At 37.9% G+C, this 60948-nt stretch overlaps 2 protein-coding genes across 2 annotated transcripts; one reads left to right on the forward strand and one right to left on the reverse strand.

Moving 5' to 3' along the window:
- Window positions 1-2927: 2927 nt before the first annotated feature.
- LOC122026933 (probable nucleoredoxin 1) lies at window positions 2928-10270 on the reverse strand. The gene is made up of 4 exons (XM_042585688.1): window positions 10008-10270; window positions 5274-5756; window positions 4713-5192; window positions 2928-3802 (listed from the first exon to the last, which is right to left on the reverse strand). Exons 1-4 carry the CDS (start codon window positions 10140-10142, stop codon window positions 3194-3196), a joined length of 1707 nt encoding a protein of 568 aa, XP_042441622.1. The 5' UTR covers window positions 10143-10270; the 3' UTR covers window positions 2928-3193.
- Window positions 10271-47506: 37236 nt separating this feature from the next.
- LOC122026792 lies at window positions 47507-57560 on the forward strand. The gene is made up of 5 exons (XM_042585507.1): window positions 47507-48106; window positions 49532-53045; window positions 56033-56156; window positions 57342-57360; window positions 57470-57560. Exons 2-5 carry the CDS (start codon window positions 49653-49655, stop codon window positions 57558-57560), a joined length of 3627 nt encoding a protein of 1208 aa, XP_042441441.1. The 5' UTR covers window positions 47507-48106; window positions 49532-49652.
- The last annotated feature ends 3388 nt before the right edge of the window (window positions 57561-60948 follow it).

Raw genomic sequence — 60948 nt, forward strand, 5'->3', positions numbered from 1 at the left:
TGGGAAGAGAGTACTATAAACAGAGGGTTAGAATGTTGGCTGGAGGCTCCCCAGCGCTACCACTCGGAGTCTCGGACACTCAAGTTAGTTTCTAGTAGAAGACAAAGGAGAACGAAGAAGAGTAGTTTAGGATTTTTGGATGCTTATGTGCGCGTACTTCATCTATAGGATCAGGCTACCTTTTATAGAGTTGCGGATATGCTCCACGTGATCCGAGATCTACGCTAGCGTTATCCATATTTCCTGAAATAAATGACTATGTTGTCCACCTTTCTCGGATTAAACGGTAGGCATTTCTCACGTTCTTTAGTGAAAAACTATGTTGTCAGGATCTTCAACAAGTCGCAGCTTATTACACAGTCGAGTGTGCCGCTCTGATTTGTCAGGGTGATCCAGACTTGAGATTGGCACGGAGTCATTTGCTTGGAGATAGGGCTGCCCAGAGCTGAGGATGATCCAGACTTGAGATCAGTGTGGAGCCAGGGTTGCTTAGAGTTGGGGCTACATGAAACTGAGGATGATCCAGACTCGAGATCAGCTTAGAGCTGAGATTGCATCGAGTCGTCAGAGTATGCAAAATCAGAGAGCAACTTTTTCGTTAATCCTTCTAATTACTTACTCACATCATACATATTATATTGTTACAATAATTATAATAGTTGTTCGAATATCTACTAAAATACCGTAGCTACAATAAAATTGTATTAGTTGTTTTCATGGACGTAATAACATATACTAGTTGCTATACAAATTTAAAAGTGATTTTAATCAAGTTAAAATAATTTTAACTTTAATATAATAATATTATATATTAATTTTGATTAGAATAAAATATTATATTTTATCACATTATACTAGTTAGAAAGTAGCTAGCTATTATGCATTTAGCAGCTAATAACAACTCTTACAAATAAAGATATTCTTGGAATAAAAAAAATTTGATGGAGTGCTCATTAATGTTATAATTTTTTTATAAAAGAGTCAATCATTTAGAAAAGGGTTAATCTAATAAAATATGTATTATTATTATTATTATTATTATTATTATTATTATTATTTAAGATAAATTAATTTTGAATGAGCCACACATTTATAAAATGTTCGGTTGAAGACATAAAGGGAATGAAGACAAAAGTCTTTAAGCAATAATATTGAGGATGATATAAAAGTTAAAGTTCTAAAAGTTGTGCCATGTGTGAGAGAATCATATGTGAGCTATGGAATGGAGCTTACGCTTTTGAACAATAATGTGAATAAGTTAGATAAGAACTACTTAATTGAGTTGGATGTGGAGGCTCACTTGCCTGGCTCTTATGCCATAACTTAATAGTCATACTCAGAGCTACAATCAAACCCAATCAATTATGTTAAAACTAATAATGGGATAGCTTTAAAGAAGTTTCAAGTATTGAAGATTAATTCATACGGAGGTAAGTAACAGTCCATGTGACGGACCTTTGATTTGGTTAACAAAGAGTTTAGGTAGGAGATCCTTTAATTTGGTCAATGTAGTAATCGTGTGGGATGATTCAGGACTTGGTCAACATAGACTCTATATGACGTGCCAATAGTCTCTAATTGCCTGAGCCGATCTGACCCGCCTATCTCTTAAGTCGCTAACTTCTAGACCGCCTAGCCGATCCGACTTGCCGAGTCAATCCGGCCTGCCAAACACTCCAACTTTCTGACTTCCCAATCAATCAGACCTCCCAGGTTTTCGGCTTCCCAACTTCTCGACCTCTCAAGTTCCCAAGCGAATAGACACGGTGATTAACATGACATTGGTTATAAAGAGGTGCGTTCTTTAAGAAGGTGCATCTCTTGAGCTTTTCTCCCTATAGTTTGTATCATTCTTTCTTTCTATTTAGGGCTTTGTGATGACTTAGGCATCAAAAGCACCTTACCGGATAACTCTTGATGAGCCCTTTGACGCGTGTTAATCTTGATAGGAATTGGTAATGCCATGAGAAGAAAGCGAGGAGAATGCTTTGAGAAGTGTCGCTCTTGGTTGTGAGATGGATTTCTACTGTTGCATCATCATAGTGAGATTTCTGCACTGCAACAATGATCAATGTTTGAATAATCACAAAATGATTTTGATAACATTAACTTAACTAAAATGACCTTTAAACAACTAAAATCCATAGTCATTTTGCAAACAATTTTACTAATATAAGTATATTAGAAGTGTCCAATGATAATGTATCTCCGAGTTGCCCTCCAATGGCTACATCAATGAAGGAGAGGTCAGTTGGCAAAGGAGTGATCACATGGATAGGGTCAAGGAACAAATGAACAACTTCTAAGTTCCATGGATTAGTACAATTAGTACTTGAGTCAATTTTTAATGAGCGCAAAATATCTCGTTGGATATCTGACCTCTTCATACAAATAGCCATTGTGCTAGGATAAATGTTCATCATGATTTACCTCCTAAAGATGTATGACCACTCTGAAAGGGCCACCAAAGTGATGCTTTGCTCCAAATGATCAACTTTTAAATTGGGACTGAATCTTAAAACCTAGTGAACTGAACTGGATTATCCAAACCCCAAAGAATGAGTCAAATGAATCAATATTAGGGCTACTTTTGGTATGATATTGTATTAGGGTTCTTTTTTTTATGATAATTTAAAAAACTGGGTCACACTAATATTTGTCCAAACAACTGGGTCACACTAATGGAGTGCGCACAATGATTGATGGCATTGCATCGTTATGCACTCACGAGGATTGCACATTCAAGTGCTCTTCATCTACCTAACTCTCTAGATACCTATTGCAGGTGTCATCCATCATCATCATGCTCTTGTTCTTGATAATTAGCCAAGAACTCACATAATGATTTATTGTTCACATGAATAATCATTTCATTCCCAATGAGTTCTAATAAAATTAAGATTTGAATACAAATACTTTCTCCTTGATTTGTTTCAAGAATACTGTCAAAGAAGAAGGTTCAGTGGCCAAACTATAACTTCAATTACTCTTCCTTTTACAGTAATTATAAGTTCTTATGATGTAGAAAGAAATTTAATTGAACACATGATATCACCAGTTTTGTTGCAGCTAGCTTCTGTATGATTTCATTGAAACTATTCTTAAACAGATTCCTAAGCGAAAATGAAGATAGTAGACTTCATACTTTATAGCAAACTTCGCCGTCACAGATGTATCCTTCCTTAGGACCATCTTAAGGATCACCAGTGTTCTCCATGTCTGTATCGTCATCTAGTGCACACTTAGGATGCAAATCAAAGTCGCAAGCATCGCAGTAGAAGGACCAATCAATTCCCCGCTCGGTGCAACCATCACAAGTGTAACTCCTGCGACGGCACTTCACAAGCTCGTGCTCCTCATGTAACTTATGCTTGAGCCTCTCTGCCCAACCCTTCGCACTCTCCTCGATCTCCAACTCAAGCTCCTGTATTCGTTCCTTGGTGAAAGGATAGGCAGAGGCACCATGAGCCTGTACCAGGTCTCTTGCTTCGGTGGTGATGGTTTTACCTGTTGGGCTAATGGCCACAAGTGAAGGGATACTATCGGTATTAAATGTGCGACTCAGAAACTTCTTCCTTTCATCTCCGAAGGGGAGTGCCAGCCATGGCATTTCCACGTAGAAGTCGTTAAAGGAGCTTTCATCCTGATCACTTGACACAAAGATGAGTTCAAAAGCAGCATCCTTCTCCTTGATCTTGTGGTATGCCTCAATTAATTTGGGTAAGAAGGCACGACAAGGAAGACACCATCGTGCGGAGAAGTAAAGAAGGATATTCTTACCGACGAGTTCAGACACTGGAACCTGATCAATAAGAGCAATTAGACAAAAGTTAATAATTAACTGAATCATACCTCTTAACCAGGAAACTTCAATTCCAAATGAGGAAAAGTGATAGAAGGGGTAATGCTTTTGCCACTAAAATTAAGGTATAAGATGTGATTTACTAAGAAGGTAACCAAATCAGAATTCTATATAGTCCATTATCTTGAATAGGAATCCTTTTAAACTGATTTTAGCTGTAAAATAGATTATTTACTAAATTTATCTGACCTTGAGCTATATAATATTTATTCATGAAGCTTATAACCATATTCTAAATGTAAGACCTTTACTCTGATTCTAATACAGATGTCTGACATTGTCTTACCACCCACTAGCTAGTATATGTTGCAACATGACACGAGCTCAATTCATCAGAAGAAAAACACCTATATTTTGATCTGTGGTTCCTAGTTGAACTTTTTTCCCAACACTGCACTCTAGCTCCAAAACTCACCAGCAAATCCATAAGCCATCTTGGCTTGTTTCATGAGTCAGCATGCCAATGTGGCTACTGGCTAATTATTTTTTGCTACATTGCCTTGTCAAGCCAAAATTTTTAACAAAAAATATTTAGTAGCAGTTTAATGGGTGTTCCATGCAATAATTAACCATTAATTAAATTCACAAGCCCGTGCAATGTTAGCCAAGAAGATCTACTGAATAAACAAGAGGTTCATGTGCAATTTTAGGATTAATCAGCTGTGTGGTTAACCTTATGACTAAAGAAGACACTGCAATCTACCACTTGCTTTTTTAGCAAGCCTTAAGGCATCAGAGTATAAACAATTCATCATGAACACAAGGTTTTTACCCTTGTATCCATTTGGAAGAAGATATCTTCTAATAGATAAACTGAAACAAAGAGAGAAACCAAGCATTTGGATGATACCTTAGCACCATCCTTTCCAATGACATAATCCAGCTCCCCAGAAACAAGAAGCGATTGCAGAGTTTGAGATTCTAGCTTAGCCTTCTCTTTTTCATCAATCTCCTTTAACTTCTCAGTAGAGAATGGATATGCCTCAATCCCATGTTCTTCTATAAGCTCAGCCGCATTGGAGTGCACAGTCTTTCCATCAGAGCCAATTATAACCAATGTAGGAATAGTTTGTAGCTCAAAGTAGCGGGCTAGTTTATCACAGATCTTGTCCTTGAAAGGGATTGCAAGCCATGGTGTGTCATCAAATTCTTGGTCATAAGATGATTCATCGTCATCCAAGTTGATTTGAACAACCTCAAAGTTTTCACCATTTTCTTTCATCTTTTGATACATCTCCACAAGTAATTTTGTGAATTCATCACCTGAACCCAAAGAGCCAAACGTGAAATATATACCAACAACCTTTCCTTTAAGGTCAGAAACAGGTACCTGTTTCCATTACAAAAAATCAAATGAATGAGTTTAAGATATTAAATATCAAGAACCTTAATAGCAAAGAGAAGCATTTACTTTATTGTCATCCTTTGAGATCACAAAATCACGAGAGGAGGTGACAAGCAAGCTTTGAATAGTTTGATTCTGATTCGCAGCCTGTTCTTCCTCTTTTAACTCTTGAATCCTTTCAGCTGTGAAAGGATAAGCCTCTGCTCCATAGTCTCTCACAATCTGAACAGCCTCAGTAGTAAGAACTTTCCCATCAGCATCAAGCACCACAAGATGTGGTATCCCACCAACATCAAACAAATCATTAAGGTTATCATGGAGATCAGAGTCCTCAAAGGGAATAGCAAGCCATGGCAACTTAGAGAAGTAAACAGTGAAAGATTCTTTATCCTCATCAGCTGAGATTAAAACAACCTCAAACTTGCAGCTTCTTGATGATAGTTCATTGTAAGCGTCAACAAGTTTTGGGGTAAACCTTTGGCAGAGTCCACACCAAGAAGCTGAGAAGTAAAGACCAACAACTTTATCATCTAGGTTGCTAAGCTTCACCTGGAAAATTATACATCAAGACATGATTAATAAAAATATTTAACTTTATTTAAATCTTTGAAAAGTGTTATGTAGGTGTAACATGGTCAACATAAGAGATAGAAGTTGTGTCCGGTGAAGGTAAGAATGTCGTGGCAATAAAACTGGTTGCTTGCAACTCAAGTACCAGGCAAATCAATCACACAAAGCTATATAAGCAAATATTCATACATATGAAATGAGAGAAAAAACCTCAGTTCACGTACTAGATCTCATACACAACGCCTGCGGCATATGGATCAAAAAATAATGCTCACATCGTATTCACTTAATTAGTTATCCTATTTGTCTCCAGAATCAAACACAAAAGCATTTCAAACTCAAAATGAAAAGGTAAATAATGATAGTTAATATAGATATCTAATATAAAGCACAAAATTGATCATGCCATAGTAAGCCTCAACAAGTCTGAATGGAAAGGTGATCTTAGTAGGATCTGATAGCATGGTTGTCAAAGTTGATTGCTGCTAATACCAATCAGCTGAGATAGATCGGTATTGAGTCTATTGACGAAGGTTGATCCAATGTTTTCAGGAAATCAGACTTCTCGAGAAGATCACTGGAGAAATTTATAACACACACACACACTAAAGAAGGCTACAAATGAATTTGATTCACTAGTAAATGAATAAAATCAGTTGAAATTTGGTGATTGATTTTTTGAAAACTCAGCTAATCTAATTGATTATTCACTGCTTCCAGACTGAATTGAACTTACTGGGCATGGGAAGGAGAGATTCTTCTTTACTTGCTTGAATCTCGGTTTGAATTGCTCAATCTCATCTCTGCTTCAGATGTGTTGCAAGCTTGAGGATCATTTGTTCAACCTCGCTACTGCTTAGGCCCAACGTCTCATCCTGCTCTCTCGCTTAATGCCGATTGACAAAGGTGTTAACTCTCAAAAAACAATGAACTCAATTCAAACCCACCTTTTCCGTTATACAAAACAAGATTCAAATGTGGTTGAGGACCCAATTAAACCTTATAATATGAAATGTTAACAAATAATCTAGTTTTAATTTCATTCAATAATATATTACAAATTCAGCATTAATTTAGCAATTCTACATATAATATTCTTTATTAATTATATAATAATATCACGTGATTTTTTTTATTTATTAATAATAGAATAAATATAACAAACATACTAATAATCTAATATCATTTTATAATTCTATAATATGATGATATGAAATAATAATAGTAATTAACTGTTAATAAGGCATTATCTATTATTAATCTAATTTCATTAATTCCATTATTTATTATTTGATATTAAGTATTGTTTGATAATCTGGTCTTTAACGTGACAATATGCACCTTTCTTAAGATTTTTTTCAAGCATTTTTTGATACCACATAAATATTTAGACTATTTGATCCTAGTATCGTTATTTTGACAATTATGACCCCCCGATAGGACAACAATTATCCTGCGGGATGACGAGAAGGGGAAATTGAGAAAAATGCAAGAAGAGAACCGGAAGAAAACAAGAAGAAAATCCGCTATTTGCTAAAAGAAGGAAACTTTATTATTAATTGAGGGATGAATCCTCATACAACTAAACCGATATTTATATAGACTCTAAGACAAAGAAAGGAAAGAAATCCCAATATATGGACTTCAATTCCAATTTTGTAAACAAAGTAAAGAGATTTCTCTAGAAAAGGAAATCTCTTGACAGAAATTAAAATTAATATAACAGGACGATGTTTTAGACTAACTAGGACTCATAATTACTAGAAATACCAAAAATACCCTAAATACCATAAAAACGAAAATTACTAAAAATAGTAATAAAATCTTCGGAGGCTTAGATGAGAGCCTAAACGGTGGAATTTGGGCCCGAAAATTGACGGTTACGGGTACCATAACAAATGTAGATTTTCAAATTATGCACGCGTGGTCACTGATAGAACCTGATTCCGAGTCCCCCAGTCAAAAGTTATGACCATTTAAAGTTTAAGGGGGTAGATCGTATATCAGTTTAGAAGACATTCTAAAACTGTCTTCAACCTTAAAACATGAATGTTTTCTTTAATTACTTTTTTCAAAGAATGAAAACAAACATGAACATTGACCAAACTAGGAGAGCATTTATTTATCATTTGACAGATTGCTATGTAAAACTTTAAACTGTTCGATCCTGATATTAACACAAATTTTGACAGCATATCTAAAAACTATGTCATCAACCTTAAAACATGTTTTTTAAAAAAACATTCTATGTAGGAGAATGATAAGAAACATGGACATTAACAGTACTTGGAGAATTGTGAGATAGGTGTATGAAGTCACAAGGAAAAATGAATAAAGAAGGTTGTGATTTTCAGCTACTAGGTATAACTCTAATAGATGTTTGAAGACGGTCATAGGTTTCATAGTTACACAAATTGAATCAAGATTAATGATATAAGGAGTAAAGGGAGACAAAATAACCCTCTACTTATCATAATTAAAACTGATATAAATGGCCATGATACGGTGATTGATGAGTGGCACTGCCTCACATAGCAATCAAAGGTGAGTCATGATCCAAATAGTCACGACATATAGCTTGTCAAGGAAGTAGAATAAAGGACAAAATATATACATGCATATAGATCCACCTTGAATCCTTACTCAACAAGGGTGAAGTTTAAATCTAAGACAAGATTTGAGTCATCTTTGTTGTATGGTACTAAACAGACTTGTTAGTTTAGCAGTGAAACATGCATAATGATCCAGCCGAACTGAAACCAACATATGATAACTAATAGCATTATGTTGAAAGTAGCTGGAATCACCTCAATTTATGCACTCATTTTCAAATGTGATAAGACCTTAGATTCAAATCTCAAATAAGTATTGAATATCTACAATTGATTTTAGGACATGGCAAAAAGAAATATTTGAAAATGGATTTTAACAACTAATTAAAATCAAAGTTTCAAGAAGCGAAAGTACACACTTTTAGGCCAATATAAAATCCATATTAAATGATGTTGCAAAAATAGGTTGCCAGGGCAAATGCTAAGGTGAATGCTGAGAGCGGACCTGTGCCAAAATAGGATCGTTCAGCCATTAGCTTCCTTAATGTAAGCCTTTAGGTCGTTACTAACCGTGAATTGTGAAGGTATGGATGGAAGTTGATGCAAGATTAACATAGAAGGACCCAATTTTCCGGAGGACATAACTTTTGACTCGGGACTCGGAATTAAGCTCTGTCAGTCGCCACGCTTGCAGAATTCAAAAATGTACATTTGTTACCGGGGAACTCATAACCACCAATTTTTTTGGTCCAAATTCCACCACTTAGACCCTTTTCAGAGCTCTTTTACTATTTTTAGTAATTTCTATTTTTATGGTATTTAGAGTATTTTTTTTATATTTCTGGTATTTAGGAGTTAGGAATTATCTATATCAGCATCCTATTTTATTAATTTCTATCTATTATGAAATTTCTTTTTATGGTAAGGTTTCTTTCCTTTCTTTATAAGATTGAAATTGAAATCTATTATTTAGGACTTCTTTCCTTTTTGAGTCTTAGAGTTCAGGTTCTATATAATCTTTATGAAGAAGGATAGGCCGACTGTGGGCGCATGACATCTCTGGCACAATGGCGAGAGGTCAATTATCAATTCCTGACGACCTAAGGTTTACCTCTATCCATATCCGTGGGGCCGGCACTAGGAGGATCGTTAATATATTGGATCTATATTTTTTTTATGAAGGATTCTCAATTCTTAATAAAAGTTTTCTTTTTGGTAGTTTCTCTTCTTGCCTTCAATTCCCCCTCTTGATCGCTATCATCAGAAATGCAGGCCTTGCAGGAATCGCCGGCCATGGCAAGCCGGTGTGGTAAGGGTTCCATATAGAGATGACCTGGAGATGAACTACTGGTGCGGCCTATTGAACTCAGACCAAAGAGCCGGGGGGACCGAGCTTGAAGGAAGCGACCAAGTTGTACACTGCAGTTCCTCAAGTTGACTGAACAAATCTAAACAGACAACGTTAACACAAAGACAGTAATTTGTACACTGCAGTTCCTCAAGGTCCACAAGCTAACCAGCCCACCTTAATGGCTCGTGTAAAACCTCGGATCATGAACAAAGTATACAAGTGAACCAGTAATTCGTACTAAACAGCAACCTGCTGATGAAAATAAGGTTGCAATCCAAAATCCCGAACAGAATTTAGGAGGATCGTAAGAAGGAAGCAGATGGAAACCTGATCGCCGTTGTTTCGGAGGAGAAAATCCCGCCGCTCGGTGGCGAGGAGGGATCCGAGGTTGTGGGTGCCTGCAGCCGCTTCCCCCTCGCCGTCGAACCCGCCGTCAGATTCCCCATCGTCGTGCTCCGCCATCGATGCCGCCGCCGCCTCTCTCTCTCTAGGCACTAGCTCTCTCGAGCAACGGGCTCTATATCGCTGCAGAGGTAAGAGAAGGGAGAACTCCACCTCTGCTCAGTCACGCTTCCATCGCCTTATTGAAAAGGCTTTGACTTTTTAAGAGACTAATAATCAAATAAAAGCCATTTAAAAAAAAAGAAAAAAAAATGAATGAGTGTCAATTTGGTTGGTTCAAATGTATTCGATTCAATCCGAATTAGATCGAACTAAATCGGATCAAAATAAGAATATTATAAAAACCTAAATTTTAATCTTATTCGAATCCGATTAGAATACGAATTTAATTTAAAAATCTTAAATTTGAATCCGAATAACTCTATAGAATAACCACTCAATCAAAACAAATTATTTTTTATTATTTTTTATTATTTTTATCTTAATATTTAATCATTGTTATACTATAATTCTATAAAATAAAACATCTTAATTTAGAAAAAAAAAAAATCTTAAATCTTAAATTTGGATCAATTCAGATCAATCCAAATCTAATAAAAATCTAAACGAATCAAAACCCTCAATTTGAATCTGGTAATCCTCAACTCTAATCCGATATTTTTTTAATATTAGATTAACAAATCGAATTTATTTTTGATCGATTCAGTTTTTAACCCCCTCCCCTCCAATGGAATCTGATATGAAATATTAAATCTTTTGTATTACTGCATACAATTTTATAAACATTAAGTATTTAAAGAACACAAACGATCAAATCACTGGGTATTTTAATATTCGAATTATTTTTTGTTTTGTTTCGTTTTGTTTTGTTTTGTTTTATCGGTAAAGTAAAGAAAAATTCTTAATCATAATTATAATTTTACATGCAGCCTTCAATCATAAAAAATTTTGTTTCCACTCCCTGCATGCAAAGTATTAGTTGTTTCAACTCTCTCATGTAAATATTGTTATCTAAATTACCTCTCAATTTTTTAGGTATAAAAGTCTAAAAATGAGTATATTTCTGATTAAATTCAACACTTTATAGTAGAATCCAGTACTTTATATTAGAATTGAGTATATTTTCTATCGAAATTAACCCTCATATTTTTTAGATACAAATAGTCTAAAAATAAATATAATTTCTATTAAATTCAATACATTAAATTAGAATTGAGTATATTTTCTATTAAATTGAGCACGAATTTTTTATTGCTTAATATAATTTTTTATAAATTCAGCATCATTTACTATTTAAAGAAAATTTAGTATATTTTTCACCCAATTAAGTACCATTTAAAGAAAATTTAGTATATTTTTCATCTAATTGAGGTTAAAAAAAATTACTCAATTTGATAGAAAATATACTATATTCTAATTTCATGTATTGAATTTAAGAGGAATTATACTGATTTTTGGACTTAGATAAATATGTTTGACTAGGGAATGGAAACAAAGATTTTTATGGATAGGAACTGTATGTAAAAATTTGTTTGTTAATAAAGACTGGATACAAATTTTCCCTTATTTTATTTGTATATATTTATTTTATTCTTTCTACATTGCATTGGAGGTGAAAATTTAGAGAGCTCCGCATTAAGTGATAAAAATAATTATCATAAACAAATTTACTCAGCCCACGAATTATCAGAACAACTATAAAGCTTTTATCAAAGTTTCTCTCGTTCCTCATTATTAGATTCGCAAATTGAAAATAGGAAAAAGAATTCATAAGTATAATTTCAAAGATATGTATCATCTCAGCTATGTCCGTAGGGAGAAAGGAATAGCTGACGTAGTAAAAATATTCTTTGGAATGTTATTTTCTTTTCTTTTATTATCATTTTTATATAAAACATACTCTTTATTTTTTTTAAAAAAAAATTAAAATAACACCCAATATATTTCTTCCTTTACTCCTCCTTGCTAATTTATAAGTACAAGTGTAGCGTCTAATAAAGATTCAAATTGCAGAGCCTTCGTATATTAAAATATTATTTAGTAACTTAATTCAAATTATTTTCAATTTGATAAAATCGTTTCGATTTAGTGAAAATAGTTTTACCATCATTCTAATAGTTATTTTAATTAAGCTGATTTGATATTAATCAAATTTAAATAATTTTTACTAAGTTTAATTGATCTGGTTGAATCGGATGATAGGGGAGTGATATAGAGCTCAGACCTATCAATAATAAATAATATTTTAGTATAATAATATTGTATATATAAGACTTTTAATTAAGTTGATAGATAATATTTATATATAAGTACCCTTTGACACTCAAGTTGAACGGTGACTCAAGCCTTTTTGAAGAAATCAATTTTATTAGGGTCGTGCATGAATTGAATATTCCTAAATAAATTTGATGTTTAATTTAGTATGTAAAAATTTATTTATATTTGTTTAATATATATTAAATTAATTAAATAAATAAATTTGAATAACTCGTTAAATTATATATATATATATATATATATATATATATATATATATATATATATATATAAAAGTAATCTCCTGCACGTCGTACAGTGCGGGACTATGCGCGTGCACAGAAGATCTCTCGTTTTTTTTTTAAATTTTTTATTTTTTAAAATATTTTCAATTAAAAAATCAATTAAAAAAATTAATATTTTCTTATATAAATTTCTAATGCATTAATATATCCCCTCAATATATTACAATACTCAATAAATACTTAAATTTATTTTATTTTATTTTTTTTTAACCAAACACTATAACCTAATTAGGAAATCTGAACCCTAGAGATAAAATCTAAAAAAAATAGTTTAAAAATTATAATCCAATTGGGAAGCCTCAAGTATTGTAATATGTTGAGGGGATATATTAATGCATTAGAAATTTATATAAAAAAATGTTAATTTTTTTAATTTAAAATATTTAAAAAAAAAGAGAGAGAGATCTCCTGCGCACGCGGACAGTCGCGCACTGTGCAAGCGCGCGGAGATCACTCCTCTCTATATATATATAGTTTAACGAGTTGTTCACATATATAATATTCATGAACAACACCATTGTTTAGGAATAATATTCACGAACTATATTTATTAATAAAACTCTTATCAATATTATGAATAAATGAAAAAACTTTTTAAAATGAACATTTAAATTATCAATTCAATAATCAATTAAACAAGTAAAAAGTTTGAACAATCAAATAAGTTTAAATTGAAAGCTCGATAACATTTAAACGAACTAAATTTAAGCTCATAAAAAAAAAATCAAGTTTGAATAATTATTTCAATAACTTGATTTAGTTTACGTTCGACTTAACTTGGTTCGGCTAATTTTGACACAGTGTTCCAAATTTTTACTCTTTTGGTTGCTTTTCATTTTGTGGTTAGAATAGTAAAAGGTATGGGTGTAATTGAGCTAAGTCGAGCTGAATTCTTGAATGTTTGAATTTGATTCGTTTATAATCGAGTCGAGTTCGAGCTTTATTTAATGAATATATTCATGACTCACGAATTTATTCGAGTTTTTATCAAGCCTAAATAATCTTAATAAATATAAATCATAAATTTAAATATTCATTAAAAACTAAATTATATATTTAGAGAAAATTATAATATCTTTATTAAAATTTATAATTTTATTCTAATAAATAAATTTAATACGTTTGCATATATTTTTCGTAAGTAGAGCATAAAATCTATAAATTAAATATCAAAATTATTTTTTTCATTTAAAAATTGATTCATGAGCTTACTAATGAACATGTTTATGAGCTAACGAGCCAAGCTTGATTTATTTTTCTTAATGAACCTCGTTAAACGAGCTCAAACAAATTTTTATATATCGATCGGATCAAGTTTCAAATAGCTCATGAGTGACTTAGTTTATTTACATCTCTAGTAAAAGGCTCCTTTGATGTTTAAATGTTAAAAATGACACACGGTAGACAATGTCAACAAAATTCATAAGGCTAGTAGCCGTCCGTGATTTACCTTCTCCGTGTTGACCTTGGGACAGATTGACGGGGACACTGAGGGTGAGCGTATTCACTTTTTGTCACAATGATCAATTTCTATAAACTACTGTTAGTAAACGGTGATTACGTCTTATTTTTCATAGTCATCTTCAAATTATATAATCTAAATAGAGATAAATTACATGATCAACCTTTATCCAACGTAACTAACTGTTAATGACCAGAGGATAGGTCATAGGAAGAACTTTTTTATCCAAAGATATATAATTACTAAAAATTAATCTCTTATTCTATTATAATAAAATCGTGACTCTCTAACCAAGCGTGAACGGTGCAAGGAGGAGGCACCGGTCTGAATCACCAGATCAGTAGGCATCCTTTCAATTCTACCTTCAATAATCAACTTAAACAAAGGATCCCAAATCAGGATCAGAACGATGCCCTCTCTGTTGAGTGGATATTAAAATACGAGCAATCAGAGAGTTTTCTTGGATTCATTCGATATGCAAGTTTCAAAATGCGAGCGCATTGTTTCAGATAAGATCCGTAAACATAAAAAATAAAGAATCACAAAACAAATCGGATAATAATGATTTTTTTAAAGGAAAAAAAGAATTTTTTTTAAAGTCTCTCAGAGCATACCGAATATTTCTCTTAAATAATCATATCTATATTATTAATTAAATATCTGAAATTTTATAATTAAATATAACATAAATCAAATATTCATAGACCCACATATTAAATATGTCATTCTTAAATATCTTAATTTTATCGTTAAATATTTACTATCCTACTATCATTTTATTAATTTATATCTAATTTTATCTTTAAATAAAATTAATTATATTTATCAATATTTCAATTTAATATATTTCAGATGTTTTCATAAATATTTTTTACTTAATATTTATTTACATATTTTAATAATTATTAAATATATTAATTTAATAATAATATTTTTTTAAGCAGAAATATAATATCTCATCTCATTAAAAAAAAAAACTATGTATTAGTGAGGATTTTAGTGACGGATTATTTTATTCCTAATAGCAACGGATAATTTATTCGTCATTGCTATTAGCGATAGAATATTTAATTTCATAGCTAATAGCGATAGATTAAATATTAGCCGTCGATAATAGCGATGAAGTAAATATACCGTCGCTAAAATCAGGAAGATATAGGGTTCCTGGCTCGATCTCGCATTCATGCGATCAATCTCCCCTCTCTCACACACCCTCCGGTGATCTTGTTTGATGATCGTCACCGGCATCTCCGACAAACTTTCTGTCCGAACCATCCTCTCTGGCGTTCCTTCACGTGTCCTTGGTGGCAGCATCCAACGGCCTCAGCCTCGTCTTCAGCCTCCTCAACACTCTCTTTAGCGTACGTTCCTGAGTCATTGGTGCTCTCTGATGTCCGCGATTCAATGTGCCTGAGCTCCTTCTCCTCTCCAGACTCTAGCTCCTCTTTGGCATCATTGTGCCCTATCTCTCCACCGTCTACAAGCACTCCTTTGACCGCCATTTGTTTACTCCTCTCCGTCGCAAGGTAAAGCTTTGGTGCTCTCAGGTCTTGTATGCTTGCGAGGCTGAATCCGGCCTCGCATTGTGCTTGCGAATTCAGATTTGCTTCAGAGTCTACTGTGCTTGTGAGTCCGTTGTCCTAGTGAGCCCAGCCAACCTTGCAGTATTATCTTGCTGATATTATGTGTATGTTCCATGTATATTTGGATTTTTAGAACAATATTGCCATGCTAAATTCTCATATATATGTTATTTTGATTGTCCAATTATAGTTTTCCATTATCATACATACTAATTGTGATGTTTGATAATTAGACTAAGTTAGAGATACAATGATTCCTACTCAATTGCAATTAGTTTTATGAGATCTAAAAAGAAGCTCGTTCTTCTAATCCAATCATAGGAGAACCTCTTACAAGATATATACTAAGGTTTACAACATTTACATTAGAAAAGTATGCTCAGTTTCATGAGACCTAAATGATTTAAATATAAGCATGCTCAGTTTGACATGATTAACCATGTTGGAAATTTTATTCTCAATAGGATACAATATATATGAACAAGGCTTGGATGTACAATTGGTTATACAATGAATTTATCAATTAATAATTTTTGTTGGGGTTGAAGAGTTTGTGAGTTTCGCTAAGTCTTATCTAGAATGCTTGAATGATGTCGAGTTAAAGTGTCTATGTAATCAGCGCAGATATAGAAATACAACTTTTTGTAATGAGGATACAATGAAAACACATATATATAGGTATGAATTTGTTCCAAATTATTACAACTAGTATTATCATGGGGAGTTATATTTATTTGATCAAATTGGACCTTCTGTTGCTTCATCATTTTGCCCGATTGCTCTAGAGGAATCATGAAGGTCTGTAAATACAATGTAATCAATGGTTTACGATACAATGAATGCATATGATCAATCAAATATAAAGGAAACACCTACGTCTAAAGTTTAAAAAATATATGACATGTTAAACGTTAGTAAAAGAGAATTATGGGAAGACATTCCTTCTGACTATTCTCAACTATTAATTATTGTAAGATTATTGAACATGAAGAAAAAAATATTATTTCTCTAAATGATGTTACAATGACATGTGTCCGTTGATGTCAAAGTTGCTCCTTGTTGATAACTGCATGACTGATAGCTTCAACAATACAAAGAAATTCATTAGATATTTGGATTTGTCAATAGAGAAGATTCATTGTTGTATCAATTATTGTATAATTTTTTAGAATAAATATAGTGAACTGATGGAATATAGAATATATAATCACCTTCATTATAAGTAGAGTAATTTCATGCCTAGAAAGAAGAAGAAAAATATTCCCTTGAAAGTCATGTATTACTTCGCGTTAACTGCTAGGCTCCCATGCTTGTATGCATCTGCTGCAATAGCAAGCCACATGAGGTGACATCAAAATAATGTACACGAAGGAGATATAATGTGTCATCCTTGTAACTTCCTTGCATCAAAACATCTTGATACAACATTTTCTTCCTTTGCAATGGAACCACGTTATGTGAGACTTGGACTTTCCCTAGATAGATTTCAATCATTTGGAAGCTATGAATAACAATATTTATCTTGGTCAGTTATATTAACACCATATAACTTATTTCCATGGATGTGCATGAAAAACGAATTCATGTTTCTTACTATGCTTATTCCAAGTCCTCGGAATCCAAAAGAGCAAATATATATTTTTTACATGTGATTGTAGAGCTGAATCATTTATGAAATGTAGAGTTGGATACTTATGACATTGTAAGTAAATCAAATTTTACAATGCATGTTGTTTTGTTATGGATGATTGGTGATTTTCCAACATACTTAATGTTGTTAGGATAAAGCATGGCTAACAAGTTAGCATGTCTACATTGCATGAGGGAATCTAATGTATTTTCATTGTCTTGTAGAGGAGAGATATCATGATTTGATAATCATCATAAATTTTTTTCAGTTGATCACTCATTCAGATGAAATAAGAAAATTTTTTTAAAAAGAATAAAATAGTTAGGAAACTTCTCCCAGTATAGAAGTCAGGTGAAGGAGTTCTTGATGAAATTGATAGCTATGGATTTCTATCAATATATTAGGATGATTTTGATGACATAAATAAGTGCATTGTTAGAGTAAACAAACGTGGTTGGAGGAAAGAAAGCATATTTTAGGAGCTGTCATATTGGAAGTATTTACTCATTTGACATAATTTAGATGTGATGCATGTTAAGAAAATTTTTTGAACAACATCTTCAATATTGTGATGAATATTCATGAGAAAACTAAAGATACAATAAAATCATCCGAGGAATTAAAGAATTAGTATGCATACCTGAGTTGCATCAGAATGAAACAACTGGTAAATATCTGAAGGTTTGTTATACATTGGACAAAAAAGGTAAGTAAGCATTATGTACTTGGTTGAAAGTAATCAAAATTCCTAATGAATATGCTTTGAATATGTCTCGCTATGTGGATACGAACAGATTAAAAATGTTTGAGATAAAGAGTTACAATTGTCATGTGTTCATACAAAGACTAATTCTAATAGTTTTCCATGACCTACTTCCTAACAATGTTTGGCAAGCACTTATATAATTGAATCTATTTTTCAAAGATTTGACTTCAAAGGCTATTATGATGCTTCGTCTTCTGACAGACATTCCAATAATACTTTGTAAGCTTGAGTGCATATTCCCACTTAGTTTTTTTATTCAATGGAACATCTACCTATTTATTTACCTTATGAGGTACAACTAGGTGGTCTTGTGCAATATAGATGAATGTACCCATTTAAAAGATTTTAAGAAAATTAAAGAATAATGTTCATAATAAAATAAAAGTTAAGGGGTCAATATGTAATGTATATTTGGTTGAGGAAGTAACTTTCATCTACTCTTATTATTTTACTAATAATGTGAAAACCAAACATCATAAGTGCCCTCAAAATTTCGACGATAGTCAACCAGTTGATCCAGAGATACTTTCTATTTTTAAGTTTCTGGTAAGATAATGAGTGCAATTGTTTCTAGATAGTTAAATGAACAAGAATATCATGCTGTCAGGACATATATACTCCTGACCTCTAAAGAGGTCAAACCATGCATAAGATAATAGTTCAAATATGTATACATACATAGCTTTTCTTATATTTGACATGTTATCTAATATGTCTTTAAATTACCTTCTTTGACAGCTTGTACGAATAACAACTACACCTACAAAATTCATCAATAAGTGCAAGTGAGGTACATCACAAGTTAGAGGATGAATTTGCATTTTGGTTTCAAATTTATGTAAGTTAGCGATTAGATTATTTATTACAATGCAACTATATCATGTACATCTAATTTATATCATAACTACTGTTATAGGCCAACGACCGTAGAATATCAAATGTGCAAGATGAAAGGCTAAAAAATTTTACATCAAGACCTCTTCGCAACATAACATTCTACTCAGGTTATTATGTTATAGATTCAGATTTCACGTGACCTAACACAATTCACAAAGGTTTACGTATAATTTTTGGTGTTTGCATAAAAGGATCTACAAATAACAATGATACTCAATTTGATTATTATGGTAGACTTGAGGAAATCATCGATATTGAGTATCCTGCTTTACCTTTAAAAAGGTGTGTATTGTTTAAATGTTCATAGTATGATCCAACTCCACTAATAGGTACCAAAATATATCATTTTTATAATTTAGTTGAGGTTAACATAAATAAAAGATTCAATAAATTTGAGTCTTTCATCTTCGTGGTACAAGTTGTTCATGAATTTTATCTTGAATACCCAACAAAGAGAAGGAGACCTAGTGAATGGTTAGCAGTGTGTCAAATAAAGCTTCAGTCAACCATAGAAAATGTCGAACACTGTAACTGCCCAAAACCATGATACATATCAAAATGAAGAAGTCGAGATACACTAAGTTGATTTAGAAATACAATCCACTTCACAATTACTTATAGATGTTAATACCACTTACAAGAAAATAGATGATAGAGAGATGTCTAGCGGTGAGGAGGTTGATGTACCAATGGATTCTAGTGATGAGAACTTATAAATATTAATTTAGTTAATTCAGAATGACATCAGGTGATTAAAAATAGTAGCAATGTCATGGTATATTGCATGATTTTTTTCATCTTTATAGTTAGAAGACATTATTATTTCAAATGTATATATCTTATACTGTGATTTTGCATATATAGTCATGCTGCTAGGACATAGAGCACATGGTGACTAGATTGTTTTGAGGGTTGTGTTAGGGCTTTGATCACCAGTGATGTGGCGATAAAGGGGGCCTACCAAGCATGGGTCAAAGGTGGAGACATCAACTGACATGGAAGTTAAAGTCAAGGTGGTCAACAGTGGTAAGCGATGATCAATGGTCCCACCAATGATGGTCGAGCGGAAATCGACGCCTTCTGTTGATCAGACATGAAATGTCCGATCAGCTAGTTGGCTTATCTGAGCAGAACGCCCGTCCGGCAAGGAGCACTATATCTAGAACATCAGATGCTCATTACAGATCAGAGGAATGTTAAGGTGATCAGAGCGCTTGTCCGATCAAGCAAAAAAATCTACTGAACCAAGTCACTACGAGGAAAAACAGCAGAGGTCTGCCGAGCAGAGGAGTCCCGGTCGAGCGACTACCCTATTCAGCCGAATAGGGGGATCCTTCCCGTATCTCTTAATATCTCTTTGGGAGATAATGTCACTGATAATAGGACATGGTCAACAGGTGAATGGTACAATGGAAGCTTCTACTGTCTCATCGGGAATTTGCATGTCTTGTTAAGGTATAGTGTCAGAGACACTTTTCTGACATGTCATTTCATAGAACGATTGGGAAAGCGTGCCCATGCTTTAAGGAGCATGCAAGTCGCCCACTGGGAACTATATAAAGGGGGTGGTATGTGTTATTCACTATTCACGCTTGTGTTTTCAGTATTGCTACATTGCTCCATTGTCTACTATTCTAGTGATTGACTTGAGTGTCAAAGGGCAAATGCCGAGGACCCCTTCCCTAGCTCGGCACTGACGTTTTCTGTGTTGCAAAGCAGAGCAGAGTCTTCACACAATCAATTAAGGAGTCACATCTCCAGCTAACCTTCTTCACGATTTTCGGACAAGACAAGGGCCCAAGAGAGGTTTTGGAGGTGGTAAGGGGCATTTTGGTCTTTCCATATTTTGAGGGTTTTGGTGGTTTATATGCCATTGTTCATCACACAAAAGAGAAAGGAGGGGGCTCATTTCTTCCGCCGCAGGAGGAAGACACGAGGGGAGGAGGTTTTGGTCCGTCGCCTCATGGAGGCCGACGATGACACCAGCCGACAACATCGACACCAGCTGACAACTCCAACGTCGCTCTCGTCACTCCGTGGGCACGCCATTGCTCTCTGGCCTTCGTCGCTAGTCACGTACGCCGCCGCAGGAGGACAGGTCTCTCCCTCTCCATGCCGTCAACCCCCTCTTCCCTCACTTGAGATGCACCGAGCGACAGCTATAAACCCAAGAGTCTACACCAACAATAGTCAAGCGGCGACTATAAACTCATGAGTCGACGAATGCACCAGCCGAGCGATGGATAAAACTCAAGAGTTAGCACCATAACAGCTGAGCGACGACTATAATACCTATTGAACGTTGATCCTGTCTGAGAAGCTTGACAAAACGGAGAGCTGGGAGAAAAAACCTACCGCTAATGAAGAATAATACCTATAGAACGCCGATTCGAGAAACCCAAAGCGGATTGGGAAGAGTAGAATCACAGAATACCCTCCTGGTGCAAAGCTCCAATGGTGAGAAAGAAATCTAATCGAAGAAAACCCATATCTGGAGCTTCCAAGGCTTCCTGCACACAAGAGACCAACCAACACTATCGTCAGTGACCTAAGACCGGGGTGGGAATCCCTGGCTAGGCCCTCCGACGCTCAAGTTAGTGATCTCTCTTTGTGTAGGGAAAAGAGGAAGAAGAAGATGATGAATAGTAGCTTAGAATTAGGGTTATGAATGTGCGCAATGATGTGAACTTACCTTGCAAACGGAGAGAATTCCCCTTTTAATACCACTTCATATAACCTCCGTAGTCATGAAGTGGACCCTGGTTTGTTAGAGTTTGTTATGAGATGATGTAAGCTGCGCACTTGTGGTAAATGACTTTTAAAGAATCTTTTTGTACCCCAAATGTACCTTCTTTGTCGTTTAGTACCTGCAAAATAGTCTAAAAACACATTTCCCGCCAAATATATAACACCTGTTATACAATCATATACTGTAAATATCTTCATTAACTACTTTATTTGAAATATTTACTTTTATCCTGTTTCACAAGTCCTTTTAAAGTGTTTCTATTGTTCCTACTCGTCTCTCCTATTTTTGCTATATTATAGATATCTTAATATAACAATGTTCCTTGTATCAGTCGAAGCTAAACTTAACTAAGTTTGGTCAATTATTATTACCTCTCACGAGGCTCCTTAGGCAATGCCTGTCCGTGCCCCTCTAGGTTTATTATCCCAACTAACGCTGGGCTATATTTTATCAAGTATGTAATCTTGATCAATAGTGATATATCTTTTCAAGGTATTATTCAGCCCAACCGATATTGACCTTTCTCCCTGAAGGTATATCTCGATCGATACTGGTTTGCTTACTTGGAAGCATATCCCGACCGATATTGGCCTTCCTTCCTGAAGGCATGTCTCGGTCGATATTGGCCTGCTCACTTGGAAGTATATCTCGGTCGATATTGTCCTTCCTCTTTTGAGGTATATCCCGGCTAATCTTAGCCAACCTCCCTGGAGGTATATCTTAATCGATATGGGTCTGCTTCCTTGGAGGCATATCCCGGCTGATATTAGCCTTCCTTCCTGAAGGTATGTCTCGATCGATACTGGTCTACTTACTTGGAAGTATATCCCGACCGATATTGGTTTTCCTTCCTGAAGGCATGTCTCAATCAATACTGGCCTACTTACTTGGAAGTATATCCCGTCCGATATTGGTCTTCCTTCCTGAAGGTATATCTCAATCAATACTCGCCTACTTACTTGGAAGTATATCCCGGCCGATATTGGCCTTCCTTCCTGAAGGTATGTCTCGATCGATATTGGCCTGCCTCCCTGGAGGCATATACCGACCGATATTGGCCTTCCTTCCTGAAGGTATGTCTCGATCGATATTAGCCTGCCTCCCTGAAGGCATATACTGACCGATATTGGTCTTCCTTCCTGAAGGTATGTCTCGATCGATATTGGCCTGCCTCCCTAGAGGCATATACCGGTCGATATTATCCTACCTCCTTGAAGGTATATCCTGATCGATATTAGCCTATCTACTTGGAAACATATCCCGACCGATATCAATATATCTTCTCAACTCGGTTATCTTCTTTCCCTTCCTCACCAGGGATCCATGAAACCTAACCCATATCAAACGTCATAAAAATACAAGTGTTGGATGCTCATGATCCGACTGGGCATAACATAGGAGGGCAAAAGAGGGATCTTCGCATGAAAACGTCTAAATTGGAAGACGCTCGACCGGATTGAGCTATGTGATGTGCGTAAATTGTATACTTTTGTTTAGCATGTTTTGACGCACATTCACATACTTTGCACATGCTTTATCTATGTATTTTCATACTTCCATCTTTGCTTTTAGTATATTTACCCTTTTTCTTCGGAGATCTGATTTTGTGCATTTTTTGTACACAAGAGTCAAATTTGGAGGAGAAATGATGTCTGAGGAAGCAAACCAAAGGAGGAAGGCACCATCCTTGTGTGCCACATGACCCTGCCATGGGGGGTTGCTCTGGCCGTGTGAGGTTCACCACCCGTGTGGTTAGCTACAGCAGGAAAGGGAGTGGCCATGGTCGTGTGAGCTTCACACGGTCGTGCCCAATTTTGAAGCCAACAAGAGTCAGGCCGTGTACACCACACAACCTTGCAAGCTCTCCAAAATTGAAGCAATGCTCGGTCGTGTATATCTACACGGCCGTGCAACATTTCTAGAGGCCAAGAACGCCCTGGCCGTGTGCACCACACAACCGTGCAGGGGCTCCAGAGCCGGAGGCAGTGCAGGTCATGTAGATCTACATGGCCGTGCAAGGGGAGCAGTGGAAGAGCAAGCCACGACCGTGTCCCACACACGGCCATGTGAGACAGGCAGAGAAGGGAGTGGCACAGGCCGTGTGAGCTTCACACGACCGTGTCTTAGAGCCATGTGGCGCCCAAACTCTTGCCCTGTATAAGGGTTTCTTCCTCATTTAAAAGGGGATCTTCTCCCTTTTGGGGGGAAAGGAGTTTTGGGGTGTTCATCCACCTTCTTGGAGGGATTTCCGACGATCTAAGGGCAGATCTTCATCGTTTCGACTTCGAGGAACGAGGATTGGATCCGAAGACAGTTCTTCATCGTAGATAAGCTTTTCTTCCCTTTCTTTCTTGGATCTAGGATCAAGATGCTTATATTCTTCTTATCTTTGGATTTCTTTCCTTGTTCTATGGATTAGATCTCTTGTTCTAGGATGGAGGGAGTATTTGTAATGAAGATTTGATGTAAAACTCTTGTGGATTTGCCAATTTCCTATTTCAATGATTTTGTCCTATTTTGTATCTCTTTGATCTTGTGTGGAATGTTGTGATTTGGACCTAATGTTCATTCTTGATTGAATGTTTGAATACCTTGTGGATTTTTTAGAGATTATTTCCCATTCAATTTTTCGAGGGACGTTCGTGACAGGAACAAGCCCGTGTAAGGACGTTTAAGATATGATCTTGAGGGTGAAATAGGGTTATTCAAGGGGGTAAGATAGATTGTATGTGTTCATATCTTATATCTTGATACGGTTGAGGAGAGATGAATTCTTATGTTGATTATCCGAGGGACGCACGTGACAAGCAAGCCCGTGTAAGGACAACATAGACTCATTCCTAATTGATCACATTTAGGTATAGATTTCAGTCCTAGGCTGGTTGTCTATTGCAAGAGGGAGCCGACAACCTCCTACAAATGATGGACAATTAAGAAATAAGATTTGGTAGATCATTTACATTGAATAATCTTACAAAGAAATCGAAACTCCTAGAACATACCTTTATCATATCCCTTATTCTTGATTCTTATTCTTTAGTTTCTATATTTTACTTTGCATAGTTGTACTTTGCTTTTGTCAATCTATTGATTTGTTGTTTAGCTAATTCACGTTGAGATATCTTTAGTGCTTATACCAATCCCTGTGGATACGATATCTTTTATTATTACTTACGACATTTTCGTACACTTGCGGAATGTCAACACTAAGCGCCAATGCTTATCTTCTATAACGATGTGCCACTCGGCCGACCTCTACGTGTGAGTTTCAAAATATGGCATGAGTTAACTGTGTTAAATAAATCGCCTGAGCAAAGACGCAATGAATTGTACTACAAAAACCTCGGGAAGAAAATTCTATACGCAGCCGAGTGGGAGCAAAATGACTCAGATAGACTTAAGTAATTAGTGTAAGATATCCTACCAGCTGAACGAGAGAACATTGATTCGTACTTCAAAATTTTTACAAAAATTTAGAAGGAGGGCAAAAAGCTGACAAGAAACTAGGTGAAAAGTTACTCCAGATCTGCAACAATTTCCTTAGGGAGCGAAGCCACAAGCTCATCCTTCTGAAAGGATTCAACGGAAATGTCAATAGATAAATGGCCACCGTCCTTCAGCTATTGGACGGTGCCCGCTATGCCCAAGTCAAATAGCCACAGAATCTGATCAGAGAAGAGCTAGTTGAAGCCCTCTGAGCGGAGGTATTTGGTCTGGAAGTCCTCGAGCCAAGCAGGATCATATTCCTTATATCGGGCCAGTTGTGACTTGGACGCCTCTAGCTCAGCTTGCATAGACTTCAGCTCAACTTTTTGATCGATGATTTTTTGCTGCTCCGCCAATCGACTCAATTATTCTTGGGCCAAAGCTGTCTCTATCTCCTTAAGTTTCTTATTCAAGGCCCGAGCCTCCAAGTTTTTCTTCTCCAAGTCCTTTATTGCACGAAGTTTTCGGGTGTTCACTGATTGGATCTTGGAGTCAAAATCCTTAGCTTACTTGTTGAGTCGCTCGAGCTGTTGAGCTTGCTTCTAGCTCTTAGCATTCTCCGCTAACAAAGCTCGCTCGGATCCCACTAGCTATTCGGAAGTCTTCTCTAGATCCTCCTTTAGCCGAGCAACTTCAACGGAGAGTGCTTCAATAGCAAATCGAGACCCGCTTGCTCCACCGGTTGAAGCCCGCAGTAACTTGTTGTCATGCTCAAGGAATGCTAGTATCTGGTACAGTGCCAAACTCTCCACCCAATACTGCACAGGGTATGAGTCAGAGCGACCTAGTATAGGAGGATAACTATACTTAAAAAAACGTATCATGGTGGATTTTTGTGTAAAGTCATAAGCTAACTCCCCAGGTAGGATTGTTAATGCCCTACGCTGGGTGTCCGCCCAAGTTTGAGCCAAGGGGTCCTGAATGTGGATCGTGTGCTCGGGCACCCAGGTCGTGTCATCCTCGGGGGAACACCAGGTGTCAGTGGACAGGTGGATCAGAGAGGAGATGTGTCGTCGGCCGACCGGATCATGGGGCTCTAAAGTTACCTGGTCTTGAGAGTTGGCCTTCGAGGGATGGATGGTGGAGACTGGAGTCTCTAGACTAGTAGGTGGTGGAAAGAAGGATACTAGCTGTGCTAAAATGGGGCCGATCGGCAGTTCCAAAATTAATAGAGTCCGATTGTAACTGGTGGGCCGCGCAGATAAAAGCTCATCAGTATTAGCAGCCGCACTACTTCCATCTACTCGACTTGTCTCATTAGTTATATCCGCTGCGCTGCCGACTAGAGCGAGCCTGTAATTTCCAGCTCGACGGCACCGTGAGCATTGATCTCAGTGGTAGAGAGTTTGCTTTTGCCGCTCATTAGGGACTTCAACATGACTTCGGCTGCAAAAATGAAAGTCAAATCAGTTAGATTTTAAGGCGACAGAGGAAGAAACAATTTACCTAATGAGCCAAGCAGCCTTGAGCGATTGGGGACTCAATCAAAAAATGTATAGAACGCCTTCATGTAGCAACTTATGTATATGATATTTCTGACTGGCTAGATGAGCGATCGCCTCTAGGTAGGTCTGCTCCCAGTGATACTTGCGTAGAGTGGGAGGCCTCATCAGCTCTATTTGCCAGCCGGTTGGGAATTATGGCCGCTTGGGAAGGCAAACAAAAAAATAATGCTCCTTCCAGTGTTTATTGGAAGAAGGCATCTTATCAAAGAACACAGAGCCCACTCAGGCCCGTAACAAAAAGGTCTCCGCCTAGAAAAGTTTGGGGTAATAAAAATAATGGAAGATACGAGGGATGAGCGGGATGCCATATAGGCAGAATGGGATTACTACCCCACATAAAAGCCTAAAGGAGTTCAGCATTAACTGGGGTAAGGGAATGTGGAAGTATCTACAAACAGCAGAGAAGAAGGAGTGGATCGGGGAGCGCAGACCAGCTAAAAATTGGCCCTTAAAAAAGTAAGGCGCCGTCCGACGACGTATGTGGTCAGGCATGTGCAGTGGGGATAATAATTTAATGGTCATCGGGAATATGGTAGGATATTTGCATTTACAGTATCTTGTCGCCGTTAAAGTCAGACTCGGTGGATGTATACCACAGTCCGATAATTAGCAGAGGAGGAGGAGAAGTGGCGGCCATGGAAAAATGTAAGAAATAAAAATAGAAGGTCAACGGAAATCACAGAGCATACAGAGGGGGGAGAAACAGCTTACGACGGAATATCGGTGGCGAAAAATGATGAAGAGGGAGGACAATGAAGAGCTTGCGCGATGGAGAGGAGATGCAGTGCAGGAGAAATATGACAACGAAGAAGGGTTTATAAACCTAGGGGACGACCGCTCTGGGCCGTCTGATCAAGGGTTACGCAAAATAAGGCTGAGATCTAGCTGTTGAATTTAAAGTGGCGCTTGTCACATCAGTCGTAGATATCCACCTATCACATCAAGTGTGCGGTGCCAGAGATCGAGACATGTGATGGTTGGTGACTGGGAAACATTAATGGAGCTTAATTAAAAGGCATGAGCAGCATGCTCAGCTATAATAACCAGAGATTTGCATAGTCTTCTAGAAATCGGGAGGGCGTCAGCAACCAATAAAAGGCGCGCGTCCACGGAATCGAAGAGAAATGAAAAAATTGCTAAATGTTGCCACCAACTTTCCTGACTGGCACAAATCTCTGACTAATTGATAGCTGAACGGTGGCTCTAAACCCAGGAATATAAATGATAGTTGAGTGGTGGCTCTAAACTCAGGAATGTAACTGATAGCTGAGCAACGACTCTAAGTTCAGGTGTGAAATTAATTAGTCGAGTGGCTTTAAATCGGCTTTAATGGTCACCATATTCTATTAGTACCCCGTGGTAGTTTTGATATAGTCAACTAAGTTAAAGTTAGGTTCTATGTATTTAATCCGTGTGTCTGAGTGTACAGGAGTTTAGGAACATAAGAAGTAGAGTGGAAGACACAGCTAGTGAGAAGGACGACACGAGAGAAAGCCGACGAGCTCGGTGCATCCGAGGGACTAGGTGTTGCACAAGAGTATCTCGGTGGACAAGAAGAATGTGCACGACGTTCAAGGGATAAGAAGTCGGGGAGGAAGCCTGCTTGAGGAGAAGGTCAAAAAATGGGTTCGGGTGAGCCCTATTCTGGATGGTCGAAATCACCTAAGTGAGCGAAGCAACAGAATAGCCAAAGGAGAAGTTTGGAGCTCGATAGCAGCCGTTGAAGGCGCCTTCAATGGTATTGAAGGTGCCCTCGCGCATTTCGGGAGGCAGGTACCTTCAACCCTCAAAGGCACCTTCGAGTCTCTATGGAAGACACCTTCAACCTCTTGAAGGTGCCTTCGAACAGTAACAGTTGCAAAGATAAATTTTATCTTCGCACGGATAGGATTTGTCATGTTGGATGCACCTTCCACTCTATTGAAGGTGCCTTCTAGCTTCGGATAAGATTTTTCAAGGATTATAAAAAGACCCCTGGAGCTAAGAATTATATATCAACTCTTGTATTCATTTCCTAACAACTGTTTGAGCATTTAATGAGTGTAAGAGGCTTCTCCGCCTTCATTAAAGGAGACTTTTAGTACTTTTCATTTATCTTGGATTAACAACCACCTAGGCAGTAACCAAGTAAATTTCTTTGTCTCTTCTTTCATTTTGTAGTTATTTAATTTACTTGTTATAATTATATTGTTGCTACTAATCTGAGTTGAAAGTCGGGAAAGGTTCACTTTTTTTAATAGGCAATTCACCTCCCCCCTCTTATCGGTCCACCTGGTCCAACATATCCGAGCTATGGATCTTAACTCAGGTCAGTAAGATAAAGCAGAACGACGACTATAAAGATGATATGAGCCGATCAGAAGGTCAAAAACAGAGAATGCCCGATCAGGAGAAGGTCACTGATACACTACTTGTCTAGTCAGTTGGAATTATGGCCTCATTTGATTAGACTTAAGGGGAAGGCTTGTGATGTGGTGATAAAGGGGGCCCACCAAGCGTGGGTCAAAGGCAAAGACAGTAGTCGACGTGGAAGTCAAAGCCAAGGCGATCAACAGTGGTCAGCAGTGATCAATGGTCCCACCAAAGATGGTCGAACGAAAATCAATGTCTATTGCCGATCGGGCATGAACTGTCTTATCGGCAGGTGACTTATCTGAGCAGAACGCCCGCCCGTTCGAGCAAAGATGAGGAAGCTAATTGGACAATCTGACTATCCTGAATCTTTTGATGTCTTTCAGAATTATCCATTCTCTGAGTAAGCTTCAATATATCCTGCTTCATTTCATTCTGATTAGAGATAATTTCTTCAAATATCTTTTCGATTTTAGACATAGGAAAGCCTTGAGAAGATTGTTGCTGAAAATTCTGCTACCCAGACTGAAAATTAGATCTTGCCCCTATAGATGGTCCTTGATCTTAATTATTCCTATAGGAAAAATTAGGATGACTTTTCCACCCAGGATTGTATGTATTTGAGTATGGGTTGTTCTGCCTTTGATTAAGACCCATGATGGCGTCACATTGCTCTAATTGATTGATTTGTGCAGTGATAGCCCCCAATGGACATGAGTCATTAGAATGTTCAGAGCTTCCACATACTTCACAAGATAAAACCATGGCATTGACCGTATTTGAAGGAGCTCCTATGTTTTCAAATCTCTTTGTAAGAGCATCCAATTTTGCGGCTAATAAAGTAACTGCATCAACATCAAATTTCCCTAATGCTTTTGTTGTTGGGTTCCCACAAGAATAGCCACCACTTCTTTCACTAGCCCATTTATGGTAATTGTGTGCTACACTTTCAATTATTTTTTCGGCTTCATCCAAGCTCTTGTTCATAAGTGCCCCTCCAGCAGCTGAATCAAGGGACACCTTAGTGTGATAATTGATACCATTATAGAATGTGTGTAACACAAGCCATTTCTCCAAACCATGGTGTGGGCATTGTCTGAGCATACTATTATATCTATCCCAAGCTTCAAATAGAGATTCTGAGTCAGCTTGTTTGAAACTTGCAATAAGATTCCTCATATGAGCCGTTTTACTTGGAGGATAGAATTTGTTAAGAAATTGTTGCTCACATTGCTCCCATGTGGTGATGCTATTTGGAGCTAAAGAATTCAACCATTGCTTAGCTCCATCTCTTAAAGAAAACCCAAACAATAGTAAGCGCACCGCTTCGGAAGGAACACCATTCATCTTCATTGTGCCGCATATCTCATAGAAGACCTCCAAGTGTTGATTTGGGTCTTCATGTGGCCCTCCACCAAACTGATTTTGCTGCACCATAGAAATAATTGCAGGTTTGATCTCAAAATTATTTGCTTCCACTGAACGCCTTGAAATACTAGATCGAAAACCCCTAGCGTAAGGTGCTGCATAATCCTTTAGTGGTCTATTAGCTATCATAGAATGTTCTTGTTCTTCTAAATATCTTTGCAAAATTTTTCTTCTATGAAATGTTCTGTCTATCTCAGGGTCTAGAGGAAGAAGGTCTCTTGCAAAGTTAGATCTTCGCATACACAAGAACAAGATTGCAAAATGATAGTTGTTCAAAAGAAAAAGAGAGAAGAACGAAACTAAATCAAAGACAAGAAAAACAGAGAAAAATTAAATTAGAATGTTAGAAAATTAAAAGTGCAGAATTAGAATTGCAACAAGCAAGAAGTAGAAAAGAATACAAGAAAAAGTTATGAAAATAGAATTCTAAAAATTAGATTCAACTATGCAAATAAAAAGAAAAGAAAAGTTATGTTTAGTCTAACTCAATTGATAATCCCTAATGTTATAGCGCAGTCCCCGGCAACGGTGCCAAAAACTTGTTGACTCTCCGCAAGTGTACAGTTACATCTTCAGTAATAATAAAAGATATCATATCCACAGGGACTAGAATAACCACTAAAGATGTCTCAACGCGAATTAGCTAAACATCTAATCAATCGATTCACAAAAGCAAAGTGAAACTATGAAAGGTAAAGACAGAAATAAAAGAATAAGAAACATGAATAAGAACAATGATAAGGGATGTTCTAGGAGTTTTGGTTTTTTTGTAAGGTTATTAAATGTAAATGATCTACCAAATCTTATTCCTCAATTGTTCATTATTTGTAGAAGGTTGCTGGTTCTCTCTTGCAATAGACAATCGACCTAGGACTAAAATCTATACCTAAATGTGATCAATTAGGTATGAATCTATGTTGTCCTTACATGAGCTTATTCCTGTCACGAGCGTCCCTCAGATAATCAACATAGGAATTCACAATTCATCAACCGCATAAAGATACAAAGATTAATGCATACTATCTATCCTACCCCCTTGAATAACCCTATTTCACCTTCGAGATCATCCCTTAAACGTCCTTACACGGGCATGTCTGTCACGTATGTCCCTCGAAAAATTGAATGAGGAATTACCTCTACAAGATCCATAAGATATCCAAACATTCAATCAAGCATGGTAATTAAACCCTAATCACAATAATCCACACAAGAAAGAATGAATACAAACAGGGCAAAATCATAGAAATAGAAAATTGACATATCTACTAGAGTTTTACATCAAATCATCCTTACAATTACTCCCTCCATCCTAGAACAAAGAAATCTACTCCATAAAATGGGGAAAGAAATCCGAAGAGAGGAATATTACAAGCATTCTTGATCCTAAATCCAAGAAGAGGAAAAAAGAAAGCTTATCTATAATGAAGAACCGTCTCTGGATCTGATCCACAATCTTGGAGTCGAATCGTTGAAGATCCGCCCTTGAATCGTCGGAAAACCCCTCCGAGAAGATGGAGGAACACCCCAAATCTTGATTCCCCCCAAAAGGGAGAAGATCCCCTTTCAATTCATGAAGGAGGACTTATATAGAGGGGAGGTTTGGGCGCCACACGGCCTCAAGGCACGGCCGTGTGAGGTTCACACGGCTAAGGCCACTCGCTTCTCTGCCTACCTTACACGGTCGTGTGTGATACACGGCCGTGACATGCTTCTTCCACAACTACCTTTGCATGTCCGTGTAGATCTACATGGCCTGCACTGCCTCCGCCTTTGGAAACCTTGCACGACCGTGTAGTGCACACGGCCAGGGCCTTCTTGGTCTCTGGAAACCTTACACGGTCGTGTGGTGTACACGGCCGAGACTTTCTTGATCTCTAGAAACCTTGCATGGTCGTGTGGTGTACACGGCCTGGCTCCTTTTGTCATCAAATCTTGGCATGGCCATGTGAGGTTAACACGACCAAGGCCACTTCCTTTTCTGCTGCAACCACACGGCCAAGGATCTCCACACGGCCTGGGCAACTCCCCATGGCAGGGTCATGTGAGGTTCAGGAACAGCGCCTTCCTCTCTAGCTTCGCTTGCAGATTTGGCCTCGAACATGAATCCTTCACCAAATTCGACCCATGTATACAGAAAATGCACAAAAATAGATCTCCAAACAAAAAAAGTAAATATGCTAAAAGGAAAGTTGGAAGTACGAAAATGCATAGATAAAGTATGCTCAAAGTATGTGAATGTGCGTCAAAACATGCTAAACAAGTGTATACAATCTACGCTCATTAGGTATTGAGACACCTTTCTGACATGTCCTTTCATGGGATGGTTGGGAAAGGGTGTCCGTGCCTTGAGGAGCATGCATGTCGCCTATTGGGCCACTATATAAAAGGGGGTTCATGCACTGGCGTAGATATGTGATATTCAGTATTCACACTTGTGCTTTCACTGTCGCTACGTTGCTCTATTTTTTAGTGTTTCGGTGACTGACTTTAGCATCAGAGGGTCAACATCAGGGACCCCTTCCCTGGCCCGACACTGACATTTCCTGTGCTGCAGAGCGGAGCGGAGTCTTCACACGATCAATCGAGGAGCCATATCCCCAGTTAGCCTTCTTCACGATCGATAAAGTGGGCCCACCAAGCGTGGGTCAAAGGAGGAGACTGCAGCCGACGTGGAAGTCAAATTCAAGGTGGTTAATGGTGGTCAGTGGTGATCAACGGTCACACCAAAGATGGCCGAAAGAAAATTGACTCCTACTGTCGATCAGGCATGAAATGTCCGATCGACCAGGTGGCTTATCTGAGCAGAATGCCCATCTGGCTAGGAGCACTACGACCATAACATCAAATGCTCATTACAGATCGAAGGAACGTTAAGGTGATTAGAGAGTTTGTCCAGTCAAGTGAAAATAATCTACTAAACCAAGCCATTGCTGGGAAAAGCAGCAGAGGTCGGCCGAGCAGAGGAGTCCCGACCGAGCGGCTATCCCGCTCTGTCGAACAAGGGGACCATTCTTGTATCTGTTAATATCCCTTTGGGAGGTAAACAACAGGACATGATTAACAGGCGAATCGTATGATAGAAGTTTCTACTGTCTCATTGGGGATTTTCATGCCTTGTTAAGGTATGGTGTCAGAGACACTTTTCTGATATATCCTTTTATAGGATGGTTGAGAAAGAGTGCCCGCGCCTTGAGGAGCGTGTACGTCATCCACTGGGGCACTATATAAAGGGGGGTCCATGTACTGGCGAAGGTATGTGTTATTCACTATTTATGCTTGTGCTTTCACTGTTGCTACGTTGCTTTGTTTTCTACTATTTCGGTGACTGACTTGAGCGTCAGAGGATCAACGCCGAGGTCCCCTTCCTTGGCCCAGCACTGATATTTCCCGTGTTGTAGAGCGGAGTGAAGTCTTCATGCGGTCAATTGAGGAGCCACATCCCCAATTAGTATTCTTCATGATTTTCAGACAAGATCATATTGGCGTTGTCTGTGGGAATCTCCTCCTAATCTGGAACATGAAAATGGATGACCCCGGAAAATTCTTTGTTATCATCATGGTCTCGAAGGATTTTGATTAACATATTATATTCTCCCCTCACTCCACGGGTATTCGGGAGTCGAGGTATTAACTCGGATCCTCAGCCGGTCAGCAGATTAGTTTTTTCCATTATATTTTCTCTTTTGGTCGTAGGATCCACTGAGACTTCTCTATTGGAGAGTAAGGGCACAACTCCTTGATCAAAGATTAGGGGCGCAACAGCCCGATTAGAGATTAGTGATACAACTCCTCGATCAGGATCTAGGGGTCTAGCTCCTAGAGCACAAACTAAGGGCCTTGCTGTTCGATCAAGGACTAGGGGTACAACTCCTTGATCAAAGGCTAGGGGCATAGCTCCCCGATCAGACACTAGAGGCATAACTCCTTAATCATACACTAGGGGCACAACTCCCCCATCATACACTAGGAGCACAACTCCTCGATCATACGCTAGAGATACAACTCGCCGATGAGAATCTAGGGGCCTAGCTCCCATATCACAGACTAAGGGTCTCAATCTTCAATCAGGGACTAGGGGCTCAGCTCCCCGGTACAATATATTACTACATGCTCTACACCCTCTACCATGGGGCTCTGCACCCTCTTACGGTTATAGCTTTTGTACCCTCCACCCATGGGGCTCTGTACCTTCCTATTTCTATGGACTCTGTTTCCTCATATTGCTACGAGCTTCGGTCCCTCAACCGGTCAATAGGGCTCAAACTATTCTCTCCCTAACTTCACGAGCATTCAAGAGTCAGTGGGACCGAGTCGAATCAATAGTCAAACGACGACTATAAACCCTAGATACAAAATTATTTAAGGAAAAAATAAAAGTCGAGCGACGGCTATAAACCCAAGAGTCAACGAATTAAAAGTCGAGCAGCGACTATAAACCCTAGATATGAAATTATTTAAGGAAAAACAAAAGTCGAGCGATGACTATAAACCCGGGAGTTGACAAATCAAAAGTCGCACGATGACTATAAACCTTAGATACAAAATTATTCAAGGAAAAAACAAAAGCGAGCGGTAGCTATAAATTTAGGAGGCAACAAATCAACAGTTGAGCGGCAACTATAACCCCATAAGTCTACAAAACAACAATCGAGCGGCGACTATAAACTGTTGTGAAGAAAAAATTAACAATCGAACGACGACTATAAACCCTTGAGTCAAAGAATATCAGTAATTCAGCGGTGACTATAAACCCTTACGTCAAAGAATATCAACAGTCGAGCGATGACTATAAACTCTTGAGTCTATGAAACAACAATCGGGCAGCAACTATAAACCCTTGTGAAGAAAAAATCAATAATCGAGCGACGACTATAAACCCTTGAGTTAAAGAATATTAGCAGTCGAGCGATGACTATAAACCCTTGAGTCAAAAAATATCAGTAGTTGAGCGGCGACTATAAACCTTTGAGTAAAAGAATATCAACAATCGAGTGGCGATTATAAACCCTTGAGTCAGAGAATATCAATAGTCGAGTGGCGACTATAAACCCTTGAGTTAAAGAATATTAGTAGTCGAGCGATGAAAATAAACCCTTGAGTTAAAGAATATCAACAGTTGAGCGGCGACTATAAACCTTTGGGTCAGAGAATATCAATAGGTGAGCGACGACTATAAACCCTTGAGTCAAAGAATATCAACAGTTAAGCGGTGACTATAAACCCTTGAGTCAAAGAATATCACAGTCGAGCAGTCTCCACTAGTCTCGGACCAGCTTATTAAGGTATCTATCTCCTCTATTCGAGGTTGAACAGTCTCCATTGGTCTCAAACCAACTTATTAAAGTATCTATCTTCCCCTTTCGAGGTCGAGCTATCTCCACGGGTCTTGGACAAGAGTATCTCTACGGGTCTCAGACTAGAGTATCTCACGGGCTCTACGCCCGCTCGACTCACAACTTTCACTTCCGTGCACCTTCGATTTCACGGGCTACACTCCCGTTTAGTTCTCGGGCTCTACACCCCTCGACTCATGACTTTCGCTTTAGTGCGCCTTCAATTTCATGGGATACACTTCCGTTCAGTTCTCGGGATCTACGCCCACTTGGCTCATGACTTTCACTTCCGTGTGCCTTCGATTTCATGGGCTATGCTCCCATTCAGTTCTCGGGCTCTATACCCACTCGGTTCATGACTTTTGCTTCTGTGTGCCTTCAATTTTACGGGCTACGCTCCCATTCAGTTCACGAGCTCTACACTCGCTCGTAGGGGTGGGATAGGGTTGGGACCCGTCCCGTAACCCCCTTACCTAATACTTGTCCCGATAAGAATTGGGAATTTTTTTTCTCCCGATCCCGTACCCGAAAAGTGTCGGAACCCGAATGTTCGAGATCCCGAATATTCGGGATCGAGTAGGGACCCGTAAGAATATCCCGAAAAATATTTTTTTTTAAAAAAATCTATAGAGACTCAAACAATTTTTTAGTACAATACAAATAAATTAAAATGATTTCGTGGTACATAACCATTAAAAGCTAAAATATCTTCCTAGGACATCATAAATATATTAAAATTAATCAAAAAAAACTAAAACTACTACTCAATTTATACTTTATACCTAATACAAGAAAATCCAAAAATAAAAGTTGTCATGTCAACCATTGTATTAATAATGAATTGATGATATGGTGACCTTAGTCCTTAGAAATGCTTGGATTCAACTTACAGAAAAAAGATCATAAAAATTATTCTTTATATTATTTTATCAATTTTCATATGCTAAAATAAACTAATTGATTATCTTCTTCACACATTGCCAATAAATTATTTAGAAACAAAATTATGATGAAGTATGAGAAAAATGAAGAGAAAAAAAATAAACATAATAGTTAGATGCTTAAAATATAAAAAAAATAATATAAAAAATAATATTTTTAATATAAAAAATAATATTTTTAACATAAAAAATAATATTTTTAATATAAAAATAATATTATAATATAATTGGGTCGGGACGGGATTTCCGTCGGGAGAAAAAAAATTCCCGATCCCTTTCCCGATAGTGATCGGGACGGGAAAATCCCGAACCTTCGGGTCGGGAAAATGTCGGGTCGGGATATTTTCGGGTCGGAAATGGGATGAGATTCGAGAAGGGTCGGGATTTTCGGGATTTTTTCCAACCCTACCCGCTCGGCTCATGACTTTCATTTCTGTGTGCCTTTAATCTCACGGACTATGTGCTTATTCGATTAGTGGGATATGCATGCGCTCGACAGCGAGCTAGTCATTTGCTCCACATCCTCTCTACATCCGTTCGGTCACCTACTTGGCATTTGCCCGATAGCCCACTCGGCATTCGCCCGCTCGACATTGCTCAATACTTACTCGATTGTCTACTTGGTATCCGCTCGGCACTTGTTTTTCTCGCCCCTCTACTAGGTGCTCACTATTCGATCAACACTTGCCTCGCTTATTTCTTCGATGATACGGGCTTGACATTACACGACTAACCCAGTGATCTGACTTTATACTCGGGAGTGATTCAACCTTTGCGATGGACTGTCTAGTCAATCGGACTGGTACCTCCTTCGACTAGACTTGAATTGGAGGTTTATGATGTTGATGTATCACAGGGGCCCAAGAGAGATTATGGAGGTGGAAAGGGGCATTTTGGTCTTTTCATGTTTTGAGAGTTTTGGTGTTTTATATGACACTATTCATCATGCAAAAGAAGAAGGAGGGGGATCGTTTCTTCTGCCACTAGGAGGAAGACACAGGAGGAGGAGGTTTTGGTCTGCTGCCTCATGGAGGCCAACGCTGACACCAGCCAACAACATTGACATCGGTTGATGATTTCGACGCCGCTCCCGTCGCTCCGCGGGCATGCCATTACTCTCTGGCCTTCATCGCCGGTCACGCACACCACCACAAGATGATAGACCTCTCCCTCTCCATGCCGACAACCTCCTCTTCCCTCACTTGAGATGCGCTGCAGTCCAGACGTCGAGCGTCATTACCACCTCATCAGTCGTTGCAGCCTCGCTGACCCGCAACCACACCGTTCTCTCCCTTTTCCTCTCACGCACACCGCCTTCCCCTCTTTCGGACTGCACTGACGTCGCAAAGAGCATTAAATTAGGCAATAACTCTAAGGACTTTAGTTATATGCCTAAGGAAAAGAAAACTCAAGGATTTAAGGAAAAATCTAAATTAGAGGACTTATGGAAGGAAACTCAAGTCTTTAAGTCAAGACTTGAAAAATTAGAGTAGACCCTAGAAAAATTGACAATTAGTGCCAAAAGGTGAAAGGAGTCAAATCTAGTTTTAGGGAAGCAAGAGTCATCCAATGTTCATAGAGGTTTGAGATACAAACCTAAAGCCAAGAAGGATGTGACTTCATATCATAGGGTTCCATATAGGTATGGATCTAACCATAGATCTAGGGGTCACACCAAGGTTACAAGGGAGGTCATCCCTAGAACTAATCTTGCAAAGACCAATGTGACTAAGGTTTCAAAAAAGCCTAAGAAAGTCACTAGGAAGGTCACAAGAAAAGCTATCCCTAGAGTTGACCTAGAGTAATTGTGTGTGACCAAGGCTTTTAAGAAGCCTAGGAAGGTCATTAGAAAGGTATCAAGAGAAGTTATCCCTAGTAAATACCTAGAACACCCAAAGAGCACCAATCAATTTTGGGTTCTTAGGAGTGTGTTTTTCTATACCCTAGATGAGTTTAGAGAGTGTCAACTCTAATTGGAAGGGTAGTTAAGCCAACCTTGATGAAATTGACACTTGGAGGCATTTTCAAAGTTTTGTTAACCTTTAAAAATGTAGGTTTAATTTTTTACTCTTTGGAAGAGTAAAACATGCCAAAATTTGAGAAATTAGACTTAATTAAAATTGGCACAAATAGGAAGAGTAAAGGAAGTACCAAGTTGGGATTTTAGCTTTTTCTTGGGAGACAAGGGCAAACTAGAATTATTTTTAGCTTAACAAATGGTTTAAGGATAGAAACACTTAGATAGATAATCTAAGTATTTTATTTGTGCTAAATTACCATGATTGTTTGCTCATCATATGTCATGTCATCATATTTTACATTCATATTTGTTATGAAAAATAAAAAAATATTATGTTATATCATACATACATCATGTAGCTATAGTAAGCTTTCTTTTAAAAAATATTCATTTTAATGTATGCCATAAATCATCATGCATCATTTTAAAATTCTTTATAACTAAGGACATGGGCATTAATCAACAAGTGACATCTTAGGTGAATGATTAATTTTAAAATGCCTAGATAGAAATGCACAATCCCTTAGTTTAGGGCAAAACCAATATTTACATCTCACAAGGACTATAGATTGACTTGTATGTGATTTAGTGCACATTAGATACAAATGATATGTTAGGATGGTGAACAAAACTCAAGATGTTGAGATAGTGCATCTTTTTAAGTTATAGTTTCATCTAAACACATAGTCTAAGTATTATCCAATCATTGGAAAAGCTAGTATACAAGTCATGTACATTTAACTTAAAAGATATGGTTGGAAATTAGTTTTGAAAAATATTTTTAAATACTTTTGGAAAACCTTGGTGAAGATTATCTTTTGATAGGAACCATCAGTGTATAGTTAGACACAAACTAGAGAAAAACATTGAAATTTTCAAGAGTTTCTAAGTTTATGTCAATCTTTGAAAATGGGATATATTTTCATAGAAAATTATTTCTCCTTGATAGAATATGACATAAATTATGTCTACATAAATTTTCATGATTTTTAGAAATTTATAGAATTATTTAAGAATTTCTTAATTTCAGCTAAAATTTGATTTTAGGAAATAAAAAACTCAATCGATCGTTTGATCGATTAGGGGAGTTCAATTGATCAAGCGATCGATTGAACTAGGTTTTTTCACAAACAGAAGCTCACAAAATCGATCAGTCAATCGATTGACCCCTGACTTGATCGATCAATTGATTCATTCAAGTGCATTTCCCGTGAACAGATGCTCGCAGAATCGATCTATTAATCAATTGAAGTAGCTTTGATCGATTGAGTCCCAACTTTGATCGATTGAGTCCTAACTTCATTTATAAATGGTTTTCATGATGAAAACAATATTAGAATAGTTAAGAAAGACTTAGTTGGAGTTTAGGATGAGGTTTAGCATTCAATATTGATTTTTGAACCTCAAAATGTCAAATTTTGGGTTTCCTAAAGATTTAGAAATTCCAAGTCATTGTTGGTGCAATGACAGAAGTTTAGAGCATGTTTTAAGGGGGAGCTACTCCTTACAGACATGAACTTATTTTTAACTAAACATTGGAAGGTTGTAAACCTTCATTATTGTAAATACTCTAGGATGGGCATTGTACGATGGAAGTATACTCTAGGGTGAGCATTGGGCATAATGAAATGTATAGGACTTTCATTGTGATGTTGCGAATAACAAGTGAGGTTGTGAACAACATGAGATAACTCTTAAGGAGAAGAGTTTTAGATGTGTGCCAAAGGAGAAGAATATAAGGTTTAAATTAGAAAAATCTCTATATTCACAGGGGATGATTGTGAAACCCTTATGTTAAGGAGGAGAATGTAGGAAACCCTCATTCATGCTTTGGTATGAAGAAGAAATTGAGGCTATGAGATTAGCTTAACTTAAATATATATTGTTAAACATCAAAAAGAGGCAGATTGTTGGCGCAATTTCTCTTGGGTCAAGGTTGACCAACTTGACTAAGCTTGAGTTGGCTCAACCATGAGTCATGATGTTTGAGTTTTGATATTTGACAATGTATGAAGATTACAGGTGCAATTATTCGTTTGGAGATATTGTTGGTGTAATTCCCCTTTAGTCAAGGGTTGACCAAGTTGATGTAAAGAAGATTAAAATAGGTCAAGGGTGACCAGGTGTTTGACTAGAAAGTCCTAACTGGGGGTTAGGCATGGCCAAGCCAACGGAAAGATTCTCAGAAGATGGAAATCCAAGTGGGTCAATGTTTGCCACTTAGTGTGGAAAGTCCTAGTGAGTGAAGTTAGGCAGTTTGAAAATTCCTAGTGAGTGAAGCTAGATGATGGAAAGTCCTGGTGAGTGAAGCCAAGCAGTTTGAAAATTCCAAGTGAGTAAAGCTAGGTGATGGAAAGTCTTGCTGAGTGAAGCCAAGCAGTTTGGAAAATACTAGTGAGTAAAGCTAGGTGATGGAGAGTCCTGATGAGTGAAGCAGGTGAAAAGTACTAGTGAGTGAAGCTAGGTAAAAAGGAAGCCCTAGTGAATGAAGTTTGGCAGAAGGGAAGTCCCGGTGAGTGAAGCCAAGCAGTGGAAATCTAGGTGGATCAAGGTTGACTAGACACCTAGTGTTTGGAAGTCTAAGTGGGTCATGAAGGATCAGACACTTAGCATGAGATGATAAGTCCAAGTGGGTCAATGTTGACTGGACACTTGGCACAAGGAGAAAAGTCCAAGTTGGTCAAAGGATTGACCTGACACTTGGTGACAAAATCCCAGCAGGTCAACGTTAACTAGATGCTAGGCAATGAGAAGTTCCAACAGGTCATGATTGATCGGATGTTGGAAATGGGAACCCTAAGGTTGAGTGAAGCCAGTTAGGGGTGGTCAATTGATCAGGTGATCGATTGAACTAGAGCCTAATCAATCAATCAATCGATTGGGAAAGTCCTGTGAGCATGGGCAGTCCAATAGATCAGTCGATCGATTGGGAGTCATTCTCATGAGAGCACAGTGTGCTCTCTAATCTATTGGTCTATTGATTGGACTCCTCTAATTGATCAGGTGATCGATTAGGGAGGCTTTATCGCGATGGATGCGAGGTAGCTGAAATCGATTGGTCAATCAATTCTGATGAAATCTATGAGAGCACAGAGGTGCTCTGAATCGATCGGCCAATCAATCAAAGCCTCTCCAATTGATTAGTCAATCGATTGAGATATGACCATTGAGTAGGTTGCGAGGTTTGGATGGTTGGGATCATGTAGATATGACATGACAATCGATTAGGAGGATGTCCAATCAATTGGGATCCCTAGAAGCACAAATATAAAGGCGACGACGAGGTTCAAACAAGATAGTGTTTACACAATTCTCTCCACCACTGCTTGGATGATTCAGCGTGAAGTGTTGTTGCACTTCCGATCAACAAGGAGCGACTCCAAGCGATAAGAAGATAGCAAGCTAAGCAAAAGTTTCATTATAAAGTGTTTTTTCTTTCATTTGTGCTTGTATCCTTGTTGTATTTCTCTGTGTGGGATTTTATGAGGTTTCTCCACCTCCGGTTGTTCAGAGGAGCATTTTTCTTAGTGGAGTGTGTGCTCAATATGGATCCTTGGATTAGTCACCTCTTCTTGAGATGGATACCAAGTAAATCCTTGTGTTAGCATTATCTACTTTTTTAGCCTTAGGTATGGTTGTTTTAGCATGATACACTACATATTTTCTTTAACTCTATTATATTTCCTATTTTCATGATAAATAGTATTAAAATAATATAAATTTAAACTAGCATGTTTTTATCATGAATTAAATAAGTACCATTACCTAATGGTACCTTAGTGTTATTCTTGGAGGCTCCCCCTTGACTTAAGCTTCCTCATTTGTTCTTGGTCCGATTCTTCCCATTTGGACATTGGCTCCGAAAATGTCATCTTTGATTGCAAGAGAAGTACACAATGTGCTCATTGCCTTTGTGTACCACAAGACCGACCTCCTTTGGCTTCTCTTTATCCTTTGGTGTCACTTGACCCTTCTTCTTGGTCAACTTAGGGCACTTACTTTTGTAGTGTCCTCTTTCCCTACACTTAAACCATATAATGTGATTTTTATTATTACAATTTAAAATTTTTATACCTTCACATGTAGGGATGACACTTAATCCTCCATTTGATTTTGCTTGACTTGTGGATATGACATCATCTTCCTCTCCATTTGACCTAGAAGTAGAAGCCTCTTCTTACTCTGGTGTCAATGAATGATGCTTCCCCTCAATCCTAGAGGTGGAGGCCTCTTCATCTTCATCCTCATTCACATGAAACAAGGAGTACACTCCTTTGCCTTTGTCTTCGTGCTCTCTTGAGGATGACTCTTCTTCACTTTCTTCCTCTTCGGATGTTGAGCAACTCTCAACTTCTAAATCTCCTCCTCCTTCTCTTCTTGATCCAATGAGTTATCCTCTTTAGATTTTTCTTGATTTGGAGTAGTGGAGGATTCTTCATGGATTCTCGCAAACTTGCTCCAAAACTCCTTGGCATCTTAATAATCCCCAATTTTACATATGATGTTGCTCGGTAATAAATTGACCAATAATTTGGTCACTTTGTCGTTAGCCTCACTTCTTAGCATTTGCTCTTTGCTCCAATTACTTTTCTTGAGAATTTTGCCTTTTGAATCCTTTGGAGTTTCGAAGCCTTCCATTAAAGTAAACCATTGCTCTATCTCTATCACGAAGAAGTTTTTGATTCTTAATTTCCAAGAATGAAGCTTGTAGATGTAAATGGTGGAGGTATCTTTGTGTCGAATCTGAGTCCATCTTAGAAATCCATCTTGAAATTAAGCTCCTTTTTTATGACAACATTTAGCTTGTTGAGATTAGGGCTTTCATTTCTTTTTCTTCCTCTAGCTCGTTGCCCTTTCCGACGATGAGTCTGGTGAAGAATGACCTCGCTCTGATACCACTTGTTGGGTCACTTTGGGAGCTAGAGGGGGAGGGGTGATTGTTGGGTTCTTCGGGCCGCGAAAACCGCTTTTTCGCGTCGCGGAAACCCCGAGTCACCCAAAGCCATGGATCTCGTGCAAAGATTCGTAAACAAAATTTTTGAAAAACCTTTTCTTGTACGAGTTTATAAAAACTTTAGATCTATACTAAAGTTAAGATCATTACCCTTGTAGCGAAGCCCTTCGCGTTCCCGCTTGTCCAAGATGTCGCCGGATCTCTAGTTGTCAAAGTAGACAACCTCTATATGTATCCACACGGACACAAGTAGAAGGAGATGACCAAAACACAAGGTGTGCTAGCACCAATGGAGTGTTCGGCCAAGGAATGGGAGAAGGAGAAGAGAGAGCACCCAAGGGAGAAGAAGAGTGAATGAATCAATGAGAGGAAATTCAAAAAAAAAATCCCTTAGCCATCAAGTGGCCGGCCACTCTAGGAGGTGTAACCCCCACATTAATTCCAATTAATGTGGAGACCATTAAGAGTTGTAACCCCCATGAGGTGGCACTCTAGGATGATGTGGATCAACACTATTGGTCCACATCTTGCCACCTCACTAAATGACATGGCAACAAGTGTAACCTCCTCATTTAATGTGGGCCGGCCACATTAAATGCTATGGAGGCTTGTAACCTCCATGAGGTGGCACACATTGATGATGTGGAGCAATCCTATTGGTCCACATCTTGCCAACTCACTAGTGATGTGGCAAAAAGTCAAGTCAAACATGACTTTTTCTCTTCCTCTCAAATCAAGTCAAACTTGATCAAATCTCTCTCATGGTTGATCTAATCCAACCATATGATTCAAGCCAACTTAATATAATGAATCTAATTCATTAAATTAAGTTGATTTAATGAGTCATAATCTAAATTTAGACTCATTGAATACATGAATCAACTTGAGTCCAACTCAATTAGTCCAATTTGGATTACTCTTAATCCAATATGATTCATCAAATGAATCTAATCCTCTTGGTTCATCATATGAATCAAATCTCCATCTAATTGTCCTTAGTGTGTGACCCTATAGGTTCTTGTAACGTTGGCAATGTCCTAAACCCATTTAGGAGCATAAGTAATGAGCGGTATCTAGCAACACATCATTACTACCCAAGTTACAAGAATGTCGAGATCCGACATCACCTTGTGACTACCAATTGTGACTCCTCACAAAATATGTCAAATGTCCTTCTATCCTTGACATCTAGATTGATCAATGTGAGGCATAGACCGTGTCATCCTCTAATCAATCTAAATCTTGAACTCCAAGTAGACTCACTCGATCAAATGAGCTCAACATCTCATGTTGACTCATTTGGGCATGGCCATGCACTTCGTGGTCTAACTCTATCAAGAATATTGATGTCGCTCCCGTCATATGGGAGGGATAGATCTCATCTACATCACTCACATCCCTCTGCATAATTTATTACATACCCAGTAATCGCCTTTATAGTCCACCCTGTTACGGGTGACGTTTGACGAAACCAAAGTACATAACTCCTTATGTAGGGATCCATGGTGACTTCAGGTCAAAGGACTAATAGTCATACTAATTGCCACATGAGAAAGTATATGACACTCATATAACGATCCATGATACTTTCTCATGGCGGGTCATTCAGTATACATTCTCTAATGCATACCCATGTATCATCTTGATATCTCTATATCCATGACTTGTGAGATCAAGTCATCGAGCTGACCTACATGCTAGTCTTATTGTATTAACATTGTCCCTGAATGTTAATACTCGACTAGGAATGATTTAGAGTAGTGTTTCCTATATCATCTCACTATCGATTCAACCAATCGATTGATATAGGTAAGAACCTTCTACTCTAGGACGTTACTATACTTATTTTATCTGGCACTAATACAAATAAGCATAATAACCAAAAATTAAATGCCTTAATATATATACATGAATATGATATACATGAGTCCATATAATCATCAAATGATTGGCTCTAGGGCTCTAACTAACAATCTCCCACTAGCACTAGTGCCAATCAGTATAGGCTCTAAGGCCTAATGACCTAGTGTGACCATCATGCTTCCTCTGTGCCAAAGCCTTGGTCAAGGGATCTGCGATGTTAGCCTCTGTAGGTACTCTGCAAATCTTCACATCTCCTCTATCGATAATCTCTCGAATGAGATGGAAGCGCCGTAGTATGTGCTTGGTCCGCTGGTGTGAGCGAGGTTCCTTCGCAGCTATAGCTCCATTGTTGTCACAATAGAGTTCGGATCGTGATGCTAGGAACCACCCCAAGTTCGATAATGAACTTGCGGATCAACCCGCCTCTAGCGCTCTCGATGCAACAATATACTCGGCCTCATTGTAGAATCGGCTACCTGCCTCGAACTCATCCACTCACAGACCACCATTTAAGCAAAACACGAACCATGATTGCGATCGGTAATCCTGATCGGTCTGGAAGTCAGCATCACTATAACCCTTTACGGTTAGCTCATCATTGCCTCCATATATCAAGAAATATTCTTTAGTCCTTCATAAGTACTTAAGAATATTCTTGACCGCTATCCGATGACTTTCACCGGACTGGTATCTGCTCGTCATGCTCAAAGCATACGAGACATCGGTCGAGTACATAGCATGGCGTACGTGATCGATCCTACTGAGGCATAAGGGATCCGATCCATGCGATCTCTCTCCTCTCAAGAGGGACCTTGAGCCTCGAAGACTCACGCCGTGTGACATCGGCAGAAATCCTTCTTGGAATTCCGCATGGCAAACCGAAGGAGTACCTTGTCGATGTATGTACTCGACAGGCCAATCAATCTCTTAGATCTATCTCTATAGATCTGTATCCCAAGAACGCGGATGCCTCACCTAAGTCCTTCATTGAGAAGCAACTCCCTAGCCGGGTCTGACTGAAGCATGGGGATGTCCTTCCCAATGAGTATTATGTCATCCACATACAATATGAGGAAAACAACTATGTCCCCTACAACCTTCTTGTAGACACAAGGCTCATCTTCGTTCTTGATGAAACCAAACTGTTTGATCGCATCATCGAATCGAAGATTCCAGCTCTGAGAAGCTTGCTTTAGTCCATAAATGGACCTATGCAGCTTGCATACTCTACTAGTATGCTGTGGATCTACAAAACCCTCAGGTTGTGTCATGTACACATCCTCGAGTAGGTTTCCATTCAGAAACACGGTTTTGACATCCATCTGCCATATCTCATAGTCATGGTAGGCTGCAATAGCAAGCATGATCCGAATGGACTTAAACAACACCACTGGAGAAAAGGTTTCATCATAGTCAATACCATGAATCTGCTTGAAACCTTTAGCTACCAAGCGACCCTTATAGATAAGTCCATCCATGTCAGTCTTTCTCTTAAAGACCCACTTGCACCCAATGGGTTTTACCCCTTCAGGTGGATCAACCAAAGTCCATACTTGGTTGGTGTACATGGATTCCATCTCGGATCTCATGGCTTCTAGCCATTTCTCAGAATCTGGTCTCATCACAACTTCTTGATAGGTGGTAGGCTCATCCTCTATGAGCACAATGTCATCATGGTCAGACAAGAGAAATGAGTATCTGATATCTAGTATTTTTTGTGCATAATTGGGCTCTTGAATTGAGTATTTTGCATCTTCTCATATGATTAATTCTTGTTTTATCTTATATCTTATGAGTTGAGAATTATTTAGAGCCTTGTTGCATTTTTCTATATATTTCTTGTGGAATCTTATCTAATAATGGTACTTTATTTGTTTTGAAGGAATACGCTCATTGGACTACAAGAATTTGGATTGGGCCCGATCCATTAAATGGAGCTTTCCTCTTGAGCTAACCCATGTCAAACCTTATCATCAAATCCCTAATTTTCCTCCTAAACTAAGCCCTAAGCCAAATGCAAATCCCGGTTCAAACCTTGGTATAAAACCCAAAAAAATCGCGGATGAACAGTGGCTGCGTCTACTGTTCATCGTGCCAACGGCGATTTCCTCTCCGTGAGCGCGCGCATGCCCCCGATTCCAGTGATAATCTGATCTTGAGTTCCAGATCCATAGAGGAGGATGCAAGGAAGCTGCTGACCTAATTTCCTGAAGCTGGAGGTTTGCCAAAGAGGTTTCGACGGCAAGCTTTGCTGGGATTCGATTCTTCATTCTCCGCCCCTGTTAGAATGGTGTTGACAGCAGGAATTCATCAGCCATCTTCAGGAATCATCAAAGAGGTCTCTCTGGTGGTTCTTGACTTGAATCCAGCCACATTCAACGCCCCATCAGCAAGTCATTGCTGAGCACAGAATAGAATTGCAGATCCAGGTTTCGACAATTCTGCACAGATCTGAACTTGTGTTCTTCCAGAGAGGTTTCTTTGGCTAAGATCAGTGGGTTTCATATCTGAACTCAGATCAGCTGCGTTCCCTTTTTTCTGCTTTTCTGGATTTCGCATTTGAGGTTTCAAATGAGGACTCTTGTGTGACGACAAGAGTTGTGATTCAAGAATTGGTTGTGATTGGAATTGGTTTAGTTTTAATCCTGCATTTCATTACTGCTGTTAGCTAGATCTAGAACTTGTTTGTAGCTCAGTTTAGTGCATAGATTGGTTTCTTTCCAGAATTTTGCTTTAAATCTCTGTTCTGTAATGCAGAATTTCCAGCAAGTTTCTGTTAATAAAAGTAGTTTACAATCTTTGTTTTCAATTCAATCATTTCAGTAGATTTTGTTGAGTTTAAATAGTTTCTGGTCTTGTAGTTGCTGCAGCTTTGATTACTGTTATTTGATATAGAAATTTCCAGCAGTATTCTTTAGGGACTTGTTCTGTTTTTGTTCTGTTTTTCTCTTGATGCAGTAATTCTAGTAGTTGCTGTTATTGTAATTAGGTTTCAATCTTTGTGTTCGATGCAGTAATTTCATAGGATCTGTTTAGTGTAATTAGTTTCCAATCTTGTCTTAGAGAAGAATGTTATTACTTTAGCAGTAGAGAGTAGTTGTAGTTTGATTGCAATTAATTTTGTTTGCTTAGAGGTACTTTAATCGTTTCAATTTTGAGTAGTTGACAATTCTTGAGAGTTGCTTTGTTTTATTTTACTTCTCTTCAGATTTTAGTCATTAGAATTCTGCAGTTTATTGTTTCTGCATCCTTGTTTTCTTTAGATCTTGTCATCGAATTTGTTGTTTCTTTAAATCTGAACGAGTAGTTCTAGTTTTTGTTCTTTAGATCTCATTTCTGAAATTAAATTCTGCTTCTCTTGTTTCTCTAGTTGGGTATCTTTATTTTGTTTTTGCACTTTCCATCACTGCAATCGTAGTTGTGACAAGTTCCTGCACAAATTCATTTATGCAATTTAAATTCTGATGTATCTCTTTTAGTTTCTAGATCATAGAGTATGTTAGTTCTCTTAAGCTAGGATTTAATCATTACATAGGATCAGGTTATTAGCTGCATTTGAATTCTTAAGTTAGGATTTGAAACAAACTAAACACCCCCATTTTATCAGGAGAAAACCTAAAAAAAATAATAATTCTAGTCTAAGATCAAACATTCTATTACTAGTTTCCTTGAGATATTCGACCTTGGCTTTTTACTACAACAATCTGGAGTAGTTAAGGGTTTTCAAGATTAATTAATTTGGAGTTCATACGTGACAGTCAATTCGAACGTACCAAATTTTGGCGCCGTTGCCGGGGAGACTAGTAGAGTTTGTTTGTTTTTAGATTGTGCATAGTTTATCTTTTCTTTGTTTTCACTTTCTTTATTTTATTGTCTATCCACTTTTGTTCTAATTATTGATTTTTGGTGGTATGACCAGGTCTTCATGTGATAAGTTACTTGATATTGATCCGGAAATTGAAAGGACCTTCAGAGCTTTGAGAATTCAGGAGAAAATTTCAGAGGACTCAGGAAGTTCTTTATCATCTTCAGATACCCCCATGGCTGATCATAGTAGGACAATGAAGGAGCTTGCAGCTCCTGATGAAGCTTTTAAATATTCATGCATCACTTATCCAACTCTAGCTGGTGATTTTGAGCTGAGATCAGGGTTGATTCATTTGCTTCCCAAATATCAAGGATTATCTGGAGAGGACCCAAACAGACATTTGCATGAATTCCATGTGGTTTGTTCAACCATGAAGCCACAAGGAATTTCAGAAGAGGATATCAAGCTAAGGACTTTTCCATTTTCACTTACTGGAGTAGCAAAAGATTGGTTATATTATTTGCCACCGGGATTTATTACTTCATGGATTGATATGAAGAAGGCTTTCTTGGAAAAATTCTTTCCAGCCTCAAGGACTGCAACAATTAGGAAAAGCATCTGTGGGATTCAACAAGTAGTGGGAGAAACACTTTATGATTATTGGGAGAGATTCAAGAAACTATGTTCAAGTTGTCCCCAACACCAAATAAGTGAGCAGTTATTAGTCCAATACTTCTATGAGAGTTTATTACCTATGGACAGAAGTATGATAGATGCAGCAGCTGGAGGAGCTTTAGTAAACAAGACTCCAGAGCAAGCACGGGAACTAATTTCGAACATGGCTGAAAATTCACAGCAATTTGGAAGTAGAGCACTCACTACTAGAGGAGTTGGTGAAGTTCAAATGGTTTCTAATGAACAAAAGGAGATAAAGAATTCATTGATGGAATTAACGACCTTGGTGAAACAATTAGCCTTGAACAATGCTACTCAACCTTCTGTTGTGCCGAATATGCAATTTCCATGTAAACAAAGCATAGTTTGTAGCATTTGTTCGAGTCCAGATCACCTTTCAGAACTTTGTCCAAATCTCATTCAAGATGAATCTTTGGCAGCATTCTCTAGAGCTCAGTTCCAACAAAAACATGACCCGTATTCATCTACATATAATCCGGGTTGGAGAGATCATCCAAATTTGAAGTATGGCAATTCATTCTATCAACATCCATCTTCAAATCAGCATTTCAACCACACTTCCAGCAATTTCCAGCAACCTCAGCAAGGTTTCCAGCAGCATAATCAGAATTTCCAGCAAGGTTTTCATCATCATTACCAACCTGCAAATCAATATCAGCAATCGTATCAGCCTTATCAGCAATTTCAGAATCAGAATCAGAATCAGCATTATCAATATCAAAATCAGAATTTCCAGCAATCAATTCCAGCACTTCCAGCACCTACAAAGATGAGTTTAACTCAAGGAGGTTCCAATAATGTTTCAAATTCAGATCCACAGCAAGCTAGATTGGAGGAATTGATGCAGCAAATTCTTCAGCAACAACAAAATCAGGAAAGGCAGATTGGGCAATTGGCTTCTAGCATTAATCAGATTCAAGCTCAGGGATCGAGTCAATTGCCATCTCAAACAATTCCTAATCCTAAAGGGAACGTTAGTGCATTAACTTTAAGGAGTGGGAGAAAAATTTCAGAATCTTCAAGAGGAAGAGCTGCTGCTAAAAATTTTTCAGAAATCCAGCCATCCAGTTTCAGCAATGAAGAACTCCCAGAAGTGCAGAATGTGCCAGTTTCAAGTTCTAATCCAATTCACATTGATCCCTACGGTTTGGAGCATGCACAAGGAGGTGGAAATCTGATGCCAGATTTTTCCAGCAACTCTTGTCCAGCTGAACATTTTCCAGCAACAACTTCAGAAAGCAGCAAATCTGGAAATGCAGGATTTCAGAATTCAGAGAAGAACATTCCATTGCCTTTCCCTCAACGCAGAGTTCAACCAAGGAAGAATGTAGAGGAAGAGAAAGCAAAGGAGTTCCAGGAGCTTGTGGACTTATTCAGCAAGGTGGAAGTAAATGTTCCTTTACTCACAATGATCAAGCAAATTCCAAAATATGCGAAATTTTTTAAGGATCTTTGTGTGCACAAGAAGAAATTGAAGGGGAATGAGTTGATTAGCATGGGCAAGAATGTGTCTGCACTTCTTCAAACAGTTCCTCAGAAATGCGAAGATCCTGGAGTTTTTACGGTTCCTTGTGAAATTGGGAGTAATCTGTTTAAAGATGCCATGCTAGATTTGGGAGCTTCAATTAATGTGATGCCAAAATCAGTTTTTCAGACATTAGGGATTGGACCATTACAACCTACAGGAGTAGTCATTCAGTTAGCTGACCGCAGTCAGACTCATCCAGCTGGAGTTATTGAAGATGTATTGGTGAAGGTGAGAGAACTTATCTTTCCTGCAGATTTTTATATCCTCGACATGGAGGGAGACTATCTGGCCAGTAGATCTCCACTCATTCTTGGACGACCATTTTTGAAGACTGCAAGGACCAAGATTGATGTTCACGCGGGCACACTTTCTATGGAGATAGGAGACACAGTGGTCCGATTCAGTATTCTTGACGCTATGAAGCATCCTAGAGAGGATCATTCTATTCTTAGTTTGGATATTTCGGAGATTGATTCAGATTTTGCAGAGGGAGGTATAGGTGATTTTTGGTTTTCAGAGGATATTTCAGCCTTGGGAGTGGATGATGAGTCTTGTGGAGTATTTCCGAGTGAGAGAGATAATTTATGCGTAGGGGATTGCTTAGGAGAAGCTCTATCCCTAGGATCGCCCAGAGAAGAGAAATTTTGCGTAGGGGATTACTTAGGAGAAGCTCTACCCCTAGGATCGCTTTCTATCAATCAGACACAAGATGAGTTGAAGCCATTGCCTCCACACTTGAAGTATGCTTATTTAGGAGAGAACCAGCAGTTCCCTGTCATCATTGCCCAGAATCTAGAACCAGAACAAGAAAGCAGATTATTAGAGATTTTGAGGCAGCACAGGAAGGCCATTGGATGGACTTTAGCAGATATTCCTGGTATTAGTCCTTCTATTTGCATGCACAGGATTTACTTGGAGGAGGATGTGAAACCAGTGAGACAGCCCCAGAGGAGACTTAACCCATTGATCCTTGATGTAGTAAAGAAAGAGGTGACTAGACTTCTACAGGCAGGTATCATTTACCCTATTTCTGACAGTAAGTGGGTAAGTCCTATCCATGTGGTTCTAAAGAAATCAGGGGTGACAGTTGTGACTAATGAAGAGAATGAGTTAGTGCCCACCAGAGTGAAGAATTCTTGGAGAGTTTGTGTGGACTATAGGAAACTGAACCAAGCAAGCAGAAAGGACCACTACCCCCTACCTTTTATTGATCAGATGTTGGAAAGACTAGCGGGCAAGTCACATTATTGCTTCCTAGATGGTTACACGGGATATTTTCAGATTTGCATCGACCCAGAGGATCAGGAGAAGACCACCTTCACTTGTCCTTTCAGTACATTTGCCTACAGATGGATGCCATTTGGATTATGCAACGCTCCAGGAACTTTTCAGCGATGCATGGTAAGTATTTTTGGTGATTTATTAGAGCATTGCATGGAGGTTTTCATGGATGATTTTTCTGTATATGGTTCATCATTTGATGCATGTCTAGAAAATTTGTCTAGGGTTTTAGATAGATGCATTGAGACTGACTTGGTACTTAATTTTGAAAAATGTCATTTTATGGTTGAGCATGGTATTGTTTTAGGACACATAGTCTCTAAGAGAGGTATTGAGGTAGATCCTGCTAAAGTTAGCGCTATATCTTCTTTATCTTACCCCGCATGCGTGCGGGATGTTCGAGCTTTTCTTGGCCATGCAGGATTCTACAGGAGATTTATTAGGGACTTCAGTCGGATTGCTCTTCCACCGTCTCGGTTGCTTTAGAAAGATGTGGATTTCAGGTTTGATCAGAGGTGTAAGGAAGCTTTTGAGAGGTTCAAGGAGGCTTTGATTTCTGCACCTATCATCAGCCAACAGATTGGGCTTTACCTTTTGAGTGATGTGTGATGCTTCGAATTTTGCCATAGGAGCAGTACTTGCACAGAGAGTAGAGGGAGCACCGCATGTGATCTGCTATGCATCAAAGACCCTGGATTCGGCTCAAGCAAATTACACCACGACAGAAAAAGAGCTTCTTGCCATTGTTTTTGCTTTAGATAAATTCAGATCATATTTATTATGTTCTCACGTGATTTTATTTTCTAATCATGCAGCTTGAAGTTTCTCCTCAAGAAGCCGGATGCTAAGCCCAGTTGATTAGATGGATGCTTCTCCTCCGGGAGTTTGATTTGGAGATTCGTGATAGGAGTGGGAAGGAGAACTTGGTTGCAGATCATTTAAGCGAATTGAAGGGATTTGGACCACACGATTATTGATGATGATTTTAGAGATGAGCAACTCTTCAGGGTGCATGGTGAGTCTCCATGGTATGCAGATCTGGTTAATTTTTTAGTAGGTAATGTTTTTCCTGCACAATTTTCAAAAGCTCAAAAGGACAAATTGAAAAGTGATTCAAAATATTATGTGTGGGATGATCCTTATCTGTGGAAATTTTGTAGTGATCAGATTATTAGGAGATGCATACCTGATTTTGAGTTCCAGTCTGTACTTACATTTTGTCATTCATTTGAGTGTGGGGGGCATTTTGGACCCCAGAGGACTGCGAGGAAAGTTTTGGAATGTGGTTTGTACTGGCCCACCCTCTTTCGTGATGCCTATATTTTTTGTAGATCATGTGATAGGTGTCAACGAACTGGAAACATAGGACCTAGGAATGAAATGTCTCAACATTTCATGTTATTTTGTGAGGTCTTTGATGTATGGGGCATTGATTTCATGGGTCCATTTCCTGTCTCTTTTGGATTTTTATATATTTTGCTAGCAGTTGATTATGTTTCCAAATGGGTGGAGGCCATCCCCATCAGGACTGATGATTCTTCAGTTGTTGTTAGTTTTGTCAGGACACATATTTTCTGCAGGTTTGGCGTGCCCAGGGCAATAATCAGTGATCAAGGGTCACATTTTTGTAACAAACGCATGAAGGCTATGTTGAGCAGATATGGAGTTTCACATAGAGTTTCCACTCCCTATCATCCCCAAACAAATGGATTCATGAAGGAGCAAAAGGGATGGTAATGCAAGAATTGAACAGTACCGAAGCCATCTATTCAATGTGACAGGGAAGACTTGCTATTTCTCATTACTTCATGTCTTTGTAGATATACAAGTCATTACATAATTACATGAATAATTCACTTGTTCGTTTTGGTAGTTTTTATGTTTTCTAATAATGAATTCGGTCATAGTGAATAAGATATCATCATTTGGTGGCCGATTTAACTTCTTAGTTTTCTTAGTAGTTTTACTTTCACATATAATAATTCAAATTTTAGGAATCATGTCCCTGTAAAAACCTTTGAATCAAATTTGGTAGTTTTTGGTTAATAATGGTACCTCCCTTTACACTTCTTTATATCATTTTAGAGGTTTTAAAATAAAGTTACATTTGAGCATGAAGTTTTAAGTCTTTGTTGCATAAATGAATTCTAGGCTTGCGTAAGGTTAACATTTAGTGATGAATTCTAATTGATAATTTGAGATAATAACTTTTGCTTGCCTAGTGAGGATTGAGCCTAATTGTGTGATGCACTGATGGTTTTTATCACTCTAGAACTTGCTTGAATCTTTTCAACATTCCACTTGATCAGAGATTAAATCATTTTAATGAAGGTTATTCCAATTCCCCACTAGTTATCACTAATTCTATTTTCCTATACCATCATATCATTTATCTTTTCCCTTGTTTTATTATCTTGGATATGGTTACATGGGATGTTATGTGATGCTTTTATTTTGACTGGGACGGACAAATATTTAAGTGTGGGGGAGATATTTAGTCTTTGATTGAGGATGATTGTTGTGTTGTGTACCAGCAATTGATACATTCAATGTGGGAGCAGGAGTGTGGTATGTATGTATGCTCAACTACTTAATCACTATTGGATTTTAATCATTCATAGAGCAAGTTCAAATAGTTTCAAATTTCGGAAATTGATACTATGATGGTCTTTTATGAGCTAGGAAATCTGGTTGTGGCAGTGTGCAGGAATTCAGAAGTTGTTGTTGTGAACAGTTGCTAATGACATATTTTTTAAGAGTTTTGAAATGTGAAGTGACAAATGGAATACTTGTGTCATTAACCACTTATAGTCTGAAGTTCAGTTACTGGAGATATCAGGAATGCAGAAGACCATGTGCAGCATATGAAGAGCTGGAATTTAGTATCAAAGTGTATCACAAATCTGATGCAACATTTCAATGACTGAAATGTTCAAGGGAAGTCTTGCTAGATGCAGAAATAAATGGTATTTTAGATTTGTCATGTCAATTTTGATCTTGAGAAACTGAATACATGTGTGCAGGAAACAGTGGCTAGCTGAGAAATTGGATGATGGCTAATCTGTGCAGAATTGGATGAGAGCTAATCTTGAAAAAAAAAAATGCAGAAATACAGAAATGCAGATGTGTGCAGAAATGTAGAAACTGAAAACAGAATTGCAGATGTGTGCAGAAATGTAGAAACTGAAAACAGAATTGCAGATGTGTGCAGAGTTGCAAAAGCTGAGAGCTGTTAGCTGAAGTTGAAGTAAATCAGTTTCAATTGATTCTTTAGTGCTGAGGGAATAAACTGGGACAAGTGAGATCAGAGAAGAGAGAGCAAGAATATTAGTCATGAGGTTGAAGCATATGCAGAAAATGCTTAATCACAGAAATGTAGTAGTTGATATGCAGGAATGTGCAAGACTGCATCCTGATCTTTTTGGATGGAAGGGATTGAATGATAACTGATTGTTACTGGATGATGGATAAAATAGTCTTTTGAAGGTTCAAATTAAAATAAACAGGAAAGTTGAAGAATCAGCAAAGCAGAAATTTCAGAAATTCTGCTAATGGTTATTTCTGTGCCAATCTGGGGATCAAGTTGTAACAAGTTAGAATTGCTGAAGCTTGTAATTCTGTGAAGTATGCATCAATAGGGATCACAAGAAGCTAGATGAAGAGGAGTTGAGATTTTAGGGCAGCTAATGATGTGTAGTTGGTACAAAGTCCGAGCTGTATGAGAAATTCAGAATGGCACTTAACTGTGCTATATGTTGTAGAGCTATTGGATCACTGGAAAATCAGAATCCAGCTGTTGATTGATTGTGGTGAAATGATGATCTTGTTTCTCTATAATTTGCATGATTTGTAGACGGTGAAATGGACACAGAAACAGAAACATACAGCTGAAAAGTTAAATCTGAAAGAATTCTGCAGCTTGGGTTTTGTCCAAAACACTGAATTGCTTATAATGAGACTTTACTGATATCTGTTTCGGTTGTGAGTAAGGAATTCAGGGGATTTGGTTGGAACATTTAAGTGTTAATATCTGATTTCTCAAATTACAAATTTTGTGGCAGCCAAACTCTACTGAATCAGTGCAATCTGTGTATGTAGAATTAAGAATGCTGGGAATTATTGAGTATCAAATGGAGTATCAAAATCTAGTGGCAGATTTTAATCAATGAGAAACTCAAGTTAAGCTCTATATTGTGCTGAAATAAATGATATTCTACCTTTTATGGCAGCTCAAAATATAAAAAAAAAATGAATGATGAAATTCAGGAATGCCATATGGAAACGGAAATACAGAAGCAGTGTTTAACTATGGAGCTGGAATCAGTTGGTGCCAAATCTCTGCTTGAATTCAATGTCCTATCACAAACGAACGAGTACAGATTCACATTATTTCTGAGCAAATCTGTAAATTATCAGGGGATATCATGAAATTGCTGTAGATGGAAGCAATAGCATGCAATGGCTGAATCTGCCATGAAGGACATTCTGGAGCCATTTTCAGAACTAATTCTGATTGTATAGATCTGTTCTTGTTGAATCTACAGATTTAGAGGGGAAGTGCTGGGTGAAGTATCTGCCATGAAAATTAGCATCAAGACTAAGAGAACAGCATTGAATGCCATGGACGAAAATTAGCATCACATAGCATTCTCATTCCATGTCTTCCACTTCTACTTTAATCTCTGTTCTTTTACTTGCCTTTGTAATTCTAATGCTTCCATTTACTTGCCTTTGTTTTCCTTTATACTTTCAATGAACCTTCATAAGGATGTATTTGATATCTGTGATGGAGGTGAGAATTAGATGAAGAGCAAGCATATGGTAGTGCTTTTGCCATAAGTAGCTTGAGTGATCTCCACAATTACATGAATTTGAAATTAGGATGAGAGCCACTAAAAACTACCATGTGAGGACTAGTTGTGTTATTATTTTCATTTTATTCATGATGGATGAAATCATTAAATGGTTAACTGAAGTAAGAATGGTGTTCATGATTGCTTGAGTTTTTGAAACTTCATGATTTTAGGTGACTTCTTTTTACTGTCTTCTGAATATGATTAAGAAAGGTAAAGAGGGGGGGGGGTGCAACCTCGGTCATTTCTTTAGTTATTTACTTGCCCGGGACGAGCAAAGAGATTAAGTGTGGGGGAGTTGATATCTAGTATTTTTTGTGCATAATTGGGCTCTTGAATTGAGTATTTTGCATCTTCTCATATGATTAATTCTTGTTTTATCTTATATCTTATGAGTTGAGAATTATTTAGAGCCTTGTTGCATTTTCTATATATTTCTTGTGGAATCTTATCTAATAATGGTACTTTATTTGTTTTGAAGGAATAGACTCATTGGACTACAAGAATTTGGATTTGGCCCGATCCATTAAATGGAGCTTTCCTCTTGAGCTAACCCATGTCAAACCTTATCATCAAATCCCTAATTTTCCTCCTAAACTAAGCCCTAAGCCAAATGCAAATCCTGGTTCAAACCTTGGTATAAAACCCAAAAAAATCGCGGATGAACAGTGGCTACGTCTACTGTTCATCGTGCCAACGGCGATTTCCTCTCCGTGAGCGCGCGCGCATGCCCCCGATTCCAGTGATAATCTGATCTTGAGTTCCAGATCCATAGAGGAGGATGCAAGGAAGCTGCTGACCTAATTTCCTGAAGCTGGAGGTTTGCCAAAGAGGTTTCGACGGCAAGCTTTGCTGGGATTCGATTCTTCATTCTCCGCCCCTGTTAGAACGGTGTTGACAGCAGGAATTTATCAGCCATCTTCAGGAATCATCAAAGAGGTCTCTCTGGTGGTTCTTGACTTGAATCCAGCCACATTCAACGCCCCATCAGCAAGTCATTGCTGAGCACAGAATAGAATTGTAGATCCAGGTTTCGACAATTCTGCACAGATCTGAACTTGTGTTCTTCCAGAGAGGTTTCTTTGGCTAAGATCATTGGGTTTCAGATCTGAACTCAGATCAGCTGCGTTCCCTTTTTTCTGCTTTTCTGGATTTCGCATTTGAGGTTTCAAATGAGGACTCTTGTGTGACGACAAGAGTTGTGATTCAAGAATTGGTTGTGATTGGAATTGGTTTAGTTTTAATCCTGCATTTCATTACTGCTGTTAGCTAGATCTAGAACTTGTTTGTAGCTCAGTTTAGTGCATAGATTGGTTTCTTTCCAGAATTTTGCTTTAAATCTCTGTTCTGTAATGCAGAATTTCCAGCAAGTTTCTGTTAATAAAAGTAGTTTACAATCTTTGTTTTCAATTCAATCATTTCAGTAGATTTTGTTGAGTTTAAATAGTTCCTGGTCTTGTAGTTGCTGCAGCTTTGATTACTGTTATTTGATATAGAAATTTCCAGCAGTATTCTTTAGGGACTTGTTCTGTTTTTGTTCTGTTTTTCTCTTGATGCAGTAATTCTAGTAGTTGCTGTTATTGTAATTAGGTTTCAATCTTTGTGTTCGATGCAGTAATTTCATAGGATCTGTTTAGTGTAATTAGTTTCCAATCTTGTCTTAGAGAAGAATGTTATTACTTTAGCAGTAGAGAGTAGTTGTAGTTTGATTGCAATTAATTTTGTTTGCTTAGAGGTACTTTAATCGTTTCAATTTTGAGTAGTTGACAATTCTTGAGAGTTGCTTTGTTTTATTTTACTTCTCTTCAGATTTTAGTCATTAGAATTCTGCAGTTTATTGTTTCTGCATCCTTGTTTTCTTTAGATCTTGTCATCGAATTTGTTGTTTCTTTAAATCTGAACGAGTAGTTCTAGTTTTTGTTCTTTTAGATCTCATTTCTGAAATTAAATTCTGCTTCTCTTGTTTCTCTAGTTGGGTATCTTTATTTTGTTTTTGCACTTTCCATCGCTGCAATCGTAGTTGTGACAAGTTCCTGCACAAATTCATTTATGCAATTTAAATTCTGATGTATCTCTTTTAGTTTCTAGATCATAGAGTATGTTAGTTCTCTTAAGCTAGGATTTAATCATTACATAGGATCAGGTTATTAGCTGCATTTGAATTCTTAAGTTAGGATTTGAAACAAACTAAACACCCCCATTTTATCAGGAGAAAACCTAAAAAAAATAATAATTCTAGTCTAAGATCAAACATTCTATTACTAGTTTCCTTGAGATATTCGACCTTGGCTTTTTACTACAACAATCTGGAGTAGTTAAGGGTTTTCAAGATTAATTAATTTGGAGTTCATACGTGACAGTCAATTCGAACGTACCAGTATCTCTCAGGCTGACGACGTACCCTATCAGACCTGCGAAGAGGTATGTCTACTTGAACCGGTTGTTGTTCCTCGACTCCTTGTGGAACAACATCATCCACAACACTTTGTGGTTCCAGTTCAATTTCCATCGAGGCATCAGTGCTATTGTTCGTATCTTGAACTTCTTCAAGATCGAACGCACTCCCACTAGTCTTTCTAGAAACAAAGTCCCTTTCTAGAAAGACCTCAGTCTTTGCCACAACTACCTTGTGCTAACTGGGAATGTAGAAATAATATCCCTTAGTTTCCTTGGGATATCCGATGAAATAGCACTTGTCGGATTTGGGTCCTAATTTGTCTGAGACTTGACGTCGTACGTAAGCCTCATGATTCCTCCTCGGAAAGACACCAGGCATCTCTCCCAGTCCATATCCTATATGGTGTCTTTATCACGACCTTGGATGGAACTCGGTTGAGAATGAAAGCTGCCGTGTCTAGAGCATAGCCCCAAAGGTATGTCGGAAGATCTGTGTGACTCATCATAGATCGTACCATATCTAATAAGGTACGATTCCTCCTTTCGGATACACCATTCCACTGTGGTGTTCCAGGAGGAGTGAGTTGGGATAGAATCTCACACTCAGCTAAATAGTCACGAAACTCATGGCTTAAGTATTCACCACCTCGATCTGATCAAAGTATCTTAATACTCTTGCCAAGCTGGTTCTGTACTTCATTCTTGAATTCTTTGAACTTTTCAAAGGATTCCGACTTATGTGTCATCAAGTACACATAACCGTATCTACTGAA

This window comes from Zingiber officinale, chromosome 10A (assembly GCF_018446385.1).
Source record: "Zingiber officinale cultivar Zhangliang chromosome 10A, Zo_v1.1, whole genome shotgun sequence".
NCBI classification, from domain to species: Eukaryota; Viridiplantae; Streptophyta; class Magnoliopsida; order Zingiberales; family Zingiberaceae; genus Zingiber; species Zingiber officinale.

Excerpts from the sequence above, each read along its gene's own strand:
- LOC122026933 (XM_042585688.1), bottom strand. The coding sequence starts at position 10,142 with ATGGCGGAGCACGACGATGGGGAATCTGACGGCGGGTTCGACGGCGAG. Across the intron at positions 5,757-10,007 it reads TCCGAAACAACGGCGATCAG|GTGAAGCTTAGCAACCTAGA; the intron begins GTTTCCATCTGC and ends ATAATTTTCCAG. Across the intron at positions 3,803-4,712 it reads TTGGAAAGGATGGTGCTAAG|GTTCCAGTGTCTGAACTCGT; the intron begins GTATCATCCAAA and ends CTTATTGATCAG.
- LOC122026792 (XM_042585507.1), top strand. The coding sequence starts at position 49,653 with ATGGCTGATCATAGTAGGACAATGAAGGAGCTTGCAGCTCCTGATGAA. Across the intron at positions 53,046-56,032 it reads GAACTTTTCAGCGATGCATG|AAATACAGAAATGCAGATGT; the intron begins GTAAGTATTTTT and ends AAAAAAATGCAG.